This window comes from Anastrepha obliqua, unplaced genomic scaffold, assembly GCF_027943255.1.
Source record: "Anastrepha obliqua isolate idAnaObli1 unplaced genomic scaffold, idAnaObli1_1.0 ptg000012l, whole genome shotgun sequence".
Classification (NCBI taxonomy): domain Eukaryota; kingdom Metazoa; phylum Arthropoda; class Insecta; order Diptera; family Tephritidae; genus Anastrepha; species Anastrepha obliqua.
In genome coordinates this window covers 476,050-548,138 of record NW_026562179.1, presented here as the reverse complement: position 1 = coordinate 548,138, position 72,089 = coordinate 476,050, and the positions used below count along the sequence as shown (strand labels likewise).

The 72,089-nt window shown below is 38.5% G+C and overlaps 1 protein-coding gene across 1 annotated transcript; it reads right to left on the bottom strand.

The window, feature by feature from the left end:
- Positions 1 to 30,527: 30,527 nt before the first annotated feature.
- On the bottom strand, positions 30,528 to 31,905 carry LOC129251269 (E3 SUMO-protein ligase ZBED1-like). Its single transcript, XM_054890636.1, has 2 exons — positions 31,830 to 31,905; positions 30,528 to 31,756 (listed from the first exon to the last, which is right to left on the bottom strand). The coding sequence occupies exons 1-2, from the start codon at positions 31,861 to 31,863 to the stop codon at positions 30,528 to 30,530; spliced, it is 1,263 nt and encodes a 420-aa protein (XP_054746611.1). The 5' UTR covers positions 31,864 to 31,905.
- Positions 31,906 to 72,089: the final 40,184 nt, after the last annotated feature.

Here is a 72,089-nt window from a genome sequence, read left to right as displayed (position 1 = left end):
ATCGTAGACTAAAGAAGTTCTGCTGGCATTCGGAAAGTCTTGTAATTCCGAAACTATTAGAATAATTCAGCGTGATTCTGATTTTCACAGCTCGAAACAATACATTTTTTGCGCAAAATATAAAATACAGAATGCAGTTTATTAAAAGTCATGTTAATAAGAATGAAAAATTTTGGAATGACGTAATTTTTGCTCATGAAAACAAATTTAATATTTTCGGTTCCGCTGGGAAGAACTTACGAGGAGCTATAAAGCACAGTGGAAGACGTTTATGGTTGTGTGTCATCAGCATAGCAAATATATTGTTATGGATTTGTTACGTTTCTATTCAAATAAAATGTCTCAAATTAGTTCCTCTGAGTTCGATCACTGGATTGTTAAACAAAAAATCACACATTAATGAAAACACAACTTTGTTGGTTTATTGAATCCTTTTATTGCTTTCCTCTTCCTTTACACGTTCATACGCTTAACTTAAAACTGTGTTTGTATTTCTGCTTATATTATATGTAAGTATAGTACAAGTGCTCAATAACTATCTTAATTTTTTAATTTGGCAACCCGTTCTGGCGATTTCTCTCTCGCCTTGTTTTGCCTTGTCATCTGGTGTCAAGGCAAATTCATGTTTTTGTTTTAGGATCTCATTCTTTCCGTATTGCCACAATTGCCAGTCGGCGCGCGAAGTTTCGTGTTTGCCGCAACATTGGTTTCTGAATGTATGTACTTTTAATGTAAAATTGAAATTTTTTGAAAATGTGATAAATAATAATAAATATCACACATTTTCTTTCAAATAAATCAACACTCGAAATAAGCTGTGAGCCACTGTAATACTTAGTGTAGAAGTATAGATAAACTATAAACTTCAAATTTCCGTAAATACGGCGAGGATAATTTTTTTAAGTACGGAATAATAATTGAAGTTTTGCAAGTTTCGAAAATTATGCAAGATTATTTATCTTACTTTTTTATTTTTACAGCTTCTTTGAAAAAGAGTTTGATGTAAGCTTTATCGTAGAAATCCATTTTTTTGTAAGGTTCCTTTATTCAAAACCAGCGTTATTTATTTATAACACTATATCTAAAGGAAATAATTTTGTTCAACAAATCATTGCATTGGCTCTAAATTGTTCGCTTATTACACTGTGTGACAAAAAAAAAAAATTAAATATACTTTTATGGAGACCTAGCACAACTTGCGGCTATAGAAAAACTAAAAAAAATGGTATAGGAGAAATTTCCAATACACCCCCAAAATCTTATTTTATGGCCATAAAACCGTTTTTCAATAGGTTGATGTGAAGAATAACTCCTAACTTCGCCAATTTCCATCCGATTTCGAATTTGCTTTTTTAGTTCGAAAGAACAAAAACAAGCCTTTTTGACAGTGTGTTGACATTTTTTCTGAAATGACAACTGACGAGACTGTAGGCGGAAGTATTTCGAATTTCTTTATTTTTTCTCTATTTTTTCAACTTTGACATAATTTTTACGATATTATCCGATATTGAGGATTTTTTTTAGTACACTACTGTTATAGCAAATTTAATTTTGCGTCGAATGAGCTATATTTGACTGTAATTGAATTAAAATTAATAGAGTTGTGTGGGTTTTAAGATTTTTTCTTTTTTTTACTAAGAGATTTGGTATGCGTTTCGAAGCAAGAAAATGATAACAAGTGTCATTATAAACACATAATATTTATTGGAGTATTGTGCAGTGCAGCACTGTACGGTATGGGGTTCTTAACAGTTGCAACATCAGCATACTTTATGCGCTTTCGAGTTTTATAATGATGACCGTTTACGTCCGTTTTACAAAAATAACACTCATCTGGTTTATGATAAGGCTGATGATGCCACATCATCGGAGAATATTGAGAAATTCGACTTTTCTGGCAACGTTTTGATTTATATCTCTTGAATTTCAATGAAACAAACAATACAACTTTGACGTTTTAATAAGGTTAAATTATAATAACACACTTCTTTTGTTAATCAATGCACAGTGTGAACTTTGGTACACTTGGGAGCTTTTTCATATTTCTATTGAAAAAAAAAGTGCTATAATATGTCAGATATTTTCGTAAGTTCTAACCAGTTCTGTTGTATGCAGTACAGTGTACTTTTATGTATACATATACACTCCAATAAATATTACGTATCTATAATAACGCATCAAAACACGTCCTTATTCCCATTTAGCGTAAGCTATACCTACATACCAAATTAGTAAAACAAAAAAAAAATCTTAAAACTCACACAACTCTATTAATTTTAATTCAATTACAGTCAAATATAGCTCATTTGACGCAAAATTAAATTTACTATAACAGTGGGGTACTAAAAAAAATCCTCCATACCGGATAATATCGTAAAAATTATGTCAAAGTTGAAAAAATAGAGAAAAAATAAAAAAATTCCAAATACTTTCGTCTACAGTCTCGTCAGTTGTCATTTCAGAAAAAATGTCAACACACTGTCAAAAAGGCTTATTTTTGTTCTTTCGAACTAAAAAAGCAAATTCGAAATCGAATGGAAATTGGCGAAGTTAGGAGTTATTCTTCACATCAACCTACTGAAAAACGGTTTTATGGCCATAAAATGAGATTTTGGGGGTGTATTGGAAATTTTTCCTATACCATTTTTCTTAGTTTTACTATACCTACAAGTTGAACTAGGTCTCCATAAAAGTATAATTTCACTGTCGCACAGTGTTATCTATCTTTTAGAGCACTCCACAAAAGAGAATTCTGACGATAAAAAAAAACTTGTATTTGGGCCACGCTGCTCTGTAAATGCGTAGACAAAAACCTCTCTTAATACTTATATGCGCTAGCCTTTTATTATTTTTACAGCCAAACCATTACCTATGTAATCTGATAAGTTTTTTTTTTCTCTTTTTTACAGGTCATCATAATTTAAACTAAATGCAATAGACCGTCAAATGTTTTAACAAAATTTTGCATAAACAGGCAATAGAACTCCAGAACAACCACTCTTAAGTTATGTAACCCAATAGAATGGACAAATAGTTTTAGTTTGAAAAAAAAAAATTTAAAAAATTGATACCTAATATATTTTGAAAGCGGAAAAAGACAAGCTATGGAGCAACAGCAAAAGTGTGAAAAGTTATAAGAAACCGTGCAAAATTTGGCCTTAAAGCAACTAAATTAAAGTTGAAACTAAACTTAAAAATATATATTTAAATTTAAAAAAACGAAAAACCTAGTATAAAAGTAAACAAATTAAAAAAATCGAGAATTAACATATTTTAAGAGAAGTTGCATATCACGCAAAGTTCTAAATTTAAACGAAACGGCTAATGCGTGGCAACGTTAGTTCAAATTAAAATTTCGTAGCAATTTAAAAAGCAACTAAACGAAATAAATAAATAACTTTGGTAACAAAAAGTACAAAAATAAATTTTTTGCAACGTCATTAAGCCCTCTCACTGGCACGTGCGCATCTACACTAAAAATAAAAGGAAAATAAATTTAACAAGTAGAATTTTGGATTTTATATATAAAACCTAAAAGTTAAAATTCGAGCAGTAGCAGCAAAAAGCGTGCAGAGTATTTTAATTAGAAAAAGTTTCAAACATATTTTGATGTCTAATCAATAAAAAAATTAATAACACCAATAAAATGTTAGCGAAAATATTATGTAACTAAATTTTGGTTAACTAAGCTAGAGTTTTGAAATCTCAACAGAGACCACAAAAAAGTAATAAAGTGTTGTCAGGCCGAAAACTGCAACTTGGAAACAAATAGATTTTCACATAATGCCAAAGCTTATGCGTAAGACAACTGGAGGCAGGCAATTACGTATATAAACTGTTATTGCGTGAGTTACTCAACGCAGTTTTAATCGCTGGTGAAATATTCAATGCATAAACAACTTAAAAAAAACGGAGCCCATAATGTATTAAAAAACGCATAATCCCCACACAACATTTCCAAAAATACAAATGGAGTAATATAAAAAACCGTGCGAAAAGCTTACACTTTCACACAAACAAGCATATCAAGGATAATTAAGCAGACACGCAAGCAATAGAGGCGAAGGAAAAATAAATAAAAAAACAACTACACTTATTTCAATAAAGTCGTCACAACTGGCAACAAAACAGCGTACGTATACAAGTACCTCAATGGACAGAGATATAGCATTTATAATAAATGACGTTAAACGGCATTATTTAACAGGTGTAAAGGGTGTTTCTTAGAGGTATAGAATTTTTTCAAATAAAAAACAAGATAACAAATTCATGGCTGATACAGAAGGTTGCGTATATTGTGGTACCGCTAATCGGCACTCAGTGAGTTTGATAAAACCAAGTGCTGGGCTAACGTAATAGTAGGGCTTCGTTAATTTGATTTTTTTGTGTATGAACAACCGCTTTCCCTCTAGTAATTCCCTTTGTTTATATTTAGTTCTCCCACACACCTCGTGCAATCTTGTATTCTCTCATTCTTGGGCAAAATCAGTGAAATTACCAATTCTTTGGGTTCCAATAAAGTGATACTATATATAATATGTATATTCATTGTGTAAAACACACTGTTGGATATTTAACATTGTTTTGGTGTTAGCTACTATGGCCAAGAGGTGTTGATGTGAAAAGCTAAAAGTGTGAATAGGAGTTGCCAATATGCCGCGATGTCTGAATTTGTTGGCTATGCCGAAGATATTCATTAACAACCGCATTGTTAGTTTTGCCTTTTCCAAACTGGATAAACGTCTGGGTCTGGTGGTGAACGAGGACAAAACGAAATATCTCCTGTCATCAAACAAACAGTCGGCGCGAACGCGTGTCGACACCCACATCACTGATTATGTTATGATTAAGATATGATTTCGAGGTTGTAACAGACTTAGTTTATCTAGGAACCTAGGAACCAGAAACCGATAACAATGTCAGCCTTGAAATCCAACGTAGAATCTCTTTTTCCAGCAAGTGCTACTTTGGACTAAGTAGACAATTGAGTAGCAAAGTCCTCTCTCGACGAACAAACTAACACTCTAAAAGGTTGTCATCATGCCCGTTCTAACTTAAGGTGTAGAAGCTTGGACGATGGCTATATCTAATGAGGCCTCTCTTGCAGTGTTTGGGGACGGCGGGTATCGGCATAAACTTCATGCAGCGAGTAAAATCAAGGGGTTTCGTTGGCTAGGTCGTTTCGTCCGAATGGATATAAACACTCCGGCTCTGATTCGATGCGGTACCAGCTGGTGGTAGCAGAGGAAGAGGAAGGCCTCTTCTGCATTGGAAAGAACAGGTGGAGAAGGGTTTGGCATCATTTGATGTGTCCAACTGGCGCCGGTTAGCACGGGAAAGAAACGACTAGCTTATAAGAATTTTCTCTTATTCACCAGCAGGCATTCTTGTTCTGAAGAGGAATTTGAGTGAACTTGTGTGAATTTGTATGTGCCTTTGTGCATGGGTTTCATTCCCAATATGGAAATTGCACATCATACAAATTTATTTTAAGCCGTATAGCATCCGTACATACTCTGTATGTATTTCTATCACGAAAATGCTGTTCATAGATACCGACTGCAAAAAAAATAAACAAAATCTACCATTTAGCTAGTTCAAAAGCTAGTTCAGCCAATTTCATTGCGAAAGGGGTAGCCATATTGCGTTATGTAAAATCTTATCTGTGCTCAACGGTGGTTTAGAGGAGACATGAAACTGTAACTTCATCCAAAATTATTATTAGTATTATCATTGTATTATCTGAGAAGGAGCTCGGCCAAACACCCAAAAAAGGTGTAAGCGCCAACTATATATACTTATATAGATATTATCATTCTTATTATTATTAGCACCGAAACACCGGGCTCGAAACACCAACTGATAGAAAACGTTTGTCAAACCTACGAGTGTATTTCTGCCATGAAAAAATTCTTCATTAAAAAAAACATCTGCCATTCGGAAGCGGGACAAAATTCTAGGTCATTTGTGGAAAAACATTAAAACGCGCTCCACAAATAAGCCAAATCCCCAACAAATGGTGTACGCGCTAATTATTATTATGTTATTATCCCACGCCCCTCTCCCTCCCACACACCGCGCGAGGAGGGGTCCATTTTCAACAAGCACGACGGCAGCTTCAGGCTGCAAGTCAAGTTCAATGTACTTCTCTATTTTTTCAGAATATTTCTTGTGTATGTTTGTATCACTTAGGGTGCTAATTTCAATGAAGAAGGTGGTTTTATTGGTGTTGTTAATGAGTGTTATATCTGGTATATTGTTAGTTATGGTTTTATCTGTATGTATTGCTATGCCCCAGTAAAGTGTGTATATTTCATTTTTTATTATGTTGCATGGTGTGTGTTTATAAAATGGTTTCTCGTTTTTCAACAGTTGTAGTTTGTTTGCTATTTTTAGGTGTAGGATTTTATATATATTATGCCTTTCTGTGTATTCGATACCGGCAAGTATAGGACATCCGGTCATCTGACACGTTCGGATCTTTCAAAACGTATTTTTGACAATTTTTTGTGAGAATAACTTGATCCTGAATGGCGATCGAAAATCCTTCAGTTTCAGACAAAAGTTCTCCTTTCTGTAGCCAGGTGTAGCTACTCTTCAGGTCAATATTTTGGTCGCGCATTATATATAAATGTCTGACGTGTAAATCTTTCTGCGCCCAAATGGCTTTTTTTCGTTTATTGCTGTACATGTTATTATATGATCTGTAGTGTGAAGATTTAGTGGGGAGAACTTTCTCTATGTAGATTAGATGTTTGGTTTCCGAAAAATTCTTCAAGATTATTTATATAATATGATTGTTGCATAGGTTGTGAATGTCTATAACGCCAGCTCGTCCTTCTTTTCTCGGGATTTTAATTCGTTGTATACATGATTTTGGATGCAGGTCTCTATATTTTGTCATTTGTTTTCGAGTTACTATACCCATCCTATAGCATACATATGAGTTTATGGCGTTGGTAAGATTTTTGGAACTCAGATATGTTTTAAGGATTGGTTTGATTCGTTTTTCACATTGTTTTTAATAGTTGTGTGGTTGTTGTTATTGTTGTAGCAGCAATACTAAGCCCTGTCAGTGTAGTGTAAATTACTAGTCGTCCTCGTCTGTTTCACCAGGTGCGGCCCAGAGGGGGAGAGGTATTAGATGAGTGGGTTTTATGGGGCACGTGAAAAAGTGGTTAGTGTCGTGCTGGGTGCCTTCATTTAATAGGTGTCTGGGAGGCGGCTCAAGCTTAAGCAGGTGTCTACTTGGGTGAAACCTGCGGTAGCACCGAAGTAGAAATTGTTTGCTGAGCAGTTTGCTGTGCTCCTTTACAGGTAGCATTTGTGCGTCGTTGTGAAGGTATTGAAGAGGGGATATCGGGAGGTAACCCGTCGCTGTCTGAAGCTGTATTCATTGCGTGTCACTAGTTCCAGGCGAACAAACGGGCGCAGCGTAGTTTAGAACCGGCCAATTGCCTTAAGCGGACAGATACCTGTAAACGGCCATATTTCCCTGATTTTCGTAAAAATTATTCAAAATGAAGAAGTCAATATATTTTTTCCAATATTGGCATACAGTTTATTTATACATTAAAATAATATTATTATATATTAATATTAATCGGCAGCCAATAGCAAACCTCCGAGTGTATTTCTGCCACGAAAAAGCTCTTCATAAAAATATCTGCCGTTCTCAGTCGGCTTGAAACTGTAGGTCCCTCCATTCGTGGAACAACATCAAGACGCACACTACAAATAGGAGGAGGAGTTCGGCCAAACACAAAAAGGGTGTACGCGCCAATTATATATATATATATATAATTTTAATCATTTAAAATGGCAGATGTACACTCAATTCTTCTAGGAAGGTCGCAGCGGGGCTTCTCAATCGGCGGGCATTGTAGCATCGGCGTCAGTGACCTGAATACAAACAACCAAACCTTTTTTTTTTATTAATGTCATAATTTTTATATGAAATAAAAAAATGGAAAAAGAATTCACGGAACAAAATGCTTCAAAAAAAAAAAATATTTTGGGGCGAATTTTCCTACTATAATATTTTCGCTTCGAAAAAATTATTTTTTTGAAAAATTTTCGAAAACTTATAAATTCACATAGACAGTAATATTATAAAAAAGATTTCAGGGATATCGGTCAATAACTTTTCGAGTTATCGAGTTATTTTACAGGTATCTACCCGCTTAAATGTCGGCAGCAATATTTCTTTGCCTTTTCCCCAAGGGCTGCCGGCAAGCGATTTGAGGACCTTGTTGCGATTTGCACTTTAGTGGAGAGCAAACTGTCGAAGGTTACACCCAAAATTTTGGGATTGTTAACGGTCGGAATTGGTTTGTCATCGACTTTGACCTGCTTTGTCCAAGTGGTAAAGAGGGTCGCCGTGGGTTTTGGGGGGGGGGAAGTTGTCGCAGTGAAAAAGCGAGAAAGATTTGGGAGGTAATAGTTCACTTTGGCGTACAGGTCATCAATTTCATTGCCCGACGCCATTATCGTACAATCGTCAGCGTAGAAGACTAGGGAGACTTCCTCTGGTGGCTGGAGGAGCTTCGATAAATAGAAGTTGAATAGCAAAGGAGAAAGGACACCACCTTGCGGAGCACCTCGCTTTATCTTCCTCTGTTTAGAGATTTGGTCTCGAAAACTCACTGACGAGTGTCGACCACCCAGATAGTTTGCGGACAACCTCTTCAGCCGTGGCGAGAGTGTCGACTGTAAAATGGCATCTAGTAGCGTGGAATGGGTGACAGTGTCGAAAGCCTTCTTCATGTCCAAAAACTAGGACAGTCCTCTCGCAGGGACAGTTTTGGTTAAGTCCGCTGTTAATCCGGGTGTTTATGACGGTGAGTGCTGTGGTGGTACTGTGGACTCGTCAAAAGCTATGTTGATGTTGACTGGGCCAGGTGTTGAGGTGAGTGAAAAGTGGGAGTAGGAGGGTTTCATGTGTCTACACTACTGGGGAAACGAGAGTTATCGGCCGATAAGATTACACTTGGTGGGCGGGTTTCCCAGGTTTCAGTAGTGGGACCACTCTCCCTGCTTTCCAGTTGTCAGGAATGATGAGAGTGGCCATAGGCAGAGTGAAACCCCTTGTGAAACACTCTACTCCCAATGGACCCAGCTTTTTCTGCACCAGCATGTTAAGGCCATCAGAGCCAATGGCTTTTGATGCCTTGGTTTTGTTGATGGCCTCCTGAACCTCAACACAAGAGACAGTAAGTGGCGCACTGTTGTTCGTTAGTTTGTGCAGCCGTCTGGTGGCTCGACGTTTGGATCTGTCGAGCGGAGGATGCAGTATGAATTGCCGACTAAAATAGCTCGCGCATCTCTTCGGATCCGACGAAGTGCAACCGTTGAAGGTCTTAGCCGCCTTATCGAGGTGCTTTCTTGGGTTCGACAAGGAGTTTACGGTGGACCAAAGCTTTTGCCATTATTCCCATTTTAATTTGTTTGTTTGCATTTCACTTACAATTGTATCTAATACATTTCTTGTATCTTCTATTCTATATTTTATTCGGGCTATGCTCAGCGTTATTGTACATACTTATCGGCGTGATTGTCTATTTGTGGATCTACAGTGACTCCCAGCTTATTTGATGCAGGTAATACTTTTTTAGGAAAAAGAAAATGACTCGATGTCTATTAAATTTAATAAAAAAGATACGTTTTGTAATGAGATATGTATGTACTGATTACTAGTGCAGAAAGAACAAAAACAAAAACTAAGCTTGCTGAAAAAATATAGAAACAGATAGTTTTCTCAACAAAATACGCTCACAGCTTAAATGATGCAGCGTATTTTATATTTTCTCTGAGAATGCGGTGAAATAGCGGTGAAATGTATTTTTTTCTTTATAGCTTAGCGTCTTAAGTCATTCTCAAAAAATTTTTGTAAAGAAAAGTTGAAAAAATTTAAATTTTTTAAAATGGTAAAACTGATCTCACTTGAAAAAGGGCAAAAGCCAACGAAGAAATGCAGAAATTGTTGCTATTAGTTCCGCAACTGTCTAGCATATTAGAGAAAGGTTTCGCCACGAAAGAAGGATAGAAGATAAGGGCAGATCAGCGCCAAATAAAATATTTCATGATGTGGATAAGAAGTGGATTGTTCGCAAAGTTAAAGGAAACCCCGATTTAAGCGCTACAAAATTAACGAACGAAGTCGAAAAATACTTAGGCAAGATCTGTAACCCTGAAAGCCTGTCATGGAAGGACTGCCCGAAATAAGCCGTTGATTAAGGCTCGTAATAAAAAACCAAGAATAGAGTTTAGCCGACAACATTTGAGCAAAGACATTTCGTTCTGGAAGTCCGTTGTTTTTGCGGATGAAAGCAAAATTAACCTTTTCAGATCTGATGGGATGTCCTGCGTTTGGAGAAAACCAAACACCGCGCTTCAACCATGTAATTTGCGCTCTACAGTTAAACACAGCGGGGTAGTGTGATGGTACGCCCTATTCAGGCGTCGAAAATTTTACATTTATCGAAGGAAACATGAATAAAGAGATACATCTTGATCTGCTAAAAGATAATTTAGTACAAAGTGCGCATAAAATGGGCATTAGGGATTCGTTTATGTTCTACGAAGACAACGATTCCAAGCATACTTCTGGTATTGTAAAAACTTGGCTTATCTTGAACTTCCCACATGTAGTATGGACACCTGCACAGAGTCCAGATTTAAACGTTATTGAGAATTTGTGCTTGAAAATAAAATAAGAAGCCACAATATTTCTAATGCCTCAGATCTAAAACGGGCACTACAGGAAGAATTGGATAAAATTAGTTCCGATTATACAGCAAAACTTGTAAAATCTTTGAATTCCCGATTAAAAGCTGTTCTGAATCAAAATCGATACCCACTATGTATTAGCCGTAACCATGAAATAGAAATATTAATGTGTTTATGTTTTTTGAATACTTTTAATTTAGACACCATTTAAGCTGTGACCTCAAAACTGTAACTGAATTATTTTAATTTGCCATATCTTTCTTATGAAGAAACAGTTTTTGTTATTAAATAAAACATGTTATTTAACAATAAAAAAAATTTAAGATTTTTTTCCGGAATGGAAATACCATAAAATATATTTGATATTTTAATAATTTCTTTTGGCCGCATCAAATAAGCTGTAAGTCACTGTTTGTTTTGAGTGTTATTGTGTTCTTCTATACGGCTACTTTCAATATTATTCCCTAGTTCGTCGGCACTTGTTGTTTTATATTTTCAATTTCTTCGAGATCGTTTCTTTCGCGTGCTCGCCGACGCCAGTTCGCCAAGTCCCGCTCCACCTGATCTTTCCAACGCAGAGGAGGTCTTCCTTTTCCTCTGCTTCCACAAGCTGGTACCGCGTCGAATACTTTCAGAGCCGGAGCGTTTGTGTCCATCCGGACGACAGCCAATATAGCCGCTGGATCTTTATTCGTTGCGCTATATCTAAAGCTCACACAGCTGAGCAATAAATGACGCCTTTTACAACAGTGACTTGGCTGACTGTTTGTTTGAAGACAGGAGGTACTTCGTTTTGTCCTCTTTCAACACCAGACCCATCCGCTTTGCTTTTTTATCCAGTTTGGAAAAGGCAAAACTAACAGCGCGGTTGTTCAGGCCGATGATATTGGCCTCCGCCAACATATGTACGCTCTTATAAAAAACTGTGACTAAGCAATTAAGTTCTTCGGCTCTTACGATCTTTTCCAAGATCAGGTTAAAGAAGTTACACGATAGCGAGTCACCTTAAACCTTGTTTAGTATCAACAGGCTCAGGACGTCCTTTCCAATTCTGATACCACTGCTGGTATTGAGATCTTGCATAGCCGTATTAGTTTTGCGGGGATACCAAATTCAGATATCGAGGCATACGAGGTGTGTTCAAAAAGTTGGCTCGTGCCATTCGATTTTTTTCAATGATTTGGGCATGAGACGGGTCGCTGCAAAATTCGTACCAAAACTGCTCAATTTCGACCAAAAGCAGAATCGCATGAACATTGCTAATGAGATGTTGGACTCTGTCCGCGACGAAATAGATAGAAATTAATGAATAAATAAATATTTTTTGAAAAAAAACAGAAAATTCGCGATACTTTTCAAACATGCCTCGCATATGTAACTCCTTTTCGTCCTGTCGAATGCAGCTTTGAAGTCGACGAAAAGATGTTGTGTGTCGATTGTCCTTTCATGGGTCTTTTCCAAAATTTGGCGTATTGTAACTATTTGGTCGATGGTGGACTTTCCGGGTATAAAGCCACATTGATAAGGTCCAATTAGTTGATTGACGGTGGGCTTCAGTCTTTCACACAATACGCTCGCTCGAACCCTATTGGCGATATTTAGTACTTAGGTGGCCATAACAACCCGTTACCGAGTTACGGCTGACCTCACTAGCTCTCTCCAGGCGCCTCTGCTCCGCGCGCGCCTTCTCCAATTCTGTATACCAAGCGAGCATAGGGTTTCCTCCACCTGGTCTTTCCACCGGAGCAATGGTCTTCCGCTTCGTCGGCTCTCTTGGACTTCGCCCTCGAACACCTTCTTTGCTGGAGCTTCTTCATCCATATGCACGACATGCCCTAACCAACGCAGGCGTTGGATGGCGATGCGTAGAACTACGTCAATGTCGGCGTAGAGCTCATACAGCTCGTGGTTCATTCTTGAACGGTAGTCTTCGCCAACGCGCACAGGACCGAAGATCTTACGAAGAACTTTTCTCTCGAACACTCCAAGAGCGGCTGCATCGCTTTGTGACAATACCCATGCCCCTGCGCCATAAAGCAACACGGGTATGATGAGCGTCTGGTAAAGTGTCAGTTTGGTCATGCGAAAGAGGGCTCGACTACTTAATTGCTTACTTAGCCCATAGTAACACCTATTAGCAAGAGTGATTCGCCGTTTGATCTCCAGGCTGTTATCGTTGTTGCTGTTAACGGCGGTGCCAAGATAAACAAACTCTGGCACAACTTCGAAAGTATAGTTGTCCGCAATGACGTGCGTTCCTACACGCCGTGTGTTCCGCGTTGTAGACAACATATACTTCGTTTTACCCTCGTTCACCGCCAGACCCACTCGTGATGATTCCTTCTCGATAGCAGAAAACGCAGCCGTGACATCTCGCTTACAGCGGCCGATATTGTCAATGTCATCGGCGTATGCAAGGAGCTGGACACATTTGTAGAAAATAGTGCCATTACGATGCACACCTGCTTTTTGGAGCACCCCTTCCATCACGAAGTTGAAGAGGTTGCATGACAGTGGATCGCCTTGTCTGAAACCTTGAACGGTACTGAATGGCTAGGAGAGGTTATTTCCTACCTTGACGGAGCTGGTTGTGTTGCTCAACGTCATTCTGCAAAGCCGTATGAGCTTCGCTGGTATACCGAACTCAGACATGGTGGCGTACAGGCAATCCCTTATCGGGCTATCGAACGCAGCTTTATAGTCGGAAAAGAGATGATGGTTGTCGACTTGCTTTTCACGGGTCTTTTCCAGGATTTGGCGTAATGTGAAAATCTGGTCGATGGTGGACTTACCACTTCTGAAGCCGCACTGATAAGGCCCGATCACTGTGTTGGCAAACGGCTTAAGTCTTCCACATAGGACGCTAGACAGGACCTTGTAAGCGATGGTTAGAAGACTGATGCCCCGGTAGTTGGTGCAGATCGTCGCGTCACCCTTCTTTAGTACAGGACAAAGGACACTGAGATTCCAATCGTCGGGCATGCATTCTGCTAGCCATATTTTGCAGATGAGCTGATGCATGCTCCCTATCAGCACATCGCCGCCAGTCTTGAACAATTCAGCGGGCAAGCCGTCAGCGCCAGCCGCTTTGTTGTTCTTGAGCCGCTGAATGGCAACTCTGACTTCGGCATGACTAGGTGGTGGAACGTCCAAATTATCGTCGAATGGCGGTATCGGGTCATCTTCTACTGGGTCGGAGCTGTGTGCGTCATCGCCAGCAAGCAAATTGCAGAAGTGTTCCCTCCATATGCCCAGTGTGGACTGTGTATCCATAACCAGATTTCCGTTTTTATCTTTGCAGGCTGATGCTCCGGTCTTGAAACCTTGTGTCAGACGCTTGACTTGTTGATAGAATTTTCGAGCATCATTCCTGCCCCTGTACTCCTCTAGCAGCTCACGCTCACGCTTCTCCTGTTCTCGTTTCTTGCGTCTGAAGAGGCGCCTCTCTTCCGATCTCTTTTCCCTGTAGTTATCTCGCACGACCCGCGTTGCAGCTGACTGCAGAGTTCTTTTGTAAGCTGCATTCTTCGCTGCAGTAGCTTCGCGACACTCTTCGTCGTACCGTTGGTTTCGTTTAGGTGGGCGTTGGAACCCAATGGTTTTTTCAGCGGCAGCTCGCATAGAGCGGGATATATGTGCCCAAAGTCCGCCTGCGTCTGCAGGTAGAGAATCGTGGAGGATCAACTCCGAGAGGTGAGCGGAATAAGTTTCGGCAGTCCGTTGTGATAGCAGCTTAGCGACGTCTAGCTTTCGTTGCGTAGTGGGGCGCACGTTCTTCGCATTGCATAACCGCATGCGTATCTTGGCTGCGACAAGATAGTGGTCAGAGTCGATGTTCACTCCACGGAACGTTCACACATCCTGCACACATGAAGCATGCCTTCCGTCGATCACAACATGATCAATTTGGTTGCACGTTCTTTGATCAGGGGACAGCCAGGTGGCCTTATGGATGTTGAGGTGTTGGAATCTGGTGCTACTAACTACCATGTTTCGTGCCGCAGCGAAGTCGATCAGCCTTAGACCATTGTTCGATGAGGCCTCGTGGAGGCTGAACTGACCGACGGTGGGATCGAAGACAGATTCTCGCCCAACCTTTGCGTTGAAGTCCCCGAGTACGATCTTAACGTCGTGGGCTGGGCAGCGGTCATATACTTGCTCGAGTCTCGCATAGAAATTGTCTTTGATGGCATCGTCCTTTTCCTCCGTTGGGGCGTGCGCGCAAATCAGGCTTATGTTGAAGAACCGTGCCTTGATACGGATTGCGGCTAGCCTATCGCTCACATCGCACCTTCCCTATTTAGGGTTCGGACATTCCAGGTGCACATCAGTAAATCGTAGTCCGGTTTTCGTTTGCGATGGTCGTCAACGTTGAGGGGTTCATTATCCGAGGCTATTGCGGTCTTCACTGGTTGTGTTTTGTTTTCCGTGGCGGGTCCCAAACCCCGCGCACAACCCAAATTTAATGTCTTGGGGGGACATTCGTCTCACACATTCGTTCACTGCCCGGCGGGTGCTCAGCAGCTATCCAGGATGGCCAAGGAAAAGACAGGATCAAATCCAGGGGGCTGTGTGTCGACTTGGATAAAGCAAGTGACAAGGATAGGTCCCTGGAGTTTGCCATGTTAAACCCAGTCAAAGCCGTTGCCTGGTATTGCTAAATCCCATACATCCCGATATTTAGAAGATGCGATATTTGGCACAGATTGCAGGATCACCCTCCTCATGGATTGGGTAGAGCACACTTAAGTTCAAATTGGCGGGCATGCTTTCATCCGACCTTATTTTGCATAGAAGCTGATGCATACAACTTACCAGCTCCTACCAACGATGTTGGAATAGCTCAGCGGGCAGTTCGTCGGCTCCCGCCTTTGTTGTTCGTTAGCCGCATTATCGCTATTCTCAACTCGCCATGGTCGGGTAGCGGAAAGACAGTTCGGTCGTCAGCAATGGGGTATCAGGATTTCCATATTTTCCGTTGCATGCGCAGCGGTCACTATTTAAAAGGTTCGAGAATTATTCCCTCCATAATTTAAGTATTCTCTCGATGTCAGTCACCAGACCGCCGTCTTTGTTCTGACAGGAAAACGTCCCGGTCTTAAAACCTTATGTAAGCTTCGGAGCTTTCTGGTACAGTTTTCGGGCATTGTACCTATTGGCCGGCATCTCAAGCTCCTCGCACTCCCGTATTTTGACCTCTCTTTTCTTCTTTCGGATAATACGTCTCTCTTCCTTTCTTAGCTCTCTTTAGCCATCCCAAATGGCTCGCGTTGCGCCCGATCGCAGTGTGGCTCTATAGACAGCATCTTTTCTTTCTGCGGCATGGCGGTTCTCGTCGTACCAACTGTTTTTTCGTTCTCGCCGGAATCCCATTTCTTCTTCGGTGGTGGTACGTAGGGAACGAGAATTGTTGCTCCATTGCTTGTGCATGCCGGATTGTTGGGTAGGACTCTCTGAGAGTCGGAGTGAGAGTCGAGTGGCGATCCTTATGGCTGTCTGTTGTGAATGCAACTTGTCCATATTGGTAATTCTTTGCGCAGGTAGATGTACGTTTTTTGTTGCTCATAGGCGTGTGTGTAGCTTCGCTGCAACCAGGTAATGATCCAAGTCGATGTTGGGTCACTGGATCGTACGTACATCTAATACACTAGAAGCGTGTCTTCCATCTATCACAACATGATCGATCTGATTTAGTGTTTTTCGATCAGGAGACAGCCAGGCAGCTTGGTGTATTTTCTTATGCTGGAATCTGGTGCTGTAGACTACCATGTTTCGGGCCCCAGCGAAGTCGATCAACCTCTGTCTGTTACCGGATGTTTCGTTGAACATGTTCAATTTTCCGACTGTGGGACCAAAAATTCCCTCCTTGCCCACCCTGGCATTGGAGTCGCCAAGTACGACTTTTATATCGTGGCAGGGACAGGGCTCATAGGAACGTTCCAGACGGCCATAAAAGAAATCTTTGCGTGAGCGCAAATGAACGCGCTGTTAAAAATCGCGGTGTGACGCGTATTATTCGAGACGCTCGTCCACCGAAGTAAACGACAGTACTTGGCAACAAAGTCTCTCTCCCACATCAAATCCAACACCGAATTTGCGCTCCTTTACATGGAAGCTGTAGTAGACGTCAGAAGGTCCCATGTTCTTCTTGCTTTGCCGCGTCCATCGCCCTTTACTCTCACGAGGACATGAACCACGCTGGCAGAGGAACCTTCTCCAATAAGGATATTCTAGGTGAATGCCCTAAATCGTAGTCCTTAGTTCATTTGCAGTGGTCGGCATCAGGAAGGAAGTTCTCATCCGAGGCTTTGATCGTGTTTTCATTGGGGTTGAGGGAAGCATTTTTACATGGCGGGATCCAAACCCAGCGTACAACCAGCTATCCTGGAATGCTTCGCCTTCTCACGTTGGCTCGCTCCCGAACTAGTGCTCGGAAGTTACCCAGAGGATACTTGGGCTAATTCTGAAAGTTGTGAGCTGCTTGAACCATATATAAAAGAATCGTCTAGACCTCTCCCAAGTAAATGGCCATCAGTAACTTTCCCCACATGCCTGGACTTCTAGATATGAAACAATCCTCTTTCCAATTTCTGTGTTAGTCAATTTCGCCATTAACGAGATCAAAGGTATATGATACAGCCTGAAAGGTGCCTCTGTGACTTAATGGAGAAAGTCTAATCAATCGACAGCGAGATTCTTAAGATGGTTTCGGGTCTGAGAAATTGACTGAATGTTGTCCTCACAAAAATTTTTTGAGCCCTCTCCACTCGATTTATATGGGCTGATTGATAAGGTATCGAATTAAATCAGCATAATCTAATTTGGACCGAACAATCGCAAAATATAGTATCTTAAGGGTATATCGGTCAGAGAAGTGCGATGAGTGACGTCTCACAAAAGCGGAAATAGCAAGTGAATATAACAACAGTGCAAGAGCCCTGGGTCTTTAGGGACCGCGTCTGTGGCTTTAGCGCGTCGAAAGGGGCCACCGTATTATATAAGAGGAGTTCAAGTAGACCTAGGACCGGTCTTATAGTATCATTCCATCTCACTGTGACGAGTCTTGAGCAATTTTGTTGCCAAGACCTGGTAGCTGCTGAGGTGTATTATAAGGGTAAAAGCAGATGGCTGAGATTTGTGATTGCATATGGTTATTTTCTTACGATGCCCTTGAACCACCACCACCTGGGAAGGCCAGCAGTCTCGTAAGGTTCTGTGAGCGGCGCAGTCTGGACCTCGTTCTCTGCTGCGATGCTAATGCCCAGCATACAATCTGGAGCAGCAGCAAATGCAATGAACGAGGCTCTCGTCTGTTCGAGTTTATCGCTTCCCCTTGCCTAGATATACACAAAAAGGGCAGACAGCCTACGTTTGTTACTGCTAGAAGGCAGAAAGTGATGGATCTCACCTCATCAAATTCAAAACTTAAGTGGTCAATCAGGAACTGGAAGGTCCTTGCCGAAGATTCGTGCTCGGACCACAGGTATATTGAGTTTCAGTGTGGCGAGGAGGCACAAATACAATTGCCCTCCAAAAACCCCAGAAAAACAGAACCCCAGAAACCCCAGAGAAGCAGAAGTTTAGGAGGGCGTTGCGGTGCTTTGACGTGACGCCACCAAGACTTCGGAAAGAACAGGGGATTGAGGGGGCAGTTGAGAAACTCAGCGATGCCTTAGTTGAATGTTTTGAGTCAACCTGTCCAATTCGACCTCTCCTTGTTCGGACTCCGGTTCCGTGGTGGAACCGAGAGGTCCAAACATTGAGGCATGAGTCAAGAAAACTTCTAAACCGGGCCCTCAAGACTAATCTTGCCGAGGACTGGGAGCGATACCGTCATGTTCAGAGGAACTACAAGAAACTAATTCGTGAGTCGAAAAAGGCTCCATTTAGGGAATTTTGCGGCGGTATTGAATCTCTGTCACTTGGGAAATCTGATGGCTCCTTCACGGAAAAGCAAAGAGAGAAATTCAGCTTGCTGATTGACACTCACTTTCCAGGAAATCAGATAAGCAGTGGCCGGCAACAGCCCTTAACGAAAGAGGCTGCTATCTCGGCGTGACTGGTACGTTGCCAGATCTGTGGTGAATTAAGCCGCCATTCGATTTGCCATCGCAATTTATGGCGGCTACAAGTCTCCCGGACCAGATGGCATTTATCCCGCCATGCTGAAGGAAGGCATAGAGTCAGTGATTGCAGCCCTGAAGAAAATCTTCACCGCATGCCTGGCACTGGCTTATATACCACACTCATGGAGGATGGTGAGGGCTGCTTTTATCCCTAAGGTTGTGAGAGATGACTACACTAGCCACAAAAGCTTTAGACCTATCAACATGACCTCTTTCATGCTGAGAAGTCTCGAACGGCTAGTGGAGTTGCATATGCGTCAGAGGTCGCTAAAGGTTCACCCACTCTCTCCATTTCAGCATGCCAATCAGAGTGGAAAATCCTGCGAGTCGGCGCTGCAAAACCTTGTTGCTAGCATAGAACAGGCCATTGACAGGAGAGACTTCGCTATAGGCATCTTTTTGGATATAGAGAGGGCTTCTGATAATGCCAATTTCGACAGTATGTGCAGCTCTGCCAGTAGACATGGTGTAGACCGGGTACTGGTGAATTGGATTCGTTCAATACTAGCCCAAAGAATCATCACGGTGCGGGTGGAGGAGGATCTGCTGGTGTCGTCCGGGGTTAACAGAGGCTGCCCCCAAGGTGGTGTGCTGTCTCCATTGCTCTGGTGCATGGTGATCGATCCTCTACACATCACCTTAAATGATGCTGGAGTCTACACACAAGCATATGCGCACGACGTTGCCCGTCTGATAATGGGCCCTTCCCTTATGAACATCTGTAAAAAAGCGCAGAAAACTCTGGATATGATTGACACTTGGGTGTTGTCTTCTTTACCAGAAGAAGGATGCTTGATGAACTCGTTCTGCCTAAGCTAAAAGGAGTCACAGTCCAGCTATCCAAAGAAATCAAATATCTTGGAGTAATCCTCATTAGTAAACTTCTTTGAAAGTCACACGTTGAAACAAAGACATCCAAAGCATTGACAGCTTTCTGGCAGTGCAAAGGTGTCTTTGGGAAAACGTGGGGTCTATCTCCTAGCGAGGTCCTGTGAATCTACACGGCTATGATAGGACCTATTATCACCTATGCATGAGTGGTCTTGATGAGTAGACTCTCTCTCGTGGGAGTCAGGAGGACCTTATCGAGACTACAACGCACTGTGGCCATCTGTTGCAGCGGAGCTTTTCTGACTACTTCAGGCCCGACATTACATGCTCTGATTGGTCTACCACCACTTGATGCTTTGATCCAAGGAGAGGCATGGACCAAGAGTCCTACTTGAAAAGAGATAGAGTATGGTGCTGCCAGAAGCTCAGTTGTGATCAAACTCTGAAAACGAGCCGGGCAAACTCTGTTTTCGCATTTTCACGGATGGCTCCAGGATCGAGTACGGCCCGGCTCTGGGGTCTACGTGGAATCCAGCAGGACAAAACTGCACTTTGTTTTTGGGATGCATGCATCTGTGTTTCAAGCGGAGGTGTATGCAGTTCAAGAAGCGATGAATTTTGTTGTGGAAAACAAATGGAGAGGCAGATCTATATGTGTCTGCAGTGACAATCAAGCTGAGCTCATGGCCTTAGACAGCCCCGCAACCACATCAGGGGTAGCGAGTCCGGCAAATCCAGGCTGCACTATGTCGGTAGACATAATAGCCTGATGCTAACGTGGGTAACGAGACCTCTGACTCCTTATCTAGGATTGGCTCTGAGACCAACTTCTTTGGCCCAGAGCCCATTTTGCCACTCCCTTCTGCAGCCATCAAAGTCACGGCAGTGACTATGGACTAAACTGATGTTATCTGTCATGTCCGACCGACTGTCGCAAGCCCTCCTGTCACTAAGCAGAAGGGAGTGCAGACGGCTGGTTGGACTGATGACGGGCCACTTTCTGTTGACGAAGCACATGGAAAAGGTAAGCATCTCAGGCAGTGTACTCTGCCCAGCTTGTGAAGAGGAGGATAAGACGGCGGACCACTTCCTGTGCGCCTGGCCGGCCTTCGCTCGAATTAGGCTTGAGGTCTTTGGCACTGATGTGTTAAGAAGCGACCACCTTGGCTCCTTAAAAAAATTAAAAAGGAAGTTAAGTGTAGTCCAATGGACTTAATTAATGTCTGAGTGCTGCACTTGCTAGTTGTCCCGAGGAAAATAAAAAATAAAAAATAAAAAAGCAAGAGAATTGGAAACGGCATAATTTAAGTTCGTGATAAAATTAGGCTTTGTATCAAAGAAAACCCCTAAAACTTTTATCACATCAGACGAAGCAAGATATATATAAATAATATGATAAGAGGTAAAAAGAGGGTTTGTAGCTTATAAAATGCATATTTATGACATTTTCCTATATTTAAAAATATACGATTCATAAGGCATCAGTTCAGACTGTAGGACGGCTGATCACTAGAATTTTTTGTTTCAGCATAAACGTTTAGATCCTCTCTTTATTAAATAGGATCGAGTCCAATCAATGGAAGTTGAAGGAAAACCAAGACATGACAATTTAGTTACTTAACCCATATGCGAGAATATATCGAAGGCTTTAGAGAAATCTGTGTACATCGCGTCAATTTGGCAACCATTCTGGAAGCCTGCGGAGCCTATTCAGGAAAAACGGATATGTTAGATAACGTGGATTTTGCAACTACAAAACCAAGCTGTCTAGGACTAATCAGACGTTTTACGCTAAAAATATAACTTGTCTTTGATAACATATTCTAAAAGTTTAGATATAGCAGATAATTTTGAAATTGATTTCAATTCGCAATATCGCTGTTATTACCGCTTTTGTAAATTGTAGTCACTGAAGTCAGCTTCCAATCATTGATAAATATTCCTTCAGCCTACGATTTGTTAAAAATAATTAAAGAGAGAGAAACTTATTAAGCAATGTTACTGAAAGACTATCGACATCCGGTTGCGAAGAGCTTTTAATCTTTGACAGTCCCTCAATGACATCATCATCTGATAGAACAAGTGAACCGAAGTCAACTGTGGAAGAACAACTGAAAGATGAAACGAAGTCGGCAAATAAATTTACTGCATCACTGACAGAGAAAGCAGTGACGTCCTTATCAAAAACAGTATTGGTAATACAACAAGTCGATTTAATAAAGGGTGTTTTTTTTAGAGGTTAAGTTTTCAAGATGAAATAAAACGTATATAATTTAATGTTATGGCCAAGAATTTAGCTTTATTATAAAGATAAGGGTTTGCCATTATGTTTTAAAAATGATTTCGGGCAAGTGGCCTCCGCGGCTGGCTCGAATAAATTCCAGCCAAGAGGCCCAATTTTCGACCACTTTTTGCAGCAATTGGGGCCGTATGTCAGCAATAACGCGCCGAATATTCTCTTCCAAGACGTCAATCGTCTCGGGCTTATCTGCGTAGACAAGCGACTTCACATAGCCCCACAAGGAAAAGTCCAGCGGTGTTATATCGCACAATCTTGGAGGCCACGCCACAGGTCCACGGCGCGAGATAATGCGCTCACCAAAAGTTTCCTTCAATAAATCGATTGTTGCGTTGGCTGTATGGCATGTAGCGCCGTCTTGTTGGAACCAAAGGTCGTCCACATCAATATCGTCCAATTCAGGCACGAAAAAGTCATTAATCATGGCTCTATAGCGCTCTCCATTGACTGTAACATTATGGCCGGCTTCATTTTTAAAGAAATATGGAGCACACCAAACAGTGACTTTTTGAGGATGTAACGGCGTCTCAGCAATAGCTTGTGGATTATGTTCCCTCCAAATGCGACAATTTTGCTTATTGACATACCCATTATTATTTAAATATAGGAACCTGTTTAGAACACAAACCTGGCACTAAAGTTTTAAATACCTTAAAGCATTCTACTACTTCAATATTGCCTAAAAACACTTTCCAATCAACTTCACGTAAAGCGTTATCAAAAGTTTGGAAATGACATCTGGCAAAATTAAAGAAAGGATGAGGACTGATTTCAAGATATTCAAAGTCTAGCTTTAGACGAATATGGTGAACATTACTCAGCTATATTGAAGGAGGAGTCTGCGATACAACAAAACTAATGTTGTCGCTTATAAAAATCAAATCTAATTAAAGACTCACACTATTAGTTAACCCATTACTTTGAGTTAAGCCCTTGTAAATTATCACTAAAATAAAATATATGTATATAGTATACAAAAAATTATTTGTGATTTTTTGCCTAATTTTCTTACCACTCTTAATATACGTACCACAGTTTAAAGACACTGATTTATAGGGTTAAGGCATAACACTGTCACGAATTTTCTAACGTTAATAATAAATATTTTACAATAACTCTCTGAGTTCTATCACTGGGTTGTTGAATAAAACACAAAAATTAATGAAAACAATCTTGCTTTACTTTATTTCAACACTTTGTCTTAATGTAAACGTTCAGCTTAAGACCGAATCTGTCTATTCCTTTTCGTTTTTTCGCTCACAAGTTTAATTTCCAACTGAATACCCCATGCGCATGCAACTCGGCTTATAGTATATACATGTAGGAATTCTTTATTATTTAGCAATTATTTACAAAGTTATTAGTTATATTATATTAAAAGTAAATCTATTACATAGTTCATTGTTCATTTAATACGTCCACTATTGAATCGCTCACATGTACCTCACTGTTCACCACTCCGTTCTCCAATGTCTATTGTATTCTAACATCTGTGGCGTCCGTTCAGTTTGATGTTTGTTCGTCGTGTTAAGGTTGCCGTGCGATCGGCGATCCTGACAGTCATTCGTCCCGAATGATAGGTCCCCATGGCTTCATGAATTCTGCCACCGATATTGTTTTAATAGGCCCTTCGTGTTCCCCTACTTTCTCTAAGCTATATCGGTCATGGTTAAGGATGTCTGTTACTTTATATGGTCCGAAAAAACGTGGTATGAGTTTCATGCTCACTCCGAATTGTGTCCTTTTTATGGCAACTAAGTCACCGACCCTATATTTCTTTGCTTTTTGACGGTTTCGGTTAAAATATTTGCGGTTTTCTTCTTGAATTTTTTCTATGTTTTTTCTAGCTTCGGACCGTCTTGTTCTCTTTGCTCATCTAACTCGTATAATTCTGCATTCTCTAGTAACTCTCGCAAGTCTGGATTTTCAGCAGTTCGCATGTCTAGTCCAGTTAGAATTTTAAAAGGTGTTAGTTTCGTGCTACGCGGAGGAGTATTATTTATTACGCGTTGAACCTCTTCCAGACGACGGTACCATTGGGTGGGATTACTCTGACATAGTTTACTAACCATTGGAACGATTATCCTGTGCATGCGTTCAACCTGCCCGTTGCCGCGAGGAACGCCAGTTGCTATCAGGAGGTGTTGGATACCTTCATCCGTACAATTCTTTTTAAATTGGAGGCTAGTAAATGCTGCTCCTCTATCTGTAACTATACGTTTTGGATCACCAAAACTTGCTGCTTGTTTGCGCAAACGTCCTATTACTTCTCGGCACCTGTCGGCTTCGTGGGATAAAAGCTATCTACAACACCAAGAATATGGTTATATTGTTTTCGTGTCTCTGACAAAGGACCCACGTGATTTATATGATACGTTCCTAATGGTTCAGAAGATTTGTCAATTGGAGTTAACAAACCTTCCTTCTTCCCAGCCTTCGCATCAGTCACTAGACATTCTACACAGCTTTTCACAACTTTGTTAATCTTGTCACCTAACTTTGGTACGAAATATCGATTTTGTAATAGCTCCTGCGTTTTTTTAGCCCCTATGTGTCCCTGTCGATGTGCTATTTTAATAATTTCTTCTTCCATGTCCGTTGGAACTATCAGAAGCTTTTTATTCGGGTCCTTATATAACAGTTGATTTTTTTCATAATAATCGTCATAAACATCTTTCTCAAGTACTTTCTTCACCGCCCGAATCCAGTCATCTCTACACTGAGCTTCTTTTAGTCTACATTTTAATGAATCTTCGACTAGTAGAAGACAGTACACGCGACTGAGTGCGTCCACGTGTTTCATTCGAGTTCCGCCTCTATGTTTAATTGTGTAATCAAATTGTTGCAAATACATTGACCATCTCATTACTCGGTCTGGTATGTCTCTTTTCTTCATGGTCATAGCAAAAGCATTGCAATCGGTCACTATTTTGAAACGTATGTCCTTAAGGTATACTCGCCACTTTTTAATGCCTGAATGATGGCTAAAACTTCAAGCTCGTATGAACAATACTTTTCTTCGCAAGGTATGGTTTTGCGGCTGAGGTACTCGACTGGATGGAAACTTTCATCTTCAGAGTCTTTTTGTAGTAGTACTGCGCCATAACCATATTTCGATGCATCTGTATGTACTTCCGTTACAGCTTGTGGATTATATAATTTTAGAGCTCTAGCTACTACCATTCTTTGCTTCAGCTCTTTCATGGCTAAAATTTGATCCTCATTTATCACAAATTTAGCGTCTTTCCGAAGCAAGTCTGACAGAGATTTGGCTATCTCTGAATATTTGTTTATAAATCCGCGGAAGTAAGATGTTAGACCCAAAAATCGTTGCATTTCCTTTTTATTTTTTCGAACTGGAAAATCCCGTATTGCTTCCGTTTTACATTCCGACGGTAAAATCTCACCATCCTTGATAACGTGTCCTAAAAACGTGATCTGTTTTTCTAGAAATTCACATTTTTCCCACTTTATTTTCAGCCCATATCTCGTAGCAACTTCTAACACTTTCTTAAGCTTAACCATGCCCTCATCGACATCCTTAGCTGGAATGAGGATATCGTCCATGTAAATTACTACTGTTCCTTCTTTGAGTAAATCTCGAAAAACTGCCTGTATGTACCGACCGAAAACTGCGGGAGAGTTGCAAATACCGAACGGAGCGTAACCAAATTCAAACTGCCCTCCATGGGTAACAAAAGGTGTATATTTCCGTGAGCTCGGTTCTATGGGCACGTGAAAAAAACCGTTCGCTAGGTCTAGGGTTGTAAAAATGTGTGCACTTTGCAATTGCTCAAGTACTTCGTCTATAAGAGTCATAGGAAAGTTGTCCCGTACTATTTTTCCATTTATTTTCCTATAATCGCAACAAAGACGTTTGGTGCCATCTTTTTTAGAAACTAGGACTACTGGTGCCGCGTATTCAGACGTACTTGGAACAAGTATTCCATCTTTTAACCATAAGTCAATTTGTTCATTGATAAATTTCCTGTCACCGAATGACATTCTACGTGGCATTTGATATACAGGGATGCCATCTTTGACGATAATTCTCATCTCAATTGGGAATTTTGCAATCTTATTAGGCTTGAAATTACGGATCCAATATTCTATTGTTAAGGCAACCGACCTTGGAAGATGAGTCAAATTTACCGGACAGTTGGGTACTCCACCATCGATATTGATGCAACATAATGCTGAGAATTCGTCAAACAAGTCAACATCTGGATTGGGCTTACTCCAGTTTTGGGTAGACTCTACCGCTTTCAATGACCCCAACAATCCTTTCTTTTTGAATGTTGCGCCTGCTTGCCCTATACCCATGTCGACCTTCTCAAAAATACTACTGCCTAGTATTGCCGAGTATACCGTATCCTTCTCACTCACAACATAAAAGGTGACTTTTATAATGATATCATCAAGCTTAATTTCCGCATCGAAACAACCAAGAGTGGTTAATCTCCCTTCCCCAATGCCACTCAAATGAACAATCTCGTTCTTTAACTCAACATCCCCAATCATTTTTACCATATCGTGTCGAATAATGCAAAGTTCACTACCAGTATCAACAAGCGCGTTAAATGTTTTATCTTTAATTTTAATATTTTTTTAAAAATCATGTTACTTTTCGGATTTTCTTTCGATAGAGTTTTTCCAAGTATATTCACATGTTCACTTTTTACTACTTGTTTTGCCGGTTTATCTTTAAATCCTTTGCGAAATGCCACCTTTGTTTACATTTGAAACAAACTATTCCTTGTCTATTACATTCCCTAGCTAAATGAGTATTAGAACCACATTTGAAACATGCTTTCTTATCTTCTCTTGGTCTATGTTCATTCGTTTTTGATATATTCGTTAGATTTGTTTTGTTTGATGACGGAAAATTCCCACGAATCTTTTCAAAAATTTGAATTTTTTCTTTCAAGACTTTTAAAGTGGTGGCTTCATATAGCGTAGCTTTATTTAGTTGCGAATCAGGTATTCCATCTATATATAAAATACTCAATGACGCTAGCCTCATCTAACTTAATTGGATTTCCTATCTCAATCAAGGCATAAAAGTATTCGTTGAGACTTTCTTTTGGCCGCTTATGCCTCTGTCTCATTATTCGATGTATTTCTACAGCGCTTAACTGCTTTCCAAACTCATCAATCAATTTCTCTTTCAGCGAAAGCCAGCTCCTTATTCCTACTAAACCTCTTACAAACAACTTGGCTGCACCCCGCAGCAACTGCTTTGCGTACACAAACTTTTGCAGATCGCTCCAACCCACAGTGTCAGCAATATCCTCAAACTCACGAACCCAATGGCTTACCTCGTAATGATCGTCTCCGGAGAAAGACGTTACGCTATCCTCAATGTCTCCTAAAGTAAAATTAACCTTTTCATAGTTTTTACTGAGTTGTTTACCTGCAGTCGCTTCAGTGTAATCAGAATTTGTTGATTCGTCATCACTGCAACCTACCCCTAAATGGTCCATCAACCGACCACAAAGAGTTTGCTTCCGTCCTGATGTGTCTAAATTTAGTTCTTTCAATTTTTCTTTTAACTCAGTTACGGTCATTGAGCGATGGCAGAGAACGTAAATTGATAGAGAAGGCTCAGGAACGATCGGGCAGGCTAAATGTCAAAACACATCAAAACGAGGGTAAGAAAGTTAACAGAAGGGAGTTAACATAGCGGGGCGTAGTCAACAGAAATAAATATAGCGTTTGCATTGAAATGTAAAATGCCATGATTTGGTGTTAGGGAAAAGAAAATAACAGAAGACTTGTACATTTTTCTTTCATGCTAATTTGCCGTCGGCATTTTGCATGCGCAAATGGATTATTTCTTGTGAGATGAATAAATTAATTCTAAGTAACGCAATAGCACCGTAGGCCTAAGTAGCTAGTGTGCTCTATCAATTAGTGTTATATTTCATATTGCTCTAATAAATAATAATAATAATAATAATTCTAAGTATATGCATGCATGAATATGAAATTTTAAGTATCTAATTGACTAAATTCTATTGAATTTAGGTCTATTATCAAAATTATTCAAATATCATAACACAAAAAATAACTTTGTAAACCATTGACCCGATTCACACGAGGAGACATCTGGAAGGGAAACATTTTGTTCAAGGGCGAAGGATGGTCGGGGAAGAGGGAAGGGATTTTGTCTCCCGTACTCGGCGACACGCTTTGCTCTTCTTATTCGTATTTCTTATCTTACAGCAATTTTTGACAGTTGCTTCATTCGTTTTCTTCTTTCGTGGAAGAAAGTTCTAAGTTATGTGTTGGTTTTCAATCAAACGGAAGATAACAACGATGACAAACATCCGAACGCTGCTTGGGAAATGCACGATTATTTTTGCTAGTAAAGTAGGTATAATTTAAAATAGTTATGGGACATGTTTATGTTGATTTCTAATTTTTCCCTGCATTTCTAGATACTCAAGTTAATTATTTACATATGAAGTATTTTTAATTTAATTTTTTTTATTCAAGTATAAGAATTTATAAATATATTTCAATAAAAAAAACAACAAATTATTTATTATTTCACCAGTTTGCATTTTTCATTCATATATTTAAGAAACTGTTGTCGAACGCTCTCTGCTTTACATGTAAGCGCGTGCGAGAATACATCCGAACCAGACGATGCTAAAGTATTAAACAGAGAACGTTAAATATAGAGAATTCTCACGAGCTACGAATAGTGTGAATTGTCAAAAATGAAGTCTAACCGCCGCCGGGGTGTGGTGAAACTTTTAACAGAGATGTTTTACAGCGATTTCTCCTTTAGCATATTGGCCCTGCACAGTTTTTGGCCTCTGTAGGAAATCAAATTGACGAATAGCCGACAGCATTTTGCAAAGTATTTGCTTGTGCATTTTTATGTTCCCTTGATAAACGAAAATTTATTCAATTTGTATTTTCAGACAAAGGTGATGAAGAAAAAATGATTGAATTTATTATATGCGCCAACATTTCAAATCAAAGTAACTTTAATATTTTGATTTAATTTAAAAAATTCATTATAAAACGACGTCTCACATTTTGGTATGTGCGTTTTAGTAAATTTAAAACTAAACAAATTTGATGAAAATTTTTACTAATATTTTGAGTCGAAATTAATTCATAGCATACAAGTGTTTTGGTATATCGACATATGTATTTACATTTGAATATGCATTTATTTGTTCCTTTGGCAAACCAAATCTTTTTCAATTTACATATTATTACAGGGAATAATAATGTACATACATTTGTATGTATGCATTTTCTAGATAGTATAAAACTTTAAAATAAATAAAGAAAACTTCAAAGAAACGTATTTGCATATATGGGACAACTAAGTTCAATTGCATCTTTATTAAATATGTATATGTTGCACGCATATGTGTGCACTGAAGCAACATGACCTACCTCACGAGCATCGCCTTATATTTCATGTAAATAACCTAATGATCAAATTCCTGCCTCACAAATGCTAAAACAAATTTCTTTTGAATACTCATGTACATATTTGTATGTGCGTATGTACACTTGGTGCCCATATCCCTTCAAATAAATCAAAAAATTCTGTATACAAAACGCTTCATTACCAGGCACTAGAGCTGTTGAAACATCGATGTTTGACCACATCGATGTTTCGATGTTTTTCAGAAAAAAACATCGATGTATCGATACTACATCGAAGTAATATAGTACATTTTTTGATTCTCTATATAATATATATATCTTTATTAAGGATAACATCCTTTTTCCAAACTTAAAACTATAAAACAGAAGTTCAATCATTCAACTTAATACTATAAAACAGAAATTCAATCTTTTAAACTTAATACTATAAAACAGAAATTAAATCTTTCAAACTTAATACTATAAAGCATAATTCAATCTTTTTCAAACTTAAAACTATAAAACAATCATTGCTGTTCAAAGATCCACTTGTTCCGATTGATAAAAAGTAGCATGTCAACATGTTTGAACTGAAGCGAACTTCTTTTTTCGCTTACAACGATTCCAGCCTTACTGAACATACGTTCGCTTTCTGTCGAAGTTGCTGGAACGCAGAAATATTTTTTGCAGCAATGCTGAAATGATTTATCTGATGAGATCTGTAATAATAAAATTTAATTAATACACATATTTAAACGCTGGAATTGACAAGTAAAATACAACCTTCCAATAATCTAAAGGGTTGGAGTTTGATTCCAAATTGTCTAGATTAAAATATTGACGAATTGACAATATGGAATCCACTGTATTATATTAGTTTTATGTTTCAAACTTTTGTTTTTTTCCAAAAATTGAAAAAGGGATGTCTGCGATGTGGAGGTTGATGTTGGCAGGCGTGGTTCGTCGCAAGGGCGAGACTTCTGTGCGTTGAAAAAAGAAAGCTCGTTTTCCAAGAGTTTTTGAGCCTCAGTGATGTTAAATGGTGAGTGAAACGCTTCTTTTTTAAACCGAGGATCTAGCAAAGTTGCCACTCGAGGAACATTGCGAATTTCATATTGCAGTAGTCTGGACGATATGCCCTCCAATAATCAATTGCAGCTTTCGCGACCTTCAACTGTTTTTAGGTCACTTTTTAACAATTGCAAATTATGCAGAAGTCCGCAAGTTATAGGAATTATTAATGAAGTTTGCAATGTTGCACATTCAAAAGGTTGCAATAAAATTTGTATGTCTTTTAAAATTAAAATTTCGTCAGCCGAAAACGGGGCAAGTCCCTTTGGGGTTGAAAGAAGAACACTGCTTATAGCATCATTTGTTTTAAGAATTCTTTCAATCATATGAAATGCGCTATTCCATCTTGTAGAACATTCTTGCTTTAAACTGTATGGCTTCTCTGTATTTTGAGCTTCTTTAAACTTGGCGTAAGCTACTGTGCTTTTCTTAAAAAATCCCACAATACTTTTGCATTTCCCCATAATAACTTTTATTTTCTCTTGATTCAGGCATTGTTGAACTATTAAATTAATAACATGCGCAAAGCATGGCACATGTCTTTTTTGCAATATCTCACATGCTTTTATCATTGTTCTTGCGCTATCGGTAACAATGGCTGCAACTTTGTCCATAACTTCCCATTCAATTAGCACTGCACATAGAGAGTTCGCAATGTTTTCTGCAGAATGATTTTTCTCATTCTGTAACTTACTAGTCGAAAGTACTGCTGTGCGAAGTTTAAATTCTGGATCTATAAAATGGCAAGTCACGGTCAAATAAGCCTCGTTGGCTCGAGATGTCCAACAGTCGGTTGTCACAGCGCAATATTCCACTTCTTGCAAAATGCTTTTCAGTTTCATTCTCATGTTCATGAATAAATTATTATAACATGTTGAAAGCAATGTTGATCGTGAAGGCAATTCGTATCGGGGATCCAAAGCATTTACAAATTGCTTAAATCCCTCGTTTTCTACAATGTAAAATGGACGTAAATCGGAGCAAATGAAATTTAACAATGCGCTGTCCAAATCTCTCTTCCGTTTCGATGAGGCTTCATATTTTTTATCCAAATAAGCCGCCATATGTCCTGAAGCCTTTGGCAACTCACTCACCGTTAACGTTGGGTGTACCCGCTTTAAATGTCCCGCCATGTTGGTGGTGTTTCCGCTGGTTTGATAAATTTTACCACATTTTAAACATTTGGCAGTCTTGCCATCCGAGGACTTATTAAAAAAATTCCACACATTGGACTGACCATATCGCGCCTTTTTGGCTTGCGGCTCTTCCTCTTGCTCTTTTTCTTCAATGGTTGCCGCACTACAACCTACATACAAATGAGACAAAACACAGAGGTTAACTTGTAAAGAAGGCATCAGTTAATATATATATGTACATACCTTGCCCATTTGAAGCTCTAAGATATTTATGCATTATAACCACTGCCTGCCAACACCAATAACTCCAAAAATAACGCTCTAAGCTTTTACTGCGTTTTTTTCTCAGTGATGGAAAAACTGGCAAAAACATCGAACATCGGAGAAAAAACATCGATGTTTTTTACGAAAGGAGAAACATCGATGTATCGATACTACATCGATGTTTCGCACAGCTCTACCAGGCACACAGGAAGATGGCATATGCAAATATAAATATGTGAATTCAATTCAAGCAAAACAATGCTTATTAATATACACATATGCATGTGCATACAACCGCTCACACAGGGCACTCACTTTATTCCTCAAAATGCGTATGTCGTTCAAAGCTAAAATTCTATGCCTAGCGACTACAAGAACAAAATGCAGTCATAGACGCAGGCGTAGCGGCCATCATTCTAGTTGCCATAGCGCTGAACAGTCGCGGCGGCGCCGAACAGTTTCAACTATTGTACTGTACAACAAAAACTCATCATCAAAAAATTCATTGATAAATTCGAGCTCATAGTTCTAAGAGCAAGAACTTTCATTCATAAAACGAGCCGCCTATATGCCAATTTTCTCGACAATTCGAAAATAGTCAATATTGGAATATTTCGCGTAGAATTATTTGCCAATATTTGATAAATCTTGAATTTTTGTCAAGTCGAGTGCCCGCGGCTTGGTACATATGTATGCATCAATATATGTATGCAAATATGTGTATATGTACAATGAATGTGCGCTGCGGCTATGAATGCGCGCTGGATTTCTTGAGAAGTTTTACCTCTGGCTGGTGAGCATACATACACACAGCATATACATATGCGCAAATGTATATAAATTCACAAATTTACATTTGCATATGCCATCTTCCTGTGCGCCTGGTAATGAGGCGTTTTCTATAGAGGGAGTTGAAGGGAATTCAACAAAGTTTTACAGACACCAGACAGACAGACAGACAGACATAAAATATATATATAATTTTGTATGATTTGGAAAAATTCAAATATATAGGTCATATTAAAAAGCTACCTAACATTCTTTGCTTTTAATCACCAAGAAATTCTTATCGACTGCTGCTAAATTTACATAATTCAGCCCCTTACTGTTAATTTTTGTTGAAAAATGTGGCTGTGGTGTACCTCGTGCGCAAAACGAGTACCCCTGAAAAGTGCTGCCTTTTCAGTCATTGAGAATTCTGTATATTTAACGTTCTCTGTATTAAATGTCAAAATGTCGCGGAAACATTTTTGCCCGTGTGTACGCAAATGAAACATCAAAAGAGAATTTCCAGTGTCTCCCTTCCAGATGTCTCCTCGTGTAAATCGGGACATTCATTTACATCAAGGTTTATTATTCAGCAATATTTTGTACTTTTTAAATTATTATATACATATGTATGTATATTCATATACTACAAAGTGTTGAATATATATAACATCTACCATCCATATTCATGTGGGCAGAAAAAAATCTTGACCTGCCTCAAAACACAGTCATATGTATCTACATATAAAAAATTCAAAAGCAAATAGAAAACATATGCAAACATATTCCTGACATATGCAAAAAAACTCATCTAAACGGTATTCGTTTACATATACATATGTATGTATGTATGCATATATGAATACATATGTTGGGACAATGTACATATGTACGTAAATGTTTCTATTCTAAGCAAAACAATGAATACTCGTATATACATACATATAACCGTACTTACTAACTTTATGCCTCTACATGTGTATGCTTCCAAAACTAAAATTCTAAGCCTAGCGACTACAAGAACCAAATGCATTCATAGGCGTAGCTGTTGCGGCCATGATTATTTACCCGCGACGGCGCTGAACAGTTTCAAATATTAAAAAGCACAACAAAAACAAATTCATTGATAAGTTCGAGCTCATATTTCTACGAGCAAAGTACTTGCATTCATAAAAGGAGCCGCCCCTATGCCAATTTTCTCGACCATTCGAAAATAGTCAATATTGGAATATTTCGCGTTGAATTATTTGCCAATATTTGGTAAATCTTGAATTTTTGTCAAGTCGAGTGGCCGGGGCTCCGTACATACATATGTATATAGGTATGCATCAATATATGTATGTAAATATGTGTTCTAAATTCTCGACAGCAATAGCAAATCGAAATATTTTTTCTGTCGCAAGTGCTCGCAGCCTCACATGTATGTATGTCTATGGAAGTTTGTATGCATGTATTTATGTGTATGCGTGTTTGCTTTTGCACGTCCATATGAACGATTTTTCATATACAGATATTCATTTGATTTAGCTGAACGAATATATTGATTTTGTAAGGAAATCCTGTCGAATTAAATTATTGGTATATGTTAATTTAAGTTCTTGTTACCAAATAAATATTATTATCCTTAAGAAAATTGAAACACTAGTTTTTTTAATCCCTTTTTTTTATTTTTACCAACAAGTAAGTTAACTACTCATATATAGTATATGTATATTACAATACTATAAATAATAGGTATTTGTTGTACATTTCCTAAAATGAGAAAAAATATATAAAATTGTGAAAGCACGAATTACGAAATTGTTCTCATATTATAACAATTGAACGCTCATATTTTCGAAAATGCTTGGGTAAATATGAGCCTCCGTCAATTTTGGGCAAATTTTAAAATTGGAATTCTTTTGATCAATTTCAAATAACTTCCTAATAATATATATATAATAATAAAGCTTGCAGTGCCATGGGCGGTGGGAATATCATATTTCATAAATACATTACGGATGGACTTTATAAGATGGCAATAGTCAAACATGCAAAAATTGGATATTTATGCACGACAACGATCCCAAACATACTGCGGGAGTGGTCAAAAACTGGCTTTCGCAGGAAAATATTACCCAGCTCGATTGGCCAGCACAAAGTCCGGATTTAAATCCAATCGAAAACTTGTGGAATGATGTGAAGACGATGGTTGGACAAAAAAAATTTAAAAGTATCGATGAACTTTGGGAAGGTGTACAGGAAGCATGGAACTCTATTCCTTTGGACAGGTGCCAAAAGTTAATAGAGAGTTTACCACGCAGGTGTGAAGGAGTTATACAGAATAACGGCTATTCTACCAAATATTGATATGGTAAATAATAATAGTCAACAATCTTTTCTCAATTCTTACAAATATTTCATATTTTTTACAGAAATCAAAACTGCGCTAAGTCTTTGTCCAAATCCCACTATGACCAAATAAGAATTACTTCTATTTTATCATATTTTTTCTAGGGAAAACTGTCTACTTTAAGTTATTTTGTCTTATAATAAAGTGTTAAATATATTTAGTTAAAAAAACTGGATTTAATTTGGTTTCATATCATTTAATCGAGCATTATATTGAACTCTTTTTAAGTGCATATAAACATGCATACATACAATTACGCGCAATTTTCATAAAAAACCAAAAAGAACAAATATGTAAACATGCATACAAATCATATGGACACATCAAATGAACAAATCTGTTCTGTACGCAAGCAAATGTAAGCTAATGTAAACTACATTTTTTCACACTTGCGTATCACTCTCTCCCTCTTATTTCCCTCCGGCAGCCATATTAATTAATTTCCTACTGTTAACTTGTGCTGATTTCATTTTCTTACCCGTGTTTTGTTAGAGCCCAAAATGAGGAACGGGCCGGGACTGCGCCTTCTCTATGAATTTACGTTCTCTGCGCATTGTTTGTCCGTCCATTATGTCAAACAATATAATTCATTTAAATATTAAAGGTTATATAATGAAAAAATTCTTATTAATAAGTTCATAAGCAAAATTATAAATATATATATATTCCGGCTGCTAAGTAAACTGCTGCAAGTTGACTGTCACCTTTTGCTCTTTGTTGGAGTTGTTTCACCGTATACAAACATGACAAATATATATGCTTCTTGTTCACTGTTCCATGCAACTAGCTACCAGTCCTACGCTTATTCGCTCTTCTGTCTCATTCAGAATGTCGATACCTGAACGCAATGTACAGCGACTCTCGCAATGATCCTTTGTTTAAATGTTCTGGTCTCCTTTCGAAATTCTTTCAACGCTCTCGTTAGTTCAATTGCCTCTTTCTTTCGCACTGCACCAAAGCAAAATCTTAAAATGTTTAAATATTCTGGTCTCCTTTCGCAATTCTCTCATTGGTTCAATAGACTCTTTCTTTCGCACTGCACCAAAGCAAAATCTTAAAATGTTTAAATATTCTGGTCTCCTTTTTCAATTCTCTCATTAGTTCAATAGACTCTTTCTTTCGCACTGCACCAAAGCAAAATCTTAAAATGTTTAAATATTCTGGTCTCCTTTCGGAATTCTTTCAACGCTCTCATTAGTTCAATAGACTCTTTCTTTCGCACTGCACCAAAGCAAAATCTTTTCGGATTATGCTTACATACCTCCCTGAGTACCCTTTAACATTTCAATAACGCAAATTGATGTGATTCCATAGATGCAGCAAACTATATCGCTTACACTTTCGCATACTTTGCAAATGACGCCACTAATGTAGGCATGTAAATACTATATGTCTTAATGGCTTGATTTCTTTAAGTAGATCCGCGCTTCCCAACGGAGCACCACTTTAGATTTGAGGTTATGTTTGGGCGCCTACGTATTACACGTGTACTGCTCAACATACGCACTTTTAGTTTTTGAACTTTGAGTTCTATTTAAATTTTAAAACGATTCACTAAAACACCGGTTTGCGTAACTTTTGCTAGTTAGTAATCCCGGTTGAGCCCCCAATTTTGTAGGAATTCTTTATTATTTAGCAATTATTTACAAAGTTATTAGTTATATTAAAAGTAAATCTATTACATAGTTCATTGTTCATTTAATACGTCCACTATTGAATCGCTCACATGTATGTACCTCACTGTTCACCACTCCGTTCTCCAATGTCTATTGTATTCTAACATCTGTGGCGTCCGTTCAGTTTGATGTTTGTTCATCGTGTTAGGGTTTCCGTGCAGGGGTGCATTTTATCCTACATACATGTGCTTAATAACTATCGTAATTTATCGATCTGACAGCTCGTATCTTCTGACGACTTCTGTTGTAGCAGCAGCTTACTAGTCACCTGTCGTCTTCGTCTAACTCATATAGCGGTAGACCCAGAAAGAGTGCACTGTCCCGCTATCAGCTCTGGCCATCAAGACTAATTCATGTTTTTGTTTTGGCCTCTCGTTCGCTATTGTTGACAATCTGTTCGCAAAACTTTGGGATTGTAACACTGCCCTCTACTTAAGTCTGATCGTCCCAAATAGACACCAAATCTTTCGGTCTAAATGGAGTCAATCTTTCCAGATGTACTACTTTGACTTTTTCGATACGATACACAACATCAGTCAATCTTTTAATCACCTCCTATAGACATTCCCAGGACGCTTGTAGTTTTGGAGAAATCCCTTTCTTTCTTTGTGGATCACAAAGATGTACCAAACTTCCTTCGTGGAATACTTCGAAATTCATCTTTATCCTTCATCTTGTTACTTTTAGCTGGATATGCTGCTTCACATGATGGTGTGCTCCTCCAGAGCACTTTCTTTATTTGAATTTGAAGTTCCTTCCTTGGTCTGAATGCAACTCAATAGGTACTCCAAACGGAGTCACTCAATTCTGCACAAAAGCCTCGGCAATGGCTTTAACCTTTTGGTTTGGTAAAGTGTACACTTCTGGCCACTTACTGAAGTAGTCCATAACAACGAGCAACGATATTTATTGCCGGAGTCAGTTGCTGGAAACGGGCCTGCAGCATCCATGGCCACTTACTTAAATGGTGAACCTGCGTTGTATTGCTGCAATCTTCCACGACTTATTTCCATACACTCATCGCAATTTCCAATCCATTCGGCTACTGATTCTCTGCAATTAAAGTAAAAGAGTAAGAGTAAAATCGCTGCTTAATCTTTTCGAGCGTTTTGGTGAAAACCAAATGTCCTCCACTTCGCCCGTTGTGGAATTCTTCCAACACAGATGCAATTCTGCATTAAAGAACTATAGTCAGATCATGGGAATGGTTTCCATCTTTACTTTCCCACACGCGATGCAGAACTCAATGAATTATTTTAAGACCAGTCCACAGTACACCATACGCCTTAGCCAGAGGACTTTCGTTCGCCATTTAATTTTTAGATGATCTCTCTCCAGTCTCTTTCGATTCCATGATCTTTCCCAGGTCAGCATCATTCAACTGGCTTCTTCTTATTGCACTTGGTTCCCACTCATCTTCAGGTTGCAACTGCATTAGTCTGATATCAACTATCCCCTCAGATCGGTCCACTTTGGAACAATGCTTACCCTCTATAACACAAGGTCGCCGAAATAGTGCATCAGCATTTCCATCGTTTTTTCTTTTTGATGCTCGATCTCATAGTTGTAAGTTTGCAATCTTTCTATCCACCGTGCAATTTGTCCATTCGGATGCTTGAACTATGGTAATGCTGCATGTTTGGTTCTTAACTAGAATCGTTGACCGTACAAGTATTTGTGGAAATGTTCTACGCACTCAACCACAGCTAACAGTTCTCGTCTGGCCACACAGTAATTCATCTCTGGCTTTCCGAGGACTCTGCTATAGTATGCGATCACTTTTTCTTGCCCATTAATGATCTGTGACAGCACTCCACCTATTCCGTATGCGCTAACATAGGCGCAGTACAGAACAGTTGTTTCAATTGTTGGAAGGCTTCCTTATGTTCTTTGTGCTAAACAAACGCGAAATTCTTCTTAGTGAGATTATGCATACTCCGCGCAAAATTTGCGAACCCTGAAACAAAGCGACGGTAATGCATACATATCCCCTTATAATTTTTACCCATGATGATGATGCCATCCAGATAGACCAAACATGTTTTCCAGTAGAGTCCCCGCAGCACATGTTCCATCAGGCGCTCAAAGGTATCTGGTGCGTTACAAAATCCGAAGTGCATCACAGAAAACTCCACTCTTCTATGCTGAAGGCTGCCTTCTCACGATCGCAATTCTCGCCTGCCACCTGCCTGTAACTTTTTAAATCAAGCGTGGAAAACCATTCTGCGCCGGATAAAGTATCTAGAGTGTCATCTATTCGTGGTTATGGTTAGCTGTCCTTTTTCGTAACATCATTCAATATCCATAATCCTCACCAAATCGAGTGCTTCCATCCTTTTCCTTAACCAGTACAACCGAGGAGTTTCACTGGCTTATTGATTGCTCAATAACTCCACTTTGCCGCATATCCTGGATAACTATGGCTACTTTATCCAAAATAGCTGGCGGCTGGAACCTTGCGGGAACCCTTTTCCGTCTTCCCTACTAACCTTCCCAGTTTAATGTCTTCTTAGCAGCTTCTATGGCCCACACTTTGCCTGTCCCACAGCCTCCTCCTTCCCCATTAGCCCATATGACTTCTTCAGATTTTGGAGAAATCCGTTTACGAGGATTTAGGGTTACCTTTCTGGACTGTACACTTGTCTCATATCCGGAGCTCAGCGGTATCTCTATACTGTGACACGACAGAACCCTTTTACCCAAATCCAACGTAAATTCGTGCAATTATTACTTGATTTCAGCCAGTAAAAATGTGCGAACTACTGACAAATAACGACCTCGCAAACTACCTTTCCAGAAATCGTAGCACTCTCTCCTGTAACTGTCTGGAGCTTGTAGTCAACCAGATGGTTCCACATACGCTTTATCAAATCTGATCGGATGATCGGGATCGTTGCACCTCTGTCCAGAGTAGGCACCTGGGATCGACCATTTACAGTCCTCCTTATCGTCAAGTTGTTGCTTCTCCGTCCAATTCGGGAGACAGAGGCTGCGCGGCATTTAGTTGTGGGAACCATTTCTCGCCCTTTGGAGCTGGTTCGTTTTAATATAACGCCTGCTGTGCATCGGGGGCGGCATTGTCAGTTTGATCGCTGCTTTCTCCTGGATTCGTCTTCGGTTGGCTGCGTGGTATATTGCAATTGCGAGTCATATGTCCTTACCGCTGTTGTAACACTTTAAATCCGAGCTTCTTAACGGAGGGACTTACTCCCTTTTTTCATGGTTTTCTCCAGCAAGGTGGGCTCGTCAACATCAGCCCGATGAACTTTGTGATTGCTCAAGAGAGCTACTGTTTCCTGTGTCAGCGCAAATGACACTGTTTCAGCAAACGCAGCTTTTTTTGTCCCGATCTCGTATACCTCTTATGAATGCCTGGCACTTAATCTTCTCAACGAAGTCTGCCGTTTCGTTCGTATACGCCAAATGTGTTTCAAACTATATTTTCATCAAAAAAACAGCGAGAACTTAGTTGCGTACCTAACTATTATATATTGCACACCTAATGTACATATGTTCAGCAGTATATTTTTTCTGCACAATTCCTCTTCTATTTAATATTTTTGAACCCCAAACCCTTCCTTAGTTGCGTGCATGGTTCTAATGACAAAACCATTAGCTTAAAAATTTTTTATAATAATTCTTTCAAATGAAGAAATGTGCTATTTCTCTGTCCATATACATATATATGTGAGCTATTTAACTTAAAAAAAAAATCGAGAAAAAACAGTTTTGTAGTTCGTATATTTTTACTAAGCTCAAAGTTATATATTTTCAGTTCAATTCAACAATAAATACGTAAGTGAAAACAAATGTTCGAGGAAAGCGATTCTCACAAACAATGACAGTATACCCACACAAAATAGGAAAAATCTGTAATTTCATATGATGATGTAAAAGTATATAGCTTCAAACATACATAAAAGGAACAAAATGCAAATAAATTTACTTAAAACTTTAAATTTAAAAATAACATAAAAAATAAAAATAAAGTAAAAAGTTAAATCAAAATCCATTATCATCAAATAATAGATAAACAACTTTAAATAAAGTGTTATTGATTTCGCTCAAGCACAAACTTTAGTAGTAGGAAATAAAAAAATAATCTAAAAGAACAGTTTAAAACTGTTAATTTGAATATGTCAATATCCAGTAAATACTCATCACATATATTTTTATAAAAAAAATTAGTATAGAAAATATAGTAATAATAGAAACAAGTACTAAAAAAATTTCGCAGAAACACAGATTGAATATACACTAACACAATTTCTATAACTTCTTCAACTTGATAGAAATTTCGTTTAGTGCGGGCGATATTCAAGCGAAACAAAAATTTGTGATCAACCGAAATTCGTAAATTTTTCAAAATTCGTCGTAATGTAATTGAGAGAAAACACACTGACACCGGCACATACAGTTTTAAATACCATTTACCATACAGCTAGCATTTGCTAAATTATACAAAAAAAGAATAAGCAGCAACTGAAAAAGAAATAAAAAAAGCAAAACACAAAATAGCAGTCACAATTACAGGGATCAGGGTAGCAAGCAAAAAAATCGCGCCTACTAACCACTTAACACTCTTATAAACACACTCACACATATTATACACTTAGAAAGTTAAAATAAAAGAAAACATACTTTATTTCATTGTTTTAATATTTAAAAATAAAATAAAAAAATACAAAATCATGAAAAAACACAAATCTGCACAAAGACGCTAAAATAACAGGACCAGGGGGAAATAAACAACTTAAGTAACAAACTCGGTTCTTAAACACATACGTACACCTAGTATACTTGCATTTTAATATTGAAATTTCTGATTCAACTTAAACTTATGTGAGATTTTTATAAAGACAGCATAACAAAAAAAGTAATGGAAAGAACGCGAATTAAGTAAGTTTTTAGTGCTTAAATAAAAAAGTTAGCACGAGATGAATACATCATTTCTGGTATAAAAAATAAGTAACTAAGCATCTTAGCTTACTTTAACTCCGTCTGAATGTTTACGGCGATCAAGAAATGTTATTATGCCAACTTAAGCGGCGCAGAAAGTAGGCTACACTTTTAGTTAAAAGCTAATATTTTTCACAATTTGCAAACAGTATCAAAACATTATAAACAATAAAATGATGTATGCTGATCTAAGTAATAGAATATAATATAATTCAATAAAATATAATATATCAGAACATAACATAGTATACATAACATGAAGTCAACGCTAGTAATTAAGGCGAAATTTAGTGCGCAAAACTAAAAACTGTGAAATAGTGCGCGACATAATATAAAATAGTTGTGAACTATAATAAAATCATATATATATAAAGTAGATGCATAAATATTTAAGGACCCGAAGAAAGTTCCACCTGAAATCAAAATCAAAACAAAAAACACAGAATTTTATACTACAAAAAAGCAAGACTGACATATGAAATAAAACATGTTGACCAAACATTAAACAGACAACTTGTTGAACATGAAAATTAACAAAAACCAAAAACGACTACTGCAAAAAAACCAAATTAAGCTTCAAGAAGGCCATAGTAATTCGCCAAGTGATAATTTTGGGCTACAAGCACGTATGCCCACAGATAGTGCAGTGTAATTAGGTGGAGATATCAAAAATATAAACATAGATGGGTTATCAAGTATCACAAAACCATAAACACATATGCAAACATACATATGTAAGCGTATACGCAAATCGTCAATATGCAACGAATGAGTTGAGTAAAAAACATGGTAAAGGAGAATAATAATAGAGGAAAAAAAAAAGTAAAATAACAACACACAAATATCCAAAAAAATTAAATAAAAATAAATAACCCATAGAATATATGACCCACATTCATAACCTAAAGTAAATATTAAAACGCACAAATCGACGAATAATAGAAAATACTTCAGAATTGAAAGAAGTATGGTCTACACGGAAAGCAGATAAGCAGAAAGTAGTAAAACAATTAAAAACTTTTCTATTCCCAAATTGAAAACAAGGATTAACATGAAATTGAAACGCGACTGGGAAACGTGGTGCCTTAGCTTCGCCTTTATTTAATGACACAAAAAAATCACATAAACACACGAAGCATGCAAAATTAAGAACATAGAAAAACAGTTATTTAAAGAATTTTAAGGTCAGCGTTCCAAAATTAACAACAGCATGATTAAAATTTTAGAAAAATGAGCTCACTAGCGCAAATACAAAACACAAATAATTAAAAAAAAAAAAAAAAAAAAAAAAAAAAAAAAAAAAACAAAAAAAAAAAAAAAAAAAAAAAAAAAAACTTCAATGCTGTTGTCGTAGTATAAAGAAGCACGCTTAATTCAAGCAAATACAATACCGCGCTTTTAACGAAAACCATTCGAGTCAGTTGGGGTTCCTTCATTACAAATAATCGGAATCACCTAATTACTTAGAAAAATAACAGGTAAATATAAAATATTGTTTTGTTTTTGTAAAAAAAATGTATTGCATTTGTTTTAGACAGATTGTAGAATAAGATTTGGAATGTAAACTTCAAAGCTGAGGTTATTAGTTTTGCAATTAGCTGTTAGTTTTGTATGATAACCTATTTGCAAGTGTTATTGATTTGCAGTTCAAGACAAGGTATTGTATTCACCAAAGAGCTTAGGCGATTGATTCGACGTTCTTACCAAGATACTATTGCCATAGCAATGCGGAATCAAACCTATGTACCATTATTATGGATATTGATAGCACAAGTTGAATACGTTTTTTTAAATGGCTATAACAATATTGTATATACTTAAAATTTTCGACTTTTTCACTACCACTCAATAATAAAACGTAATTTGTCTATTCATTAATCTGCTTCAGATCTATCTCGTAAATCAAAGTAAATTTTTGAAGGTTAGAGGGCTCAGATATGTGTCTATCAGCACATGTTTTTTAAAAGTTTTATACCTAATGCCAGCAAAGGTAAGGCAGCAATTTTGTATCCAATTGCAATTAAGAGACGATATAGAAATCTTTAACAGAGCTACACGGAAAAGTATTTGTTACGAACAGTCTGGCAGTACAGTCAGAGTAAATCCCACTATTGCTCAATTGCAGTACTGCAATACGTGTCGGCCGCCGTATCCGAATGGCTTGGCGCGTGAATACCATTCGGAATTCGGAGAGAACGTAGGGTCGAATCTCTGTGAAACACCAAAATGAAGAAAAAGTGTTATCTAATAGCGGTCGCCCCTCGTCAGTCAATGGCAAACCTCCGAGTGTATTTCTCCTATGAAAAAGCTGCTCATAAAACCATTTTGTAGGCAAATTAAAATATAATTGGCGTATCCACCAAACTTTTTCTTCATTTTGGTACTTCACTGAGATTCGAACCCACGTTCTCCCTGAATTCCGAATGGTAGTCCCGCACCAACCCATTCGGCTATGGCGACCGCCAATTATACATATATATATATATAATATATGTAGATCGTTGATTGGTCTATAAAAAAGTGAGAGAAGGGGTAGAAACTTAGTAAAGCAGGAGTCGTGTGCGCAACAAAAAGAGGCATAATTTTTAATCGTTTGTATATTTATTTGCAAAAATTGCAAATTTAGTTCTGCCCACACCGTGCGTTCTTACTTAACTTAAATTTTAGGGAATTCAACTTGAATTAACAATCCTCGGCGGTGCATCGCAACAGCTTGAATGCTGGTATATTGTATGGAACTCCTTCCGGGATCCGCCGCCGGGCTGAGCTAATACAAGAGCAAAGTGAAATTTTAAGACATAGAGAGGATTTACTAAGAGAAAATCATAGCTTTTTGAATCGCATAGACGCAATAGGTTTAGACGATGACATATATGATAAACAATACAATCTCCGTAGGTTTTCAACTTCTGCACAAGATTCAGTTCCACACTCAACGCAGATTATAAGCCACCTCCAAATTTTATTACACCAGTCAACATAGCTGCTTCTACTGCCCCGCATGATTTCAATTTGATAAGTGCATCAAATGCTTAGCAGCCAGGGATGGTATAATAGCACCGGTTCTTCAATTTCTATTAGACAGAATACAGTACCTTGGACAACAAGTATAAAAAAAAAATAAAAATAAATCGAGGACGTTCCCCGTCACAACCGCAACCGGTGCAAACTACTTTGCCAACAACTGGGCACGTTTAGTTTATCTATCTGTTTCGGTTTATTGACGCCTGACTAGAGACCATAGTTAAAAATAGAAATAGTTGCCCAAATATGATGACAAGCCAATAGAGAGACCGTTGTTTTAGGCCGCATATAACCAATCGACGAAGGTTTGTGGATTTTCTGACGATGAGAATCTTATAAGACTGCGTCAGGCAGAACCAGCGCGGAGTGCAGTTAAAAATATATTGCTGCATTTCTCTTAAATATATATATAACTGGCGCGTACTGGCCGAGCTCCTTCTCCTATTTGTGGCGTGCATCTTGATGTTGTTCTACCAATGGAGAGACTTACAGTTTTAAGCCGACTCCGAACGGCAGATATTTTTAGGGTAGAAATACACTCGGAGGTTTGCCATTGCCTGTCGAGGGGCGACTGCTATTAAAAAAAATGTTTCCTTAATTTTGGTGTTTCACCGAGGTTGGAACCTCTGTGAACTCCGAATAGTAGTCACGCACCAATCTATTCGGCTACGGCGGCCGCCTCTTGCGTGCCCTAAATTATTTCTACCCTTCAAATGCGGAATGGACGACCAGAATTAATAATCAGTGTTCTGCAGCGACAAATTCGTGAGCTTCCTTCACCGTCAGAGGGCCAGCTGGGATCGACTGTCGACCTCGCTGTAGAAGTGCAGAATATCTGTGGAATGATGACAGTGCCATGCCTCACCAGTCATTTGAACGACCCCGAATTCGAATAGAAGCTGGTTTCTAAATTTCCTGACATGCTACCAGTTTATTGAGGAATGCATAAGCAAAGTTTAGCGATCTGTAATTTACGATATTTCAGTGATTGGCGTTCCCTGCTAGCACAAGACGAAAATTGTGTTTCGCGCCAAATGACTCAAAAAAGGTGCGCACATGCCGCGGATATGATATTGTATTGAAAAGACATGATGAAATACCAGCCATGAGGGTACACATCCATTCTTTCACATTTGCGACTGCTCTGCACAGGCTGAACTTGCTCAAATTATAAAACCGATAGTTTAGGCATGTCAAGGGTTCATCTTCGCCCTTGTGCTTCGCAGTGTATAATAGAAAATCACTACGTCGCCGACATGTTAGTTAGTGTAGATACTGAAGTAGAAGCTACATATTAAGTTACCGAGAGATGTGCGTCACGTTCATATGAGAAATTTTTGTCGGATTCAAGTCGTGTGCTAACTGTCTTAAATGGAAGTTCCACTGACGCACTATATCTCGATTTTGAGAACGACCTATCATGGGAGAGAATGCATTATGCATTAGACCGGAGTGAAATACGTAAATTTTTTCAAATCATATCGTAATAGCAGGGAAAAGTTGCTACATATCAATACAAATTCAGGAAAAAAAAGAAATTTCAAATCGGTTAATATCTTCCGTTCGCGCATTGCATTTAAAATTTACAAATTTTATCCCAAATCTTGCTGATTTACGAAAACTTGTAGAAGTTGTAAATGATTAAAGATCGAGCTCACTTTTTATACATAGCACTTTCAGCATTGAGTAGTAGATTTTTATTTTTCTAATATATCCATTTCTGTGGTTCTAAGCGACACAACTTTCACCAATTTTACACCAAATCTACTAAGGAAGCCTATGCCAAATGAGGCTTGCGTGAAAGCGGCTTACGGCTACTATAACACGTCTGTGCTTTAGATCGTCTTCCACTTGGTTACTTGTATTCCATCGTCTTTCTTTTCATTTTGCTTTTGATTCTGCCATACCGATAAACGAAGTGCACAGAAGAGCTAGTACTCTCTGGTCATTACCAGTTCTGCTTTCACTCTTGTCGAACAGCGCTGTTTGGCCAAAAAAATGTCTATTCGATGTTCTTTTAAATTACATAGTTTACACAATTACTTAACATTAAATCGCTTCAAACATTTTAATCATGTCTCTTACTCCTAAGGACATACACTGCACATTTTTTGGTCCACCTAAACCACTGCTGTCATCGGTCCTTGCCACTAATACCGACATTATACAATGTTGGCAAGAAGTGAGGTACAAAATGACAGTAGAATCTTCTGCTGCCAGTTCTGGTCAGAAGTTAAGCTTCACAGTTGTAGCAGATACTGTAGCTCATAAGACTGAGTCCCTTTATTCTATGGCTTCGATTCCAATAGTTTCCCACACAAAAGTTGTACAAAAGATCAAACATCTACATGATCGATACTACGCTCTTCGTAAATCTTATTCAAGGGACAAAGACACACCTGAGAAACAAAAGAAGTACAATGATTTTATTGAACAATCTTCAAGTACATTATTTGACATTTCGTCCTGCAAGTGCGAGATGACACTCAATTGCTTTTGTCAAAGAAGCTTTGACAAGTGTATTTGTCCAAGGCCGGTAACTATCAACTGCACATGCCCTAAAGATAGAAAGATACCTCCATTAGAAATCAATTTTTTATATGCTCAAAGATATCTCGGACAAGGTAAGATTGGGACAGGAGATACCAATAAAAAATCAAAAGCTTACATTAAAGTTGCAGAGAAAAGCTCGTCACTTAAGTCAGACCAACTTACCTGGACCTTCTTGTAGTAGCATTGATTCTGAAACAGAGATAACTCCTGAAGTTGACAATGATAAGAATGATCCCGATTCTCAGACCTCACGCTCTATTTCCTCTCAGTCAGCAAGTTCAAAAAATGCACAGATGCTCTTATCACTTCCAGCAACGGCTTGAACAAGTGATCGTTTTGGAGTATCTGATAGAGCAGCAGCATCTATTGTGTCTAGTGCATTTAAAGACGTTGGTCTTATAACGGACAAAAATACTTCTTTTGTTGTTGATCGAAGCAAAATTAGAAGAGAAAAAGAAAAATGTAGACTAAAACTTATCGAATCGGGGAATGCAATAGAGCAATTAAAAGATCCGACGTGTGTGTATTTTGATGGCAGGATGGATGACACTTTAGTTTTAGTTAAAAAAGGAAACAAACGTTATCAATCTATAAAAAAAAGAAGAGCACATTTCAGTAATAACAGAACCAGGCTCAGAGTACTTTCGTCATTTAGTACTTACTTCAAAAAGTGGAAAGGACACAGCATACAGCATTCCAAATTATTTTGAAGAAAATGGTATAAATCAATCTAATGTTGTAGTGATTGGATGTGATGGTACGTCAACAAATACTGGGTGGAAGAATGGTGCAATAAAATTCATTGAAACGCGTTTAAAAAGACCAGTACAATGGGCTATCTGTCTCCTCCATTTTAATGAATTACCTCTGAGGCATCTAGTTGAAATACTTGATGGTAAAACAACAGGTCCTCAGTCTTTCAGTGGGCTTCTTGGCAAACAGCTGGCTAAATGTGAATTTTTGTCCATCGTTGCTTTTCAGAGGATTGAATGCTCTCTTCCACGAACGCTTGACACAATAAGCTTAAGTAAAGATCAGAAATACTTACATGACATTGCCATTGCTATTGATGCTGGTTTTTGCTCCCCAGATCTAGCAAATCGAGATACGGGACCAATATCACACTCTCGTTGGTTGACAATTGCAAACAGGTTCCTAGGATTATACATTTCTTTGCAAGAGCCATCTAAAAATCTCATTCAAATTGCAAAATACATTTTGACTGTATATGTACCTCTATGGTTCGAAATCAAAACAAATTCTTGAATAGTTGACGCACCTAAACATATTTTAGAATGTATTAAAATATGTAGAATCTTATCTTCACAAGTCCAGGCAGTAGTTCATAAGGTCATTCAAACAAATTCCTTTTATGACCATCCAGAAAACATTCTTCTCTCGATGGTGGTAGATGACAGAGAGCATGTGCGCGATCTTGGATTGAGGCGAGTTCTGAAAATAAAAGAAATCCCTTCAAAAGACAAAAATATTAGAAACTTTTTGGTTCTTAAACTAAACTTTAAAGCAAATGAATATTTTGAATTAATTAATTGGTCTGAAATGAAACTTACCTGCCCCCCAATTTTAGACAGCCTTTCTTCTGAAGATATCTTGCATTTAATTTCTGATAAAGAAAAACCAAAACTAACCATAGATTTAACAAATATTCTATGCCATACGCAAGCTGTGGAGCGTTGCGTAAAATTAGTAACTTTAGCGTCCTCAAAAGTGTATGGGAACGAGAGATGTGATGGGTTTATAAGAGCAACACTCTCTTCTCGTACACTTATGCCTCAATTGGACACTAAAGCAGACTTTGCCACTCTCGAATAAATAATTTTTCATCTTTGGTTGGTTGGTTGGGAAGGGAGTGGGTGGAACTCGTAGTACAGTCACCTTCACGTGGTGAGTTCTGAGTCGTCCAAAAAGTGCGGGCCAAGAGCTGTACAAAACTTCTTTAAGACAGTGTGGTTAGTGGGCGCGCTAAGAGGGGAATAATTTATTCTACTTATATACTCAAGAAGACTTATACAAAAATTAAAATAGAGAAACTAACCACCCGCAATTACGTAAATTTATACAAAAAATGACATTTCCCACTTCTTTTCAGGGGCTGTAGGGGCTTTGATAGAGCGGTAGACGTTTTTCTTTTCAAACTGTACCTGATGTTGTAATAGTCTACAAAAAATGAACTTTATCTAACATCATTTCCACCTCTTACAATTTTTCGAATATTTGTTCAATTTGTTATAAAATTTGTAAATTTTAAATGCAATGCGCGAACGGAAGATATTAACCGATTTGAAATTTCTTTTTTTTCCTGAATTTGTATTGATATGTAGCAACTTTTCCCTGCTATTACGATATGATTTGAAAAAATTTACGTATTTCACTCCGGTCTATTATGCATGTGGTGGGGTACTTCTAGTAACAATATAGCTTTTCGTGTATCCTCTAAGTATGAGAAATATGGGCTCTTAATTTCTCAGCGGCGACTTATCAAGCGCGAATTTTTGAGCTTGGTTATGATTATGTATATACTACCCAATTGGACTGATCGGTTTCTACGTGATATATGCCAAAGCTATTTTGCAAGAAATAGGCGACTGGAACGAACAAATTTACAAAATGGCTGCGGTGGCTTAAGCTTATTCCACAAATAGAGAATTTAAGGAATGAGCGCGCCAAAATTTGACGATACACATACAATAGAGCTACATGCCTTTGTCGACGCTAGTGAAAGAAGTTATGCTGCTGTATGCTACCTATGATACTTATGGTATTACAATTGACTGTATGACGAGCGCCAGTAAAACAAGAGTGGCTCCGTTAAAATTAATGTCCATACCACGTGAAGTATATGACATTGGAAGCTACAACTTTACTTTACCTTCAGCCAGCATACTGATTCCTCTGACGAAAAATTCGAGTTCTTGTTACTCCATTCATTGAACCTGTTTGCGATGCTCTCGTAAGAGGCGAACCGCTTTTCAATAAGGGCTGACTACATTGATCGTAACAGATGGTAGGCCGAAGGGCAATGTCTGGAGAATACGGCAGGTGGAGCAAGATTTCCCAATTCAGTCCCTCTAAATATATCTGGGCCGATTTAGCAACGTGTGGCCTGGCGTTGTCATGCAGCATAATCTGTTTGTCATGTCTACCGTTCCATTCCTGCCGCTTTTCTTTGAGAGCTCGATTCAAACGCATTACCTGCAGTCGGTAACGATCGCCAGTGATGGTTTTAGATGGTTTAAGGAGTTCATAACAGATGTCACTCTTCTGATAACCTGATACCGACATAACCTTTCATGCCTGAGTATTTGTTTTCGCAGTCGATGGACCTGGTTCACCTGACAGGCTCCAACATTTTCGACGTGTAGGGTAATCATAATTGAACCATTTTTCATCGCCAGTGACGATGCTATGCAGAAAACCCTTTCTTTTCTGCCGTCCAAGAAGCATTTCACACGTCACCAAACGATATCCCTCTCCTTCAATTGATGTGGCACCCAGTTACATGCTTTCTGGACCATTTCCATAGCGTACAAATGTTTAACGACGGTTGATCTGTCAACATCCAACTCTTTAGACATATCATCAAGGGTTCGACATTCGGCTTCATCCAATAATTGTTGTAGTTGAGTGATTTTTATCAGTCACAACGAAATTGTCACTTTGGAAGCTTCGAAACTATTCTTTACAAGTTATATTTGATGGAGCGTTAGTACCGCAAATATTGATCAATGTGTCGTATATTGAGGTAGTAATGAAGCATGACTTTCCGCAATGCTGTTTTTCGGGACGAACGTAGAAATTTTTACGTCAGATAAAAAAGGATCTTTACGCTTCAAACGAATATCAACTACTGCGATCGAAAGCTCACATATACACCATCAAATCACTAACATATTACTAGAGCGAACAAAAAAATAGTATCAGCAGCGGCACCTCTTTTACGAGGGCGAAAACTTATTCCGATACCGTAGATGACTACGATGTCTTCCGAATAGATGACCGAGTTAAGATAATAATAATAATACTTCAACTGTACATATATTTTTGATCTTTCTACAGAAGGTTGGTGGAGTTTAAAAATTATCGGCCCGCAAAGACTTGGAGCCTACAGTTTAATACTGATATTCAGCCTACTTGTGATAAGATTAAACTCTTAATATGTATAATATAGTAATATCTGTACAGAGTGGGTCATCTAACGTTTGAAACAGCGCGGTATCTAATGCAGATTTCTAAAACGGCTAATAACGTAATTGTTTTTTAGTTTCAGAAGGGAATCACCTATTTGACAATGAAATTTTTAATATTTTCCAATTTTGTTTAAGCGTATATCATAAGCTGCAGATGTTAACCTAACTTTCTGCTTTAATACCAATATATTGTATTTAGAATGTTAAGAACTATCATTAGTTCAAGTTTCAATCGTTTGACGGCCCACCCTTAATTTAACTTAGTGTTGACTATCAATTCAGCTGTGTGATTTTACTTTTCACTATGACCTTTCCAGGAGAACGGCTCATTATGTACAGTATGACGAGGCTTTCCCAAGAAATTGACATGTTCAGTAAAGTCAAATAAATAAGCGAGATACACCACAAAAAGTAAAAAACATTTTTTAAGTATTTCGAAGACAGAAAATTCTTGCTTTTGTTCTTTAAAATCTGGAATTTTTCCCAAAATTAAATATTATTTTTTAATAAAGTTTGTTTTACATAATATTATTATTTATGCCATTCATTTAGTTCATGTACATATATTATATATTGTGATAACATATGAAAGGCGGAGCAAAGACAAATTTCTTTAACTCGTCAACATCGGGAATAGGTTAGGTTAGGTTAGGTAGTGATGGTTGCCCAGAGAGTGGTCCCACTTGGACGAAGAAGTTTGGTTCATCCTTTGTGATACCATTGCCAGAGGGGAAAAAGAGGTGAAGGAAACAAGAGGACGAAAGGGAAAGGGATGGGGAAGGTTTTGTGTTTGTGGACTACGAACGGTGACTAATCTGCGGTTGTGTTAACCTCTTTATGCTGCTGATGAAGTTCATCAGATTTTTGTTTTCAATACCTGCTATATCAGCAGGCGCAGAAAAGAAGTGAGAACCAAGATGCTTGAATCTTAGTCCCGCGGGAGCTGGGCAGCTGAAGAGCAGGTGCTGAGATGAGTCCACCTCATCCTCCATACAGCTGACGCAAAAAGGACTCGAAGTAATTCCGAGTCTCACGGCATGTATACCCCGCGGACAGTGCCCCGTGAGGATGCCCACGAAATTTGAGAGATAAGATGTTGTCATCCTCAGAATATCTCTCTAACGCCTCCTATGCAAACGTGGCCAGAAGGACTTCGCGCCCTTACGCATTCGTGTACTTGGCCAGTGCTCGCTGAGTTGGTGCAAAGCCCATCCTTGCAGGAGTAGAGCGCAAGCTATCAAGGGGATCCCGATCCTCTCCTTTCGTGGGCACACTACCTCACAGGTCCCTTGTCTGGCCAGCTCGTCGGCTTCGCAGTTTCCAGTAATGTCACTGTGACCAGGTACCCAGATTATCTTTATATCGAAGAATTCTGATGCAATCGAGAGAGAGACCAGGCATTCCCTGACCAGTCTCGAATGCACCATCATAGAGCCTAGGGCCCTAATTGCCGCTTGGCTATCGGAGTAAATATTTACCTTCTTAACAGTTATTACGCACGTAAGTAGCCAGTCAGCTACTTCTTTAATTGCGGCCACCTCTGCTTGGAACACACTGCAGTGATCGGTAGACTGAATTTGAGTTTGATGGGGAGCTCTTTGTAGAATACTGAATACTGAGATTGAGCTTATAGCCCAAGCTCCTCAGTCTGATTGCGGTACGTGCAGCGGCAATTCTGCCTACGATGTCTATAGGTACCACATTTAACATTACATTAAGCGCCAGGGTAGGAGCAGTTCGAAGCACCCTACTGATTCCAATGAGTGCAGACCTCTGAACTCTCTCTAGCTTTTTAACTGATGTCACCCTCTCCAGTGAGTTCCGCCAGACAACGACTGCATATAACAGGTATTATAATATTATAATATTATAATATTATAGTATTATAATAAAGTATTATAGAGCCAAAATACAACTCTAGGCGAGAGCCCCCATCTTTTGCCAATTGCGCCCTTGCATCCATACAAGGCGATTGTTGCCTTCCTTACTCTCTCCTCAATGTTGGGCTTTCACGTTAGCTTAATGTCAAGGATTAGACCTAGGTACTTCACCTTGCCAGAGAGTACCCACGGAGCGCCCCCATCGAGGGGAGTTGAGCTCTAGGTATTTTATATTTCCTCGTGAAAAGGACGGGCTCCGTCTTAAGAGGATTCACCGATAAGCCGCAGTCTGTTGCCCATCGAACAACTACATTCAGATATCCCTGCATTAAATCGTACAGGGTATCTATAAACTTTCCTCTAACAATTAATGCTCCATCATCGGTGTAGGCAATCACCCTACAGCCCCTCCTCACCAGCTCCTCCAGCAAGTCATTGATAACAATGATTCAGAGAAATGGTGAGAGAACACTGCCTTGCGGCGTGCCCCTGCTTACCTCCCGCGGAGAGAGACTCCGCCACACTCTGCGACGACCGTTCTGTCGCTAAGAATTCTGTAGATGAACCTGGAAAGGTCGGCTTCAACCCCCAGCTTTCCCAGAGATTAAGTATTTGCCTCCAGGAGAACGTTATTAAAAGCCCCCTTAATGTCGAGGAAGGCGCCAACTGCGGGTTCTTTCTGATACAGAGATTGCTCAATAGCCTTAACAATTGTGTGCAGGGCAGATTCAACTGATCTGCCCTTACAGTAAGCATGTTGGGTGTGCGACAAACGCCCGCGAGGAATTTCGCTTTTTATGTGTAGGTCAATCAGCCTCTCAAGGGGTTTCAGCAAAAAAGATGGGAGGCTGATTGGCCTAAAATCCTTAGGATTCACCGATAAGCCGCATGACTGGTCTGTCCGTTCTCCTCAGATTCCTGTAGGAGGGTGTTTTCGGACGGGTTTCAGTGAGAGAAAATATACACAGAATATACCTGTGATCCGAGAACGAGTGGGTGTTAAGCACCCTCCAATCGGAAATTCGGTTTAACAGTGAGGAGGAGGCCAGGGTAAGATCCAGAACCTCTTCCCTGGTTGCAGTAAAGAAAGTGGAGCCTTACCCCTATTGCAAATAAACAAATCTTCGTTTAAAATAAAATCAAAAAGTGACTCTCTTGCGTTTACGTTAGAACTTCCCCAACAGGTGTGGTGGGAGTTTGCGTCCGTTCTTGCGCTTCGCTTCAGCCAGAACTTCCCCTTAGTACCCTCATGAAGACGGCGGAGACGGCGGACGCTACCCTCTTCCATTTCTCCCTGGAAGTAGCGCCGTCCTCCCTACCGCTGTCCATGACTCCAAGAGTGATGTAGCTTGCCAGTTTAGCGACTTCGCTTAATGATTTGGGCAGACCGGCATCAGTCCTGGGTCTCTTTTCGAGGGAGACATCCTCCTCCTGGGATCATTGTCTCTTTACCCCCGAATCCACTTGTGGTGCACCCACTCCGTTTCCTCTGCCTTCTTCTGCCCCACGCAGAACCTTCCTGGCCCACTCAAGCGTCTGAGAATGTTTCTCAGATAGCTGAGAAGTATTTTGGTCGTCGTATCGTTCCAGAATTTTGGTAGCAAGACCGTGTGCTTTGCCCTGCCTGCTGTTTAAGCTTATCAGGGGGTCGCCGAATAGGCAACCCCGAAGCCTTCGGAAAACTGAGGGAGGACCCCTTACTGGTACTGGCCACCCCATCCAGTACCGCTAAATTAGGAAACGCAGACGGTTCCTCCTGCAGTCCCCTACATACCATAAGCGCGTTCCCGCTTGTGACCCCCACGTTCTTGCTGGAAGTGGGTTCCGACTTCCTCTCAGTGTTCCGTTTGTACTCTACCCGACTAGTTGATTCCGACATTTTGCTGCCACTAAGAGCTTCAGCCCTCAGGGTTGTACCCCACGGGAATTTGCGAGGAGGCGATTTCGCCCCTCCTCTCTTACGAGAGATGATTTTAGGACACGGCTCCGAGTTCCCGCTACCACCTGAAGTTCTTGGTGTTTGTTTTGTTGTACTTGTTGTGTTCTGTTTTGTGTATATAATATATATATATATTTTTATGATTTTTTGTACAGTAGCTACTTCTGCCTTTTACATGATACAAATCATTTAAAAAAATTTCTCCCAGGCTATACTGTATAAAGTACAGCCGGCATTACTATGTATATACATTTTCTTCATTTAATATAATACTTAAACAAAGCACACGATTTTTTGTTTTTTATAAGCACGCTGGATATGTGTTTGTATGTGCATAAGAGTGTGTCGCCAAAAATATGCTATTTTTTCTACGGGATTGTAAAATCTATTATATTTATTTTAAGACTTCTGTAAATTTACAATATATTTCGGAAAAATAAAATACAATACTTACGTAAACTTACCTATTTAATATCTTGAAAAATAAACGCATTCTTGTCACAAATTTTTGTTTTACAAATATCACTATTTTGATCACTTGAACCCTATCTTCATCTAAATAAACCTCATCAAATTATTTTGAGTCAGTTAGTAGGTCTAGCTCGGGGAAACTGGTGATCAGATGAGGATTTTCTGCATTATTAGTTTCACTATCACCACACAATAGAGTATTAACACTGCGTCAAGACCTCTAAAATAATTTTGGCCACGAAAAGCAATTTTCTTTTTAGTAATACATTTACTATCTACATTATGCCGGCTGTACTTTAAAAAGTACACTAAACTTTCGCGCATATCAAATTAAATATAAACCATCTTGCAAAAAAATCTTAGATAAAGTTTATTATTATTATTATTATTATTATTATTATTTATATTATGATTTTGCATTGCTTTGTCATAGCTTACATGTCGCATTGTATAAAAAATTCAAAGTCTAGATCGGACTTTCAATTAAACTTCAGAGTGGCCACTCAGAAAAATTGGCAATAGTTTGCCCGTTAAAATTTTGGAAAAGCATCCCATTTTTCTGTACTTTATGAAGTCCAAATGGCGAAAATAGGCTAAATAAAATAAAAGAATAATTCTTGGCTTTCTTCATTTCATTTTCTATTCTTATATACAACTTGAAGGTTTGAACCATTTCTGGGTTGCCAACAATCACATCAAGCAGTCACTCTGTGCCGATATATTAGCTGTTTAAAAGTCAGGTGCGGAGTTCTCAATCCCCATTTGCTGCAATTATACAAGATGTATTTTGAACAAGCTCGTTGTCCAATTCGAGTTGCTCTGGGGCAAAACTAAGGAAACGATAACTTTACTTTCAACATTTACTTTCAATTCTTAATGCAATTGGAATTGGTAATCGTCTCCCCAAAACTTTCACTACTCCGAGTGATTCGCACAATCTGCGCACATCGTGCAGTAGTACTATTGTATTATCCATGATTACACCTCAATATTCACACATAACGGCTGTCAAGCAACAAAGATGTATAATCGACACTAAAAATTGACAATGACACATCCTGGTTCAAAGAGTTCGTGGAGTCTGTTTCGTAGTTTTCTTATAACAATATCTTAAATAATAATAATCGGATATAAAATAATATCATACTATCTAATTTAGCGAATTACGTCGAAGTAAACAACACAAAACAACCGACTTAAGTTGATACAATTGATTCGAAAGCGTTTAACTATATGCGACCTGATTATTTACACATTTTCGAGTAGTAGAATACAATTATTCTTATAGATTGCTATATATACATATAATTGGCACGTATACCCTCGTTGGGTGTTTGGCCGAGCTCTCCTCCTACTTGTGGCGTGCGCCTTGATGTTGTTCCACAAATGAAGGGACCTACAGTTTCAAGCCGACACCGAATGGCAGATATTTTTATGAAGAGCTTTTTCATCGCAGAAATACACTCGGAGGCTTGCCATTGCCTGTCGAGGAGCAGCTGCTAATAGAAAAAATTTTTTCTTCATTTGGGCCTTTCACAGAGATTCGAAATTTTTGTTTTTCTTTTGCCAGGATAACTAGCAAGTGCGGCCCTCAGACATTAATTAAATCTATTGTACTACACATCTATTGTACTTCCCTTTTAATTTTCTGTAAATTTACCCGATCTTCGAAGAAATCTGAGTAGATCTTATGGTGCCAAGGAGCCAAGAAGGTCGCTTCTTTCCGAAGGCCGGCCAGGCGCACAGGAAGTGGTCCGCCGTCTTATCCTCCTCTTCACAAGCTGGGCAGGGTACACTGCCTGAGATGCTTACCTTTTCCATGTGCTTCGTCAACAGAAAGTGGCCCGTCATCAGTCCAACCAGCCGTCTACACTCCCTTCTGCTTAGTGACAGAAGGGCTTGCGACAGTCGGTCGGACATGACAGATAACATCAGTTTAGTCCATAGTCACTGCCGTGACTTTGATGGCTGCAGAAGGGAGTGGCAAAATGGGCTCTGGGCCAAAGAATTTGGTCTCAGAGCCAATCCTAGATAAGGAGTCAGAGGTCTCGTTACCCACGTTAGCATCAGGCTATTATGTCTACCGACATAGTTCAGCCTGGATTTGCCGGACTCGCTACCCCTGATGTGGTTGCGGGGCTGTCTAAGGCCATGAGCTCAGCTTGATTGTCACTGCAGACACATATAGATCTGCCTCTCCATTTGTTTTCCACAACAAAGTTCATCGCTTCTTGAACTGCATACACCTCCGCTTGAAACACAGATGCATGCATCCCAAAAACAAAGTGCAGTTTTGTCCTGCTGGATTCCACGTAGATCCCAGAGCCGGACCGTACTCGATCCTGGAGCCATCCGTGAAAATGCGAAAACAGAGTTTGCCCGGCTCGTTTTCAGAGTTTGATCACAACTGAGCCTCTAGCAGCACCATACTCTATCTCTTTTCAAGTAGGACTCTTGATCCATGCCTCTCCTTGGATCAAAGCATCAAGTGGTGGTAGACCAATCAGAGCATGTAATGTCGGGCCTGAAGTAGTCAGAAAAGCTCCGCTGCAACATATGGCCACAGTGCGTTGTAGTCTCGATAAGGTCCTCCTGACTCCCACGAGAGGGAGTCTACTCATCAAGACCACTCATGCATAGGTGATAATAGGTCCTATCATAGCCGTGTAGATTCACAGGACCTCGCTAGGAGATAGACCCCACGTTTTCCCAAAGACACCTTTGCACTGCCAGAAAGCTGTCAATGCTTTGGATGTCTTTGTTTCAACGTGTGACTTTCAAAGAAGTTTACTAATGAGGATTACTCCAAGATATTTGATTTCTTTGGATAGCTGGACTGTGACTCCTTTTAGCTTAGGCAGAACGAGTTCATCAAGCATCCTTCTTCTGGGAAAGAGGACAACACCCAAGTGTCAATCATATCCAGAGTTTTCTGCACTTTTCTACAGATGTTCATAAGGGAAGGGCCCATTATCAGACGGGCAACGTTGTCCGCATATGCTTGTGTGTAGACTCCAGCATCATTTAAGGTGATGTGTAGAGGATCGATCACCATGCACCAGAGCAATGGAGACAGCACACCACCTTGGGGGCAGCCTCTGTTAACCCCGGACGACACCAGCAGATCCTCCTCCACCCGCACCGTGATGATACTTTGGACTAGTATCGAACGAATTCAATTCACCAGTACCCGGTCTACACCATGTCTACTGGCAGAGCTGCACATACTGTCGAAATTGGCATTATCAGAAGTCCTCTCTATAACCAAAAAGATGCCCATAGCGAAGTCTCTCCTGTCAATGGCTATGTTCTATGCTAGCAATAAGATGTTGCAGTGACGGCTCGCAGGATTTTCCACTCTGATTGGCATGCTGAAATGGAGAGAGTGGGTGAACCTTCAACGACCTCTGACGCATATGCAACCCCACTAGCCGTTCGAGACTTCTCAGCATAAAAGAGGTCATGTTGAACAAATATTTTTTCGAATCATTTATTTTGCATTGTACTGTATTTCGACAGATACCGCCAGTGTAAAATATAAGTGGTTTGGAATTTTTTTTTTTCAGACCAAATACAATAATCACAAAATACAAATTGTTAAAACATTTCTACATTTTTAAATATTCTCAGTATTTATTCATTCTGCCAAAAAAGAACCAGAATCGTTCTTTCAAACGCAAAATAATTTTTTAATCATCAAAATTTATTTTGCCGCCTTTAAAATAGGCTCCATTCGAAGCAATATACATGTACTAACGATTAGTCCAATCAGCAAAGCACCTTTTAAACGCGTTTAAAGAGATCTTCTTCAGCTCCTACAGCGAATTATCTTTAATGACCTCTATTGACTCAAAGCGGCGTCCGCGGAGTGGCAATTTAAGTTTTGGGAAAAGGGAAACGTCACATGAGGCTAAATCCGGTAAATGCGGTGGTTGTTCGATGATATTTGTCGAGGTTTTGGTCAAAAAAGTGTTCACAATATGAGCCATGAGTTTTTTTCCACAAATTGGGGCGTTTTCTACGCACATTCTCTCTGAAACGACGCATAACTTCCAAATAATATTCCTTATTTACCCGAGAGCCATTTGGAATGAATTTCGAGTGCATAACATCATGATAATCAAAGAAAACAAGTATGACTTTCACTTTTGACCGACTTTGACGTGGTGTTTTGGGTTTCGGCTCATGTGGATAGCGCTATTCAGCCGCCTGTTGACTGGTTTGCATGTCAAACTCATATACCTACGTCTCATCATCTGTTATGATGCGCTGGATAAACGTTGGATCAGAATCCACTTGCTCAAGCATGTCTTCAGCCACCTTCTTCCGTTGAATTTGAAAAAAATTCAACTCTATTGGAACCTCCCTCAAACTTAAATGATGATTTTCCATCACGATTTCCTTGACTTTGTTGACGATTTCATCCGTTGAAGACGTTGATGGGCGACCAGATCGGGGCAAGATCTTCCACGACTTCTTGGCCCTCTGCAAATGCCTTTTACCACTCGCAGACCCGTGTTTTGATAAAGCACACTCGCCATACGCTTTCTGCAACAATTTCAACGATTCGGCACACGAAATTCCGCTCAAAAAATAAAATTCAAAACAAACTCTTTGTTCGATATTTTTATCCACGCTCAAACTCTGCGACACTATAGAGGCCAATTGTACCAACATTCCACCAAAAAAAATTAGACATAGGTGTAACACGCGCTTTTTAAATGAACGATTCCCCATATCTTTTTGACAGAATGTAGTCACTACATTTGGTATAAAAATACCCATTTCTTTATGTTCTACAATCAATTTAACTGAAATACATTTTTCAAACTTCCATTTCTTCCTGTGCGTTGTTATATACATACATACAAGTGTAAGGATGGCTTTTAAATGGTGACTGTTTTATTCATCATTGTCCAAATTTACATTTCAGTTATGAATTCATTTTAAAAGATATGTACATGTTTAGATAAATGAGAGTAACTAATAAACTAAGATAATAAAGTAGCTACATCGGAGGGATGCATTATGGATGATAACTACTTGAATGGGTCATTAGATTTATGACCTTACACAAGGTGAATTCCAAAATAAACATAAAAATGTTTTTGATGGCACCATCTTTTTAATGAGTTAGTGCGTTGGAAGTTACATCTCTAGCTGACTTCCTATGAAATCTTGCTGACATTCTACAAAGTTATTGCATCCAAATTGTCAGTATGTTTTTGTCATCGGTACAAAAATGAGTCTCGAACAAAAAGCTAATATCAAATTTTGTTTTAAAACGGGTAAAAAGTTTACCGAAACATTTGAATTGATAAAAAAAGTTGATGGCGATTATTGTCTATCACATGCCAGACTTCATGAGTGGTTTACACGTTTCAGATATGGTTGTGAGGACATAAATAACAATGAACATACGGGCCGCCCAAAATCAGTAATCACTGAAAACTCCATCAAAAGTGTTTGTAAATGTATAAAAATGAATCGGAATAATCGTTGAAATTCATGGAATCGGAGTTGAATATGTTCGAAACTTCGATTTATGGCATTTTAACTAATCATGTGGGTTTACAAAAGGTCTGTGCACGTTTCATTCCGCACAAGTTAACTAAGGACCAAAAATTGCTCAGAATTCTACATTCGAAAGACCTCATTAAAGAGGTGCGAAAAGACGAGAAGTTCCTTTATAACATTGTAACTGGTGATGAAACGTGGTGTTTCCACCATGAACCTGAAACTAAGCATCAATGTGCCTAGTGAAAGGCCCCAGACGAGCCACCAAACAAAAAATCGCGTTTGAAGAAGACTAAATTCAAGTCGATGCTCGCTTGTCGACGCTTGTTTTTATGATTCCAAGGGAATTGTCCACAAGGAGTTGGTGCCAATGGACAAACCGTCAATGCAATTTTTTATCTTGGCGTTTTGAAGCGTTTGTTGCATCGCATTCATCGAATTCGCCCTGAATACCACGAAGGAGGAGGCTGGCGCTTATTGCATGATAATGTACCATCTCATCGATCCACTCACTATTTTTGAAGTGATAACGTCTTATAATTCGATTTAACAGGCTGCACGCACGAAAAAATATGTCGTTACCTTGCTCATTAGTGTTACCTTACTCATTAGTGTTACCTTGCTCATATGTAGTTACCTTACTCATTAGTGTTACCTTGCTCATTAGTGTTACCTTGCTCATATGTAGTTACCTTGCTCATTGCCGTTACCTTGCTCATTTGTCGTTACCTTGCTTATTGCATTGAATGAACTGCAAGCGAAAGCACGGAACGAACGACAAAGCAAACAAAGCAAACGAACGGCAACGTTCGACATCTTGCTCTCTCCTACTTAAGTGAGCGTATATATGTATGTATATGCGCATATGTACATATATAAATTCACGTATTTGTATTTGCATATGCCTTCTTATTGATTATTATTAATTTGATTCACTTGAAGAATTTAAAATAAAACCAAGTTTGTTAAGGGGGAAGTCTACTGTGACAAGGGAAAAAACAGGCTTATTTTCCGGATTTTATTTCTACAAAATATTGCTCGTACATAAAATCTATTTAAACTCTTATCTTTATTATATATTTAAGTTTTGAAAAAAAAATTTTAAGTCAAAATATTCAAAATGGCCGCTGTGGCACTTCTGCAAGCGCAGATCCGCTTTTCTTAGGTGCCTAAACGGTGTACATGAAATCGTACGTTTCGGTGATCTAAAACAAAAAAACAAAATATTGTTATCATATACATAGTATTGACTCTCGTCTGACGTAGGATTATGTCGATAAAAAATTTTGGCGTTGAAAAAAAAATTCTTGAAATTTTTTTCTTTTTTTTTGCCTAAAATTGATGTTACTATTGTTTATAACAATTTAACAAATAACGATATCAAAAAAATCCTATGTCAGACGAGAGACACTATTACAGAGAATATATAATTAAATTTTTAAGCTGATTCATTTATCAGAACTCGAGATATCGTGACACCGTTTAGAAAAGCGGACCTGCGCATGCAGAAGTGCCACAGCGGCCATTTTGAATATTTTGACTTAAAATTTTTTTTTCAAAAACTTAAACATATAATAAAGATAAGAGTTTAAATAGATTTTATGTACGAGCAATATTTTGTTAGAAATAAAATCCGGAAAATAAGCCTGTTTTTTCCCTTGTCACAGTAGACTTCCCCCTTAATAATACCTGTTGTTTTAATGTTATTATTGTTAATTTTTTTATTATATATGAAGGAAAAAATTTATGGCAATATTTACCATATACCTAATAAGATATGTTGTCTATACTAATATTATAAAGAGGAAAACTTTGTTTGTTTGTAATGAAGAGGCTCAAAAACTACTGGACCGATTTTAAAAATTCTTTCACCATTCGAAAGCTACATCCTCTACGAGTAACATGGATTATATTTTATTTTGGAAATAGGGCTCGAGATATAGGTCAAAACGTGGACCCGGGTAACCTTCGGATGTGTATGTACAATATGGGTATCAAATGGAAGCTGTTGGTGAATGCTTTAGTTCAGAGTATTTCCATCCGCTCCGTGACTAGGGTCTCGAGATAGAGACCAAAACGTGGACCCTAGAATGTGTTTGTACAATATGGATATCAAATGAAAGCTGTTGATAAGTGCTTTAATACGGGGTAATTTTCATACCTATTGATGACTAGGGTCTCGAAATATATGCCAAAACGTGGACCCGCCGTGTCTTTGAACCGAATTAAACCAAACTTACACACATTGTTAAGTAGGTATTGAAGCTGATTTCCGTATAGTTTGAATACCTATTGGTAGATAGGGTCTGAAGATATAGGTCAAAACGTGGACCCGGGTAACCTTCGGACGTGTATGTACAATATGGGTATCAAATGAAAGCTGTTGGTGAATGCTTTAGTACAGAGTATTTTTCATGCCGCTCCGTGACTGGGGTCTCGAGATATAGGTCAAAAACGTGGACCCGGGTAACCTTTGGTTGTGTATGTACAATATGGGTATCAAATGAAAGCTGTTGATAAGTGCTTTAATACGGGGTAATTTGTTATGTTATGTTATGTTATGTTATGTTATGTTATGTTACGTTATGTTATGTTATGTTATGTTATGTTATGTTTGTTATGTTATGTTATGTTATGTTATGTTATGTTATGTTATGTTATGTTATGTTATGTTATGTTATGTTATGTTATGTTATGTTATGTTATGTTATATTATGTTATGTTATGTTATGTTATGTTATGTTATGTTATGTTATGTTATGTTATGTTATGTTATGTTATGTTATGTTTATGTTATGTTATGTTATGTATGTTATGTTATGTTATGTTATGTTATGTTATATTATGTTATGTTATGTTATGTTATGTTATGTTATGTTATGTTATGTTATGTTATGTTATGTTATGTTATGTTATGTTATGTTATGTTATGTTATGTTATGTTATGTTATGTTTTATGTTATGTAATGTAATGTTATGTTATGTTATGTTATGTTATGTTATGTTATGTTATGTTATGTTATGTTATGTTATGTTATGTTATGTTATGTTATGTTATGTTATGTTATGTTATGTTATGTTATGTTATGTTATGTTATGTTATGTTATGTTATGTTATGTTATGTTATGTTATGTTATGTTATGTTATGTTATGTTATGTTATGTTATGTTATGTTATGTTATGTTATGTTATGTTATGTTATGTTATGTTATGTTTATGTTATGTTGTGTTATGTTGTGTTATGTTATGTTATGTTATGTTATGTTATGTTATGTTATGTTATGTTAAAGTATATTATGTTATGTTAATATTAACTCATTCTCTATATCCATACAAAATATCTATCAAACAAATAAAATTAAAATTTTCTTTTGAAAAATGCAACCATTCAATCAGTATTTTCTTATGACGTTATCACGTTAAACTATCGTCAGTAAACCGACTTTACAGACAACCTCTGTTTTTTGTCTAGAAATAGCATTTTAACCACCAATCACTCACTGTATTCGCCTGATGTGGCTCCCTGTGACTTCTACGTATTCGGAAAATTTTATTTGCCACGAAAGGAAAACGTATTGCATCCGTAGAAGGTATCCAAAAGGCTTGTACCGACATCCTGAAGGACATTCCGGTCAATGAGCTGAAACACTCTTTCGAAAGCTTTTAGATTGCGCAAAACAGGGTATCGAGGCCACATTGTTCGACTTGCTCGTTAGACCGTGGAGTTCGTATGGCCGTTTTAATGTGTCTTATACCGTTTTGCTGGCAATGTGAAATAATGTCGACGTATAGACGGTCCCACGATCGGTGATTACTTCAACCGGCAATCCGAAATATCCGGACTTAACTAAGATATTTGGAGAATGCGTCGGAAATTGCTAATACGTAACAATTTCCCTTCTTACTACGAACAAACGGACCGAGGTGATCAATGTGAATCACGCAGAAAAGTATCGGTTCTAACGGATCGAAGTGCATTGCAGCTTCTACATACCTTACAGGATTTTGCTTTCCCATATCAGCATTCAGCACACGCCGCGATATAATTTTTTAATATATTTACGCATTTTCGGGAACCAAACCTTTTTGCGTAGTTTTATATTTTGGATCTGTATGGTATAAAGCTACATAATCGTTGACGTTATTTCGAATATAGAACTCGCTGGTTCCACATTTTCAACGTGCTGCTCAGGTACTCTACTCACCGCATCTACATGAGCAAGTCTGCTACTGGAACGATGTACGGCTTCGAAGTCGAATTCTGATATAATATTTTCAACCATTATCGAGAAATCTTAGGCTTGAGTTCCTTGTAAGCACGTACTTTGGCAACTGCTGAACAGTCAGTCACTAAGCGAAATTTCTGGCAAGAGCTTCCAACTCATAAGAGTGATAACGACTCGCGGTGTCTGTACAGTGACGACTGTAGTACAATGTTGATTGTCATGTCTTATCGCCGTACGATTGCATCATTACGCTTGCGAGGCTGATACTTTTAGCGTCGATGTGAACCTCATCCTGCGCACATTGGTCGTAGAGGGCCAACACTGGAGTGGTTGTCAAAAGATTGTTAACTCTTTCAAACACTGGCTGCTGTAGCTCAGTCCAGAAAAAAATATTTTGTTCGAATTTGTGTAAAAGTGTTGTTAGCGGCTATATTATCAAGGAGTAATCAGGGACAAATTTTCGGAAGCCTGTGAGACACAAGAATCATCTCAGATCCCTTAGTTTGCAAAAATTTGCAATTGTCGATTCGGAGTGTCAACCCACTTTTTTTAGAAGAACCAACCAAGAAGAACGTTGACCAACCCAAAAGGCATTCTATTGAATTCATAGTGGCCTTCGTTGGTAACAAATGCCATAAAACTGCTCGAATGTTCGTCGAAATCTATTTGATAATACCCCATTCGTAGGTTTAATATGGAAAACTATTAATTACCTGCTAGCTGGGCGAAATGATCATCCATCACTGGCATCGGATATGATGTTTTTTTCGTTACTTTATTCAAACATCTGCAGTCTACACAAAGTCGAGAAGAATGGGTGAGGCAAATGAGGACTCTGATGGTCGTTACTTTATTCAAACATCTGCAGTCTACACAAAGTCGGAAGCAATGGGTGAGGCAAATGAGGACTCTGATGGTCTTATAATTTCGTTTTCGAGTAGATCTTTTATTATATCTGCCACGATCGGACGGTATAGACATACATAGGATAGGTCGACATGGTTTCATATTCACAGGTATTTCAATTTTCATTTTTACTGACACTTGTTTATTTTTAACTTCACCTTGTATATACAATTTTTATACCCGAGTGCTCTTGTGGACAAGAGTTATATGTATCCTCAACTATCTGTGCGATTCTTCTGCCAGAAAAATGTGAAACACAGATGGCGCTCCTAGCAGTAAGAAGGCGTTGTTCCTAAGCAACGACAGGTGGGCATTCCCACTACTTAGGACTGGTAGCGGCAGGCTAATCACCTACCATGTCAGAAATCAAAATAGATTAGCGAAACCAACGCAAGACTGAGTCTTGTCAAGGCCCTATGCGCCCGAGAGAAGTGAATAAGGAAAAAAATGTTTAAGTAATAACATAAAGAAATCGAGGTTTATACAGACGTATACATATATACCTCAGTATGAGGAATTAAGGTCATTTAACAATACTCTTCCGTTCGTCTGGCCATGCGCACGATAAATCGACCAGCAATGAATATACAATATGTACATTAGGGTGTCCCAGGCTACAAGCGGGAATTTTTTTTTCGGAATTTCAATACGCATACCCTTTATTTTTTTTCCATTTGACTCTAAAAACTTAAATATAAAATATTATTGAGATCGGATGTCATTAACCCGTACCGACTTGATGTCAAACTTTAAGTTTAAAAGTTAGTATGAAAGCTATATGCTCACAATAGAGAAAAGTTTAATTGAATTTTTAGATTAATTAAATAAATAAAAATAAAAAAAATATTTCGTATTTATTTTCTTTTTATTATAAAAGGGACATCAATCCTTTCAAATCATCAAATTTTCTTTTCAAAGTTTGCTTTTTACATTCGGGATATACCTGTCTGTGTTCTTGTACGGAACGTAATAAAAATTGTTTTTACTCCTCTTGAACAGTGATCAAACCATGGAAGTCTTGCACTGACTTAACCGCTCTTTCTGCCGTATCATTAACTGATTTCAGTCCTAGCAGCTTATTTTTAGCCTGTAGAAACGAATCATTTGACAACGAAGAGTGGCACTTGTTCAGAAAACTGTCGTCAATCTGGAGTCGATTAAACAGGAACTTGCTTTTGACAAAGACGAAGTCATCAATGTTTTTCTCTGAAATTAAAACAGATAGATCAGTTATCAATTATACCTATTAGCAAACTTAGTAAAAGAACAAAATTAAGGCTTAATTAAGGTACCAAAAAGTGGGCCACAGAGTTCTTCTTTGGATGCAATGTAACGTTTATTGTGAGCTGTTGGGTTTTCTCTAGTTAAGTTAGCAATCTTTTTTACTTTAGTTTCTAGATTGACATCATCATCAAATAAAGCCCGAATAGATACTTCATCTGTCAAATACCAAAAATGCTGGCAAAACTTCTGCAAAGCTGCTTTTGAAATGCTTTTGCCTATTGTTTTGTAATTTTTCATGGCCTTCAAAAAACACAAATCCTGATACGGCGCCTTTACTGCTAAAATACATTGGAGCCAGGGTTTTACGTAGGATGTCACGATGAACAGACATACGTCCAACAGAGCTGCCTTATCCTTATTTGAAATCTGAATTGAGAGCTAAGTAACGATATTTTTAACGAATAAATGGCTCTCGCCATCCATCGAGCCTGGTGCATAGCACCTGGTGCCGAATCTTAAATTTCTTCTCTGAATCTCCGCCAAGAAATATAATTGAAAGCTCAATTAATTCGCGATAGTCATCTCTAACGATTTCTTTGGTTAATTCAGTTTTGTAGAATTCTAGCAGTTTGTCAATTTTCGAAACATTAAAACAAGATAGCTTTTCTGTACAGCTTTGTTTTTTCTCGGGATCGATATTTTTCCAGTTTTCTCGGAATTTCTTGAATAATGGGATGTCTGGGCTTATAGTTACTTGACTGATTTTCGCTTCAAACACGCTTTTAAGTACTAATTCGTAAACGTGATGACGGCAAGCAAAAATAAGCACTTCTCTACCCAGTTTTTGTTCGAGAAGCACACATGCTCCATTTATGCGGCCTGTGTTAGAAGCAGTAGTATCACAACAGAGAATCTGCACTTTGTCTTCAAGGTTCCAGTTCGTAATAGCATCCCTGTACCCTTCCTGTCGAGCTATCCAATTTAGGAACAGCAATAATTTGTTCTTTATTATCGTATGTAATAATTACCGGTAGGTGTTCTTCTTTACTTTTACGTGAATCTAGAGCTGGCAACAGTTTTCCGTCCCAGTGGACAGTTATCGTGTCTGGGACCTTGTTTTGAAAATAAATTTTTATAGCTTCATTTCCGTACGAACTCTATGGATAGAGGACCTGCTTATAGGGAATTCATCCGTATTGTGCCCCAGAGCCTCAATAGTAGCTTCAATTATAAAGACAGAATCCCTCACACTTAACTGACACCTGTGTAATGCGGCAACTAACTTGGGAGTTATGATATTTTTCCGCATAGAAGTTTTATCGAGCTGAGAGGAGGCTTCTCTTGCACTGGGCCTATTTTCTTCTAATTCTAGTATTTCACAATCAGAAGAGAACTTTTCTAGTGGTGGTTCGCAAGATGATGTTGATGGGGCTAAGGATGAAAAATTTTTAGCACGTCGCTTTTCCTCCTCGATGATTCTAACGCGCGTCCTTTCCTCTTTGTTTGTTAGTTTTTTGTCCACTCCGGCTAAGTGACCGGGCCGACCTGGTTCTCTTTGGCGCTGCAAGAAGATCTTATCTTCATTTATTGTAATCGATTGAAGAGCATCGGCAATGCCAAACAAATTCTTTAAGTTTGAAACAAACTCCTTTCGACGCTGTTCAAACACTTCTTGAGTTTTTTTCGCATTTTTTTGCAATTCACTCCAAACGTGGTATAGATAACTAGTTTCTTAACACATTTACATATTGATCTGGTCGGTATACGTGCCTTTTCCCAATAAATAATACACTCACAAATTGTGAGATTTGCACTTTCATTGACACTTAAGTTCACTTCACGAATATTAAAGAACAAAACTGCCAGTACTTGCCCGTTAGATGGAAGTTTAGAACCGGTGATTTGATGTTTTACGTCCCCTATTAGAAATATCTCCTTTTTGGAACTTCGTAACTCCACTGACACGTTGACTACACGAAAAAAACGCGGTTACTAATAAAATAAACAAGTAATTACATGCAATCAATCCGACAGTTCGCGCGCGCCGTACTATACAAGTACCGACAGGTTTCCGCGCAACTCGGCACGGGTTGCCGTGATTCTAAATAGACGAAACTTTATTTTTGGATGTTTTGAGGCCATTCAAACAAAATAAGAGGGTATGAGTTAAAAAAAACACTTTAATTTTTTTGGGACACTCTAATGTACATAGTTCAATGAAACTTGGCATATATATTAATTTTTGTCGGAGGTAGCTATTGAAAATGGGAGAAATATTGCCACTTACCTAACTACCACAAAGATGTTATTTCAATAAGGAAACAAACGTGATATTATATATTCTTTATAAATAAAGCAAAATGACTTAAATTGGTACAAATGATGGTCCTAGAAAAACAAATTCAGCACAATTAAAATTCTGAATAATTGGGTAAATATGTGTTTCTCGATAACGACTCAAACGACCAACACGAACTCAGCTGATAACTAAAAAAATTTGTTAAATTAAAAAATTTACAAATTAAAGTTATGTACATACATACATTGCAAACTCACAAAAATACTCATCCAGAATGTAAAATTGATAATGAGTAATGTTATGAAATTAAAGCTGGAAAAAGAATTACTTAGTGCTACTGAAAGGTATAATAAATAAAGGAAGCAAAAAAAAAAAACAAAATTATGAATCCATAAGACTAGATCAAACATGGCACACGTATTGCTCCATGCCTCATCTAGATCAAATATAAATATCAGAGAAATTGGATTAAAACCAAGCCAACTTTTTATTATTATAACACTAAATTTCCGTCCTTCTGTCGAAATTGGCAAACTATAATTCTCATTATCAATGAGTTTGTTTGACTCCAAAAATTAGCAGTCAGCCCAATTTAGCACTTCCTCGCTTGTTTTATTTAATATAAATTTCACATAACTTGTACAGTAGTTTTTGCATTACGTCCGGAATATACTACTGTGGGCAAAAAGTAAGGTGAATTTATTTGTCAAACTTCGTGGGATTAAAATTTCGCTCTAGTTATTTTTTTCATGAGTTGGCAGCACTGTTAATAACATCTGGGCCCACTTTCATGTGAATGTCATTATCAGTAATATATTTACGCTTGTGTTTACCAAACGACCAAGAATGCATTTTTCGATTTTCACAATGTCTGATTTGATTGAGCAGAGAAGTGCCATCAAATTTTGTTTGCGGAATGAAATTTCGGCTGCGGAAACGTTTAGCATGTCGCAGAAGGCATTTGGTGATTCGACCATGTCGCAGAAAAATGTTTATAAGTGGTACAAAGACTTCAAAGAGGGTCGAGAACGTGTTGATGACTTGGAGCGCTCCGGACGACCATCGACGTCAACAGATGACCAACACGTCAATAAAGTGAAGGAGTTAGTGCTCAAAAATCGTCGGTTGACTGTTAAAGACCTTACTGATATGATCGGAATATCAGAAGGATCTGTGAAAACCATTTTGAAAGACCATTTGGGCCTACGAAAAGTCAAATCTCGTTTGGTACCGAAAACTCTCAATTTCTTGGAAAAAACTCGTCGCGTTGATGTGTGTGAAACAATGCTTTCAGACTATCAGGACAAGCTCAAATGCATCATTACGGGAGATGAGACTTGGATTTATGCTTACGACCCTGAAACAACCGACCAATCAAGCGAATATCGTGCTAAAGGCGAGGCCAGACCGAAAAGAGCACGTCAAAGTCGTTCAAAAATAAAGGTCATGATGACAGTTTTTTCGATTTTCGTGGTGTGGTGCACTACGAATTCCTCCCACCTGGCCAAACTGTTAATAAGGAATATTGTTTGAGCGTTATGCGTCGTTTACGTGAAGCAATTCGTCTAAAAAGACTAGAATTATGGGCCAACAACTCTTGGTTTTTGCATAACGATAATGCACCGTCTCACACTGCACTCGTTCTTCGTGACCATTTCGCCAAAAATTCCACGCATATCGTTCCGCAACCACTGTATTCGCCTGATTTGGGTCCGTGTGACTTCTGGCTATTCCCAAAACTCAAGAGACCACTCCGGGGAACGCGTTTCGAGTCGATTGAGGAGATAAAAGCTGAATCGAAGAAGGTGCTGATGGCTATACCGGAAATGGACTATTTGGCATGTTTCGGGGATTGGAAAAATCGTTGGCATAAGTGTATTTCATCGAGGGGGGATTATTTTGAAGGGGATGAAATTGATTTACAAGAATAAAAAAGATTTTTCATTTTAAAACCAAATTCACCTTACTTTTTGCCCACAGTAGTATGAATTTTGTTCTTTAATTGGACCTCTTTAATACAGTAGTCAAAATCCTTAACTTTAATATACTCCTTTACTGATGGCGAATTATAAGTGATGATCGTTCTTTTAACACCCTTTTTGGGTGTTTGGCCGAGCTCCTCCTCCTATTTGTGCGAACTACAGTTTTAAGCCGAATCCGGACAGCAGATGGTCATTGCCTGCCAAGGGGCACCCG

Coding starts and splice junctions, on each gene's coding strand:
- LOC129251269 (XM_054890636.1), bottom strand. CDS start 31,863: ATGCATAAATATCTTAGAGCTTCAAATGGGCAAG. Junction 31,757..31,829: donor TAGAGCTTCAAATGGGCAAG/GTATGTACATAT, acceptor ATTTGTATGTAG/GTTGTAGTGCGGCAACCATT.